At 29.6% G+C, this 72,089-nt stretch overlaps 3 protein-coding genes and 1 long non-coding RNA gene across 4 annotated transcripts; all 4 read right to left on the reverse strand.

Annotated features, from left to right (window-relative positions):
- Positions 1–16,236: 16,236 nt before the first annotated feature.
- On the reverse strand, positions 16,237–18,808 carry LOC109791677 (uncharacterized). Its single transcript, XR_014433745.1, has 3 exons — positions 18,500–18,808; positions 17,690–17,767; positions 16,237–17,608 (listed from the first exon to the last, which is right to left on the reverse strand). It is a non-coding gene; the product is annotated as an uncharacterized LOC109791677 (long non-coding RNA).
- Positions 18,809–28,507: 9,699 nt separating this feature from the next.
- On the reverse strand, positions 28,508–43,299 carry LOC109814112 (retrovirus-related Pol polyprotein from transposon RE1). Its single transcript, XM_083075157.1, has 3 exons — positions 43,169–43,299; positions 35,088–35,232; positions 28,508–31,590 (listed from the first exon to the last, which is right to left on the reverse strand). Exon 3 carries the CDS (start codon positions 30,054–30,056, stop codon positions 29,112–29,114), a length of 945 nt encoding a protein of 314 aa, XP_082931283.1. The 5' UTR covers positions 30,057–31,590; positions 35,088–35,232; positions 43,169–43,299; the 3' UTR covers positions 28,508–29,111.
- LOC109814118 (3-epi-6-deoxocathasterone 23-monooxygenase CYP90C1) lies at positions 43,082–50,547 on the reverse strand. The gene is made up of 9 exons (XM_020378469.3): positions 49,872–50,547; positions 46,472–46,793; positions 46,058–46,207; positions 45,663–45,944; positions 44,527–44,613; positions 44,318–44,396; positions 44,020–44,126; positions 43,799–43,926; positions 43,082–43,723 (listed from the first exon to the last, which is right to left on the reverse strand). The coding sequence occupies exons 1-9, from the start codon at positions 50,090–50,092 to the stop codon at positions 43,636–43,638; spliced, it is 1,464 nt and encodes a 487-aa protein (XP_020234058.1). The 5' UTR covers positions 50,093–50,547; the 3' UTR covers positions 43,082–43,635.
- Positions 50,548–52,372: 1,825 nt separating this feature from the next.
- On the reverse strand, positions 52,373–52,828 carry LOC145957928 (uncharacterized). Its single transcript, XM_083074360.1, has one exon. The coding sequence runs from the start codon at positions 52,826–52,828 to the stop codon at positions 52,373–52,375; it is 456 nt and encodes a 151-aa protein (XP_082930486.1).
- Between the last annotated feature and the right edge of the window lie 19,261 nt (positions 52,829–72,089).

A 72,089-nucleotide genomic window follows, 5' to 3' on the forward strand; every position in this document is an offset into this window, starting at 1 on the left:
AATGTATTTTCCTAAGGATACTTTTGTAATTTTCTCTCTCTTTTACTTCATTCTTAACACTTAGCTGATGAGTATTGGGTTGCTAAACATTTCAAGGAATGGAGTACCTACAAAAGGCACTTCAATACTCAACTCAAACCTCAACTCAAGGTAATAATAGGTATAATAAGTGCAAATAATAGTGACCTTTTATCACAACTATGTCACTATTTATACTAACCATATTGGATTTTACTTCCTTATTACCAATTAAGTAATATGTTGCTAATGAGAATTTAGTAGATAACATTCTTGATTATTTGTTACTATTTTTAATTAAGATTTAAGAGTATGTTTATATCGAAGAATAAATCTTAGTCTTCGAACTTGAGGTAGAGGTGTTCTAAAAGAGTTAAACTAAACTAAACTACTTGTTAATTAATCTGAACTATAAAAGTAGTTCATCTAAATTGGACTAAACTTTACCAAACTAAACTATTTTTTTAATTTAATGAACTATACTTCCAAAAGTTCAAATTGCATTATAATTTAAATTAAACTAAACTTTTTTTTTACTATAAATTTAACTAAACTCATTATAAAAAAAATATTTATTTCAAATTAACTCTTGTTCTCATACTTATACAAATAAACTAAAATGTGTCTAATGCGGTTTAATTTGGAAAAACTAAAATCTTTCAAACAATAAGTCAACCAAAATCGTTTACCAAAAACCAAGGCAAAATGGTTCAAGCTCATATAAGTACTAACTATGGAACCACTAGTCGATGTTCAAAACTTGAACTATACTTTGTACTAAATTAAAATATTTTTATACTCTTAATCAAACGTTTTCTTATGGTTTGAACTAAATGGAACATTTAAGTCAAAAAATAATCTTGGATCTCTCAAGACTTAAAAATTTTAATGATAACAAACAAAATATTTTTCTAAGAGAAAGTGTTTTTGAGAAATACAAATTAGACAAAGTATGAAACATAATTCATTAGACAAACTATGTGTCATTAGACTAAGCATACAATTTGTCTGTATAAAGTCTTATATACCTATTATTCAATGAATAATGATTACTTTTTGTATGTCTGAGTAATTCCTTAACAAATTGAACTAAGAAAACTCTTTAGATCTCACAAGTCTATTAAAGAAAATAAATTCATGCATTGTGTCAAAACCAAGGAAAAATGAATCCTTAAAATCGCGAAGAAAATCAACAAAAGTTGATGCAAAACTTGCTTCTTGTTGACACATGCTACATATAGTCTTTTTGGTATTCTAAAGATGATAAGTGTAACAGCCCAATTTTCACTAGGCCTTGGGCCCAATTCGTTGCCCGGAACGGGACGTTTCAAAAGTGAAACGGGCCGTTCCGGAATAAAGAATTTGCCTAAAAACGTAGTTGAGAACGGGTCGTTCCGGTTGGAGAACGGGCCGTTCCAGTTGAGAAATTTACGTAGGTTTGAAGGGCCCAGAACGGGCCGTTCCGCTTTTAGAACGGGCCGTAGTGGTAGGTGAGCCAGAATTCCTATAAATAGGGGGCTTCACTTCTCATTTTTCACACACCTCTCATTCTCATTCTTTCTTCTCTTCTGTTCTCTCTTCTTTCCCTCTTCTTCTTTCTGAAGACCAAGAGGAATCTAGAGGAGGAGGTTCTGCCCTAGTTCCTATTTATCCAGGTACGAGGGAAAAAAGGATTATTTATATGTAAAGTTACATGAGGGAATTGGGTAGAGGAAGAGCCCTTAGGGTTATGAGTAATTTATAATTATTTCTGTTTGGAGAATTAATTGTCTTATGTGATTCTGTATATCTTTAAGACTACAAATATATGATTTATTTGTAAAAATGATGCTCTGGAAGAGAGAACGAAATTATAGAAAAGTGCTTGTAAGTTAGGTTGTGAAAAATTGGATGATTTCTGTTTGAGGAATTGATGATCCCATTAGATTTTGTATATGTTGAGGATTATAAATATGCTAATAATTTGTAAGAATGATGATCTGGGAGAGAGAACGAAATTGTAGAAAAGTGCCTGTGAGCTAGGTTTTGGAACAATTGAGGATTTTACTGTTTATGTTAAAATTATATTAAATTGATAATTCTATTGTTTATTATATTAATTTATGAATGTTATTATATTATTTAATAAGAATTGATGATTTAAATGTGAATTGCTTGAGGGATGTGTAAATCCTTATTTTGTTAGACTTATCTGTTGTGTATGTGATATGGAATTGTGTATGTGATATAGAATCGTGATATGAGATGAGATGTTGTATGGACATGATTAAGAATGTGATTGCGATGTGTTTCCTCACACTAATGACTAGGGATGGCACGGCCCTGGGTAAGTGGTGCTACATGGAGGGCGTGACCCTAGCATGGTGTGGGATGAGTAAGACAGTTAACACACACCACTTATGTCGATTATGGCAGCCCTGACATAGGGTTAATTGCAAGAGACTGTATGGATTGTAATGTGATTGTGGTTCCTCACACTCATGCTTCAGGGACGAGCGTACTCCTAAATGATCAGGGATGATACGAACCCTGGGTAGGTGATGCTCCAGGGACGAGCGTACTCCGGGATGATCAGGGATGATACGAACCCTAGTATGGTGTGGGTTGAGTGAGGCAATTAACCCGTATCACTTGTGTCAGATGTGGCGAGGTCTTGGCATAGTGTTAATTGTAAGATTGGCTTGAATTATGGATGTGGAAATGATATTGTTAATCGTAAAATTGTGTGGATGGTGATGGGTTGATAAATTATGATACATGCTTATATATATGAATTATGATGAGATTTCATTATGATGTGGTTGTATGTACTTTGCATATAGATATTTTCTTTTCTCACCGTATAAATTGTGAATGTTTTAGGTGAGGAAAATCTGGCTACGAGTAGAATGCCAACAGTTGAATTGTGGGTATGCTCTGATAGTGTGACATCGGGGCATAGGAATTTTAGGACATAGATTTTATATGGATTTGGAATTGTAAAATATGATTTTGAAAACAATTTGTAAACTTTCAAGTTTTATTTTCAATTATTATTTTGGTTATTGATAAATGAATATGAAGGTTTTATGTGAACCCTTTTACCAACGTTAAAAATTTTATTCTTTAGTTTATTTATATGATTAATATTTATATATGTGTTGGGGTAGTAAGGGTGTCATAATAAGTAGCTTCGTTGATTAAATAAGAAGTGACAATTTGGTGAAACACATACAATGCATCAACGGACACTTCTCACCTCAAGGAACTTGTAACAAAGATAGACGAAGCAAGACTATGAAGATCCCACAAGTTTTTGCCAGGGCATCTTCATCTAGCTACTACATAAGAAGCTTCACAATTAGAAAGAAAGAGGAACCCTTTTGGAAAAACATTTTGTAATAAACATATTCAAATTTTTTCTATAAATCTTTTTGTACTTAAACTGTTGTATCACATCTTGGTAGGAAGACAAAACAACCTTGTAAACTTTAGTAACTCCAAGTTATTGGGTTTGAGCTTAGAGAGGCTTGTATGTAAAAGAATACTTGTTGTTTGAGCCTAGAGAGACTTGTCTGTAAGATAATAGTTATTGTTTGAGTCTAGAGAGGCTTGACTGTAAAAGAATACTTGATGTTGAAGTCTGAAGCTACTTTGTATGAAAAGAATACTTTGATAGATTGTTTGAAGAGACAAATCAAAGAACACTTAGGTTTAAGCCAGAAGGGACTTGTTGAAATAATACTTGTATCTTGTTTAAAATAGTCAAACTCAATTTGGTTGAATTAAGAACTAGACGTAGTCTTGGTGGTTGAGACGAACTAGTATAAACATATTGCACTACAAGAAAAATCAGGATTATCTACAGAAGAAATCCGTAGATAAGCATGAAAATCTGTAGATGTCTTAATTATGTACGGATTATTTACAACCATAAATCCGTAAGTAATAAGGTCGTAGATAACGCTATCTATAGAAATTTTATCCGTAGATAACGTTATTTACGGATAAACTTTCCGTAGATAACGTTATCTACGACCTTATTACCTACAGATTACCCACGAAAGTTGTTATCTACGGATAAATCCATAGGTAACCTTCAGAAAATTTTTGTTTAATTTTAATAAATTTATTAATGTAACAACCCTCATATTTGGCATGTTATCTACGGATAAACTTTTCGTAGATAACGTTATTTACGACCTTATTACCTACGATTACGCACGAAAGTTGTTATCTATGGATAAATTCGTAGATAACCTTCAGAAAATTTTTGTTTAATTTTAATAAATTTATTAATGTAACAACCCTCATATTTGGCCTCTCAAGGATGCTATTTCACGACACTTCACTTTTTAACGTGTTTTGTCCTTACTACACAATTTCTGGAAAACTTCCTAGAAGGTCACTCATCCTTATTTTACTCCAAGTCAAGCACGTTTAACTGTGGAGTTCTAATGAGATAAGCTACCGAAAAACATATGCATGTTGTCAATATAAGTAATACAAATTAATTCATTTAAGTCGTCCTCAACTATACAATCTTATACTTATACTATCTCTGGATCCCTCTCATTTCGGTGTGTTCACACTGCTATAAAAATATAAAAATATATATAATAATTATATTACCAATAATAATAATTATATTATATTTAATTAATCTTTAGTTATATATATACACTTACTTTTATAATGAACAATCTACTTATTTCTATTTAAAATTAATATTATGATACAATTTAAATTATTTATTATAAATTTAAAAGTTTAAATAATAATTTATATATTTTAAAATGATAAGAGTTATAATAACACTGGTGTAACTTTTACTAAGTATTACACCGCTCAATAACTTTATATTAAATGTGAATTTTGTAAATCCAATCGTTAGATTGAAAGTTCATATCATGTTATATGTTTGTATCAAATTTTGTTAAAATTGAACTACAACTTGAAGGTAATCAAAGTGTTCATATTTTAGTATATTTTGAAATGTATATATTACGTCAATTTTATTTTACAAGAATGAAGTATCAAATCATTTTGAATTAATATAACATTTTGTATATATGAGTTAAGAGTAAAAAACTTTTAATGTAACGGTTGAATTTATAAAATTCACATTTAATTTAAAGTTATTGAGCGGTGTAATACTTAGTAAAAGTTACACTGGTGTTATTATAACCCTTCTCTTTTAAAATATTATTTTTATAAATTAAATTTTAAAATTTTAAATAAATTATTAATTAACTTAATATATTTATTAATCTTAAATCTAAGATATAAAATTAAAAAATGTATTTATTCTTGTTTTATTTTCTAATTATCAACCATTAATAAAATACTAATTTAAAATCTTATCTAATTATATCATAATATTTTCATATCAAATTTAAAACCAAATATTAGTATGTTACTTTTTATTATCATTAATTTATAAAAAAAATTTAAAATGACAATTTTTAATATTATTTATTTTTTACCAAATACTTTTTACATCACTTAGAGCATAAAAAATTTTGCTTTGCTTCCGGCCAAGGTTATATACAGAAAATTCGTAGGTAATTTGATTTTTTTTCATTACTCACCCACCATATGTTATTTACTGAAAATTTCCGTAGATAACTAAAAATTATCTACAAAAAAAATTCATAGGTAATATTCCGTATATAACTAAACATTGTCTACAGAAAAAATTTCGTAGGTAATATTCCGTAGATAACTAAAAATTATCTATAGAAAAAATTTCGTAGGTAATATTCTGTAAATAACTAAAATTTATCTACAGAAAAATTTCGTAGGTAATATTTTGTAGATAACTAAAGATTATCTACAGAAAAAACTCCATAGGTAATATTCTATAAATAACTAAAATTATCTACAGAAAAAATTCCATAGGTAATATTCCGTAAATAATAACAGTTTTTCTTGTAGTGTCGTGTGTTTTGTCTGCCTTCTCTTCAGTACTCTTTACTATTAGTGTTACCATTTCACTTTTTGAAAAAGTGCTAGTTTTTAATTGATACTATCCAATCCCCCTTCTAGTGTTTAACTTTTCTCCATAGGAATTAATTTTTATAGCAATTTAGTATTTAAAATCGAACTTAAGTGCAATTTAGTTTTTATAAAAAAATAGTTGAGTATTTTTTATAGTATAGTTCAAATTAGTTTTCTAGTAGTTTAGTTTGAAATGATTTTTGAATACATTTAACTAAACAATAAAGACAAGGCATGCATAAACAAGACAAATTAAAACAAAAAATTGAAATTATCATAAAAATTTTCTAAAATGTTAAATAATTTGATTTATTGTCATTGTGCTTTTCAAGAAAATTTAATTTTAATATATTGCTTATACAGTCAAATCAATTAAAAATAGTCGTAAATATAATTTATCAAATGATTATTAAAAGGTTAATATTTTAATTATTCATATTGTGACACCCTTTACCCCAACATACATGTAGGAAAATTATAAAACATATTCTTGGGTTAAATAAATTCTTTAGAATTAAAATAATAGTTCTATTAACATAAGAGTAGAGAATTCACATTCGTAAACTTAAATCATGGTCAAATGCGTAATTTATAGCAAAAAGAAACATGAGTCTTTCTAAAACAAATACAATAATGAAATCCTAAACTAAGCCTAGCTGTGCCCCGATGTCACATAGCCTACTAGAGCATGCCCAACTAAAGCCTAAGCCTCATCACCAACATCCTCATGTTGATGATCACCTGCAACACAATTTAAACACATACAAAGAACAACAAGGGAGTGAGAAACATCTCACTCGGTTCCAAATGTAGAAATAATAGTTAGGTAACACACACAAATCATACAAGCACAGTCATAGCTACTCATTAATCAGATGTAAATTCAATTTTTACATATAATACATACACAATTATTCATCATGCAAGGATGTCATGGACTCGACTCATAGATGCATGCATGTGGCGCTAGTCACGTGTCTCATAATCATACATCATAGCTTATTACATCATTGGTGACCCTAAGGTACACCTTGTTAGCTTGTTACATCGTTGGTGACCCAAAGGTACACCTTGTTACATCATGAGTGACCCTACACCTTGTTAGCTTGTTACATCATGAGTGACCCTATGGTACACCTTGTTAGCTTATATATGCACATGATGCATGTCATACGTTCACAAACTCATGGACTCATCACTTCACTTGTCATGGAATTTCATGTCTTATCACATTTCACATTCTCATAGTCATAGCTTATCTCATCTCATCACATTTCACATCCTCATAGTCATAGTGTTCACATTAGCACATTCTTATTCACATCATGTCTCATGTCATTTGTTCATATTTCACATAGTCATACTCATAATTGTTTCTCATAGGGTTTCGCACAAGAATCCACAGAGCACTCTAATTTATATCAAAACATATCTAATTTTGAAATCAAATATATATTTACACTCTACATCACACAAGGAACGCAACAGAGCATTCAAGAAGCAAAACAGAAAACATTCATATTTTTCCTGTTTCTCATAGGGTTCTCTCAGGAACCCACAAAGCACTCTAATTCATATCAAAACATATTTATTCTCAAAATTAATTTCATATTCACACATTATATCCAACATGGAACACAACAGAACAATCAGAAGACAAAACAGAAACATTCATATTTTGCCTGTTCCTAGAAGCATGCATCAGGCAAGAGATTGGGGGTCAATCCTACTACCCAACAATTATTCTCACACCCCCGAGCGAGGTTTCTCACTCCCCTTACCTCGATAAGCAAGAGCTGAAACTAAAACAGGACCTTGCTAGTCTCCTCCTCTGGGTTCCCCTTGGTCTTCAGAGAGTGTAGAAGAAAAGAAGTCAGAAGTGAAAAATGTGCTTTTAGGAGTGTCAGAGTGTGCTATTTATAGACGTCACGAGTGGCCAGAATGGCCCGTTTCGAATCCAAAACGGCCCGTTCTGGACTCATTCGTCGCGTGTAAAATTCACATCCAGAATGACCCGTTCATAAACCAGAGCGACCCGTTCTAGGGTTAAGTTTAACCTACAACGGCCATGTTTGGAACGACCCGTTCCCAACTAGGTTTATAGGCCATTTAGTAGTTTGGAACAGCCCGTTCCAGTTTCAGAATGACCCGTTCTGGGCTACTAAAATTCAAAATATTAAAAATAATTTTCATAAATATTTATTATTAAAAACCTCTAAATATTATATAAAACCCATTTAATTAATTAAAATAATTTTAAGAAAATAATTTGCATAAATATAAAAATAAATAATAATTAACCATTGTATTAGTAGAAAATTTGGGATGTTACACATACTAATGTATAATTGGATAACATCATTAAAAAAATCTTAAAAATATTGCCTTATTTATGTTGAAAAGTGCAATTAAAGTCTTACATCATTTGGAAAGGAGGAAAATCATGTGTTTATAAAATATACATATGCTCCATTGGTATGAAACCTTTTAGGAGATAACCAAAGCAAAATCATGAGAACTTAGGTCCAAAGTGGACAATATCATACCAATGTGGACATATGTGTGGGGCACCCCCTTAGTCCACCTTAACAAGTGGCATTGTCTATGAGGATGTGCAAATCCTGGTGCACAAGAAGAAGCAGTGGTAGGGTCAATGGAGAATCGATAATCGGCTCAATGTATGATAGAGAAGTGGTGGTAGGACCGATGGACAATTGACTCAAATTGAAAAAGTATGATATATTTGGTGGCTTCTTGTAAACACCAATTTTGTTCCATTAATCTTTCTACTGATTTCTTTCTCAAAGTTTTCAAATCAATGATTCAAGAATAAAAATATTTTACAAACCAGATTTAACACTAGTAGAAAATAAGCATATTACGTCACCCCTTTTACGTCGAAAATACAAAAATCTGACGTAAAAAAAATGCGGTGGCATTTTTGTAATTTTTGCGAACTTTTTTACGTCGCACCTGGTAGGGTCCGACGTAAAAAGTCGAATCTACGTCGGAGGTATGTTTGTCTGACGTAGATTTGACATTTTACGTCGGACCCTACCAGGTCCAACGTAAAAAAGACGCAAATTTGAATAAGAGAGCGCAAGGCACACTGCGTGCATTCACTTTTCATCACTTTTCATTTTTTTCTCTGTAAACCCTCTCTCTCTCCTTTGTTATTGAATCGTTCTTTTGTTTTTTGCAGAGGGATGAACTCTTTGTTACTCATTTGCACATTGTTGCTGCTCCTCAGGTATGAAACAAGGTTTCGTTAGCACTTTTCTACTTAGCATTGCTACTCTGACTATCTGTTTTATTTAATTTTTTGGTTGTTCTATTTGTATAGGTAGTGGGCGTTTTTTTTTTGTTGTTCTACGAAGCAGAATGGCTTGTTCTGCAAGCAGAACGGCCCGTTCTCCAAGCAGAACAGGCCGTTCTGCCTGCGTTCTTATTTTTTTTTTACTACTTTTTTACGTCGGATTTCGTAATGTCCGACGTAAATTTACGTCGGGTTTGCAGGTCCGACGTAAAATTTACGTCTCCCGCTTCTACGTCGGTATGTTTTCTGACGTAAAAAGCCTAAAATATCCGACGTAGTACACCTCTTTTGTACTAGTGTAAACTCTAATAATATATATACAAGAAAGAATCAAAAAAGAAAAAGAATAAGGAAGCCAAATCTTCCTCTTTATCAACAAATATGTTTTTTATATTGTAGCTAGTATGACTTTTTTTTTCCTTTGTCTTTTACGGTCTCTATTTTAGTGTAAGCAATTTGCCTTGTGTGTCATGCGCGTAGAGTGGTTTTGGAACTACAAACTAAGCTAGCTTTCACTTTTTGGCAGCATGCTTTGGTCTTCTATACGTTTGTTCTTATAAAGGGAAGGATAGAAGAATAAAAAGGGGGGGGGGACTTTCTTTTTCAACTCTCGAAATTTTTTTCTAAACCTCTCACACAGGGGAACCATAAAAAAAGAAACAAAAAATGTCCAATCATTGCATATACCATCGATGATGTGCCATTGAAGAAAGACCTTGGAAACATTCTTGGTGAATCAACCCTTGCACTGTGCGCCAACCTCATACCAACAGTACCCACCTTGAACCTGCAAGCAAGTACGCATCAAATGAGACCATTATAAAACAGTATCTATCATCATGAGCTCCCATCCCCTTTTCTTAATTATATTCTAAGAATAAAAACATTATTTGATATGGTTTAACATTGTTTTGTTGCACCCTTTGCGTTCTACATTCACATTTTATATATGTCATTTTTTCATATATTTTTTTTTCCATTAATAACATATATGCATGCTTCCCGCTTGCAATTTTTTTCTTTTACATTAGCTTTTACATTTTACTTTCACTGCAATATGTATGAATTTAACATCTTTGAAGATGATTTTGTTTAATATTATTATTTGGTTTGCATATATGTAAAAAAATCTAGATGAATGAAGCTTTGTTAAAATAAATGTGTTGTTTGTATTTTACTTTTATACTTATAATGGTATTAATTATATATTTACTGTAAGATAAAAATACTAAAAATAGTTTAAATATTTTTAGTGATTAATGACAAAATAATTAATATTCAAAATTTAAAATATGATTAATTTGGTGTAATATCTCTTTGACCTTGAATTCTTAGAGCACAAATTGTGACGGTTTGGAGGTTCTAAGTCTTTTAGAATAAAACATTTGATGAAAGTTAAGACTAATATTTGCAATTTGATCAAATTATAATAAACACATTTAGAAAAATGAGTAATTGAATGTAACATTCTCTTAACTCTAGAGTTTAAAGGTGCAAGTTGTGACAATTTGTTATCTTGAAATCCTTATTTAAATTCAAAATATAATTAAATATCAAATTTATTATCACAATATCCAATATAAATATTTGAAATCATTATGTCGAAGATTTTATTGGAAGAATGGTTAATTATATGAGACATCTTTTTAACCTTTGAATTTAAGATACAAGTTGTGACAACTTGATGTCTTTAAATTTTTCTCCAAAATAAAAATATCCAACTAAAAAATCTTTTAAGTATATACCATAGTAATAATAATATCTATAACAATAATTATAATTAAAATTAAATATTTTATTAAGTTAACTTTGGTGTACACTTCAGTCAATTTTATATTTTATGGTGAATAAGCTGAGACAATTCAAGAATCTTAAATTCAATAAAAATAAAATTTAACTAAAAAATATCAACACACAAATATTTTTTACAAAGAATTACATGACTTCGATTCTCCATTGCATATGGAGATACGTAGGAGCAGGAAATAAATTTTGTCGAGTCATAAAAAATAATAATCTTATCTTTTATATAATAATTTTGATTTTTATAAAATAAATGCACTAGTTAAATAAAACACATTTGATTGTTATAGTTAATTTTGATAATCTAGGGTGAGATAAATATTTTATAAATTAGAAATAATTTGTTTAATTAATTAAAGGTTATCGTCTTAGGACGAACGTTGTAAAATGTTAATACTTTCCTTACACGTAATGGACTCCCGAACTCAAAAATCTGATTTTTGTAGACCATTTTATACTTTATGATTTTTCTAATGTTTTTCCCATAAAAATAAACATTGGTGGCGACTTCAACTTTTTATTTTACTTTCATCGTCCCATTGTGATCTCGATCGCGACTCTTCTGACGATGGAAAAAATGGGAAATCACCATTGAATACTTGTAGTCTATCTGCTGAAGGAGAGGTTAATCATGGTCATTTGTTTGAGGGCATGATTGTTGAAAAGTGCAATCAAAATACCACATCATTTGGAAAGGAGGCGAACCATGGACTTATAAAGTACACATGTACTCTATTAATATGAGAGCTTTTGAAAGATTAAAAAAAAACCATAAAAGCTTAAACCTAAAATGAACAATATATACTAATATTAAAATGTGTGAGATACCCCTTATGCACCCTAACAATTTATAATAAAAATTATTAGATGTGCCAATTGAATACAACAATTATAAAAGAAGTAATTATAACAAGTTTTTTTTTCTATAACTAAAGTGCACTAAATTACAATTTATAATAATTTAGTTTAGTTTTTATATATATAAAAAAGTTAGATCAATATTTATAATTTAGTTTAATTTTTAAAATAGTTTACTTCAAAATAGTAGGTCGCGGCTTTGATCCCTGGGATAGATCTCAACCTCGGTTGGGATGTCAACTTTTACATATTCAGTAATCCGATATCTGTCCGGTATATACGTTCATCTCACACAGTGACAAAATCCTCTCAAGAATCTTGCTTATCGTATACTGCATTTTGATTTTCTTTAAAAGAAGTATTGTTATCAATTATAATAAATTAATAATGTTATAATAAGTAACGAATTACGGATCTACACGAATCACCTACGTGTCTGTAACTGCATATATGGTTAAGCAATACCAAATAATATTAGTTATAGTGATGCACCAAGTTTGTAGTGCCTAAACGAGTAACTAAGAAAAGAAGAAACAAGAAAATCAAAGCATAGTGTTGCTTTATCAGCTGGTGTAATGAAAGTTAAAAAAAAAAAAAGGCACAAAAACTTTTAACCAGATAAAATTTCTTAATACAATGATTGAGTAGCACATGGATCAAAATACCGTTAAGGAAATGATAGTAACCACTAACCACTTATAGCTACCCAATAGAAAGTGCCAAGTGTGATAGTAAACCCCATGAACAAGCATCGTAGAAAAAGGGAGCATTGGATTCATTAGCATCTTGCATTGCCCCCATGCTTCTCGGAACATTTCTTCATCCTCAAGGCTAGTATAAAATATGCACTTATTGTTTTAGTTCGTCACTATCCAATTGCCACTTCTTGCAACACAATTAGACTGAGGCAGTTGGCCCATCTACTTTTTTTATTTTATTTTTAAACTAAGATATTCTATATCTAAAAATTAAGGATCAGTCTTTTAAGATACATATGTATACTTAAGAAATTGATTTTTTAATAAATATATTTTTATACACATTAATCAAAGATTAAATTTCTAATTACGTATTTAAAAAACAAAGTTATTCATCAACTATATATGTGATAAAAAGTAACCATGTCATACATCGTACCCCTTTAGCCCTTTGATGAAGCCCATTGGTCTAAAGATTTCATATTTCTACGGCGAAACGTGACTCGTCCCGAAATTAACGATTGCCTTTTGTTTTGGTCCATAGAATTCATGTCTTCTCTTTCAATATAATTAGACAGTTCTAAAAAGTGCATGGGTTTCTGCAACTTTAGCCACTTTTTGGTTATGAAGGGACCATGATGAAATGGCTTTCGACAAGGCGTTAGATGAATTAGCACATGGCGCCACAAAACATGGCTTTCACTGTTTCTAATTGGTAGTTGTCACTTTGTAACTTTGCGGGTGTTAGGTAAACTGCACTTTGTCGTTCTTCTTTAACTGTCGTGGATGATATCATCTTGACATCATAACAAGCAATCTGTTTTTCTCATAGAAAATATAAATATATACAATCACACTTGGATATACCAATAAAATACATTAGCATAGTAATTTCGAGTGGAATAGAATTCGAATCTCTTAAAATAAAGTTTTACTTAAAGTTCTGTGAATAAAAAAAATAAAATGTGACCTTTTTTTTACTAAAAATAATCAGTTCAGTTTTTATTAGACATTAATTATAAATTTCTTCATACTAATATAATAATATAATTGCAAAACCAATTAATAGTATAGTTACAATATAAATATATGTATATGTTAATTAGTTGAAAATTACCTTTAATTCTTTTAAAATAATTAGTACAAAAGTTAACAATCTTATTTTATATGACAGTTTATGAACAAATAATATAGTATATAAAAGATGTTTTTACTCTTAATGTATTTAAATTAAATTTTATTAAAAATGTATTTTATAAAATATTAGTTATGGAGAATACATTTCACTAAATATTTTTAATAGCTTAAAAGATAAATATTAAATACTTTTTACATTCTGAATATAATAACTGTTTTCTTCAATAAACTTGTTTTACTTTCTTTTTCAAATAAAAATAAATTGCTTTTTTTACACTCATTCTAATGTTAAAATTAAATATCTAACTTGTATTTCATACAGGGCTGTGCAAAATTTGTTTGTTTGCGGGGGAAAACTGTAAGAAATGGAAAATCAATAATAAAAAATATTTTGAATAATAGATTTTGAATTTTGAACTCATTATCTTAATTCGTATACATGACATATTCTTAAAATATATATATATATATATATATATATAATTAAAAATCTAATAAAGTCTTAGACCTCAATAACATCTTTGATAACTACAAGAAAATGACGATTTTGCGACAGTTATATGGCCTACATTGCGACGGTTATAACTGTCGCAAAGACAACATTGCGACGGTTATAACTGTCGCAAAGACAACATTGCGACGGTTCAAACCGTCGCAGAGTTGTCCGTCACCAGGCAATTTTGCGACGGTTATTAAAACTGTTGCACAAACTGTCGCAAAATTTGAATTGCGACCCTTTCATCAACTGTCGCACGAAATGCCTCGAAATTAATATTACAACCCTTGATGTACTCGTCGCACGAACTGCCTCTACATTAATATTACGATCCTTTTTTTACCTATCGCACGAAATGCCTCTAAATTAATATTACGACCCTTGATATACTCGTCGCACGAACTGCCTCTACATTAACATTGTGACCCCTCACTTAACTGTCATACAAATTGCCTTTGTATTAACATTGCGACAGTTATTTAGATGACGTGATATTTAATATTTATTTTTTAAAAATAAATTTCATATAATTTTTTAAAATTAATTTATTCTTTAACTGTTGCAATTATTTTCTAAAAATTAATTTATATTTTTAAATAAATTTCATATCACTTTTTAAAAATACATCAATCGTTATTTATTTTATTTTATAAATATTTTGTATCACAATTTAATAGAGGTTAATGCATACTTATATTAATATTATATATATATTACAATACAATTAAACATTAATTAAATTACAATTTAAGAATTATTACAATAATATATACAACAATCATTTTATATATTTTTTGTTATAATACTTGTCTAACTATTATTTTTATTTAAACTGTAATATAACTAAACAAAAATAAATAACATAAGCTAATAATAAAATAAAATAAAATAAAATTCATAAACATATAGAGTATTAAATTATGCTTCTCATACAACATTAAACAAATTCAAAGAAAACACAAAAGTATGTATTTAAATTTCTTAATTAGAGTGCATAAATTAAAAACAAAAAATAAACTAAACAGTGCTAGGTGAATCTAAGTCATGGCCTTCAAGAATATAACTCCCTTCAGAGGAAGGCTTTCCATTTCCGGGTGATTCCAAGTCAAGTGATAATTATTTGCATACCGTTGTTAGATGAGCAATTACTTGCAACTTCCTTCAAAATATCCAACAAGGCACGTGAAGAAAATGATCCTAACAACACAAATTAAAAAAGTCAAGTTAGAGATGAAAAAAAAATGATATTATAACATTTATAAATATTTACATGTTAACTAATAATATTTATATATTCTCCAATTTTATGTTTATATCATTGCCTAACTCTCAAGTCATCAATATTAGACACTAATTAAGCATCAAATAACTTTGATATCTAGAGATATATATTTCCTTGTAATTATATTTCATCTCAATAATTTAAACATAAATTACATCACTTCAAAATTAAATTTACAAAATCATTTCAACGGTAAATATAGGATGACAAATAAAATAATCAAATCGGTTGAGCCAATTTTCGAGGGACTTGCTTAATTGTACAAATATATACATCCAACAAAATGTGTTCCTGAGCATCAAAATAAGATAATTAAAAAGTTATTTCTTTTTACTTTTTTGGAGATACGTGTAATAAAAAAATCAAAAAAAACAAAGATACTAATATACAATATTATTATACGTAGTCATTTTTTTAATGTTTAAATAACAAAACTACAAGTTAAAAGTCAAAGATTAATTTCATAAATAGAAAATCTCAAATTTAAACGAATAACTAAATAAAGAGAATCTATTAGGAAATCATAGAATTGAAACAGTTACTAGGTCCATATATATATATATATATATATATATATATATATATATATATATATATATATATATATATGTGTGTGTGTATGTATGTGTAATTTATGTAGTATGAGAGATTAATCATGAAGGTATAAGGCAAATCGCCTTTCACGTAACTAAGATATCCTGACCTTTAAAAAAACAAAAATTTATCACATTAAGAACTTAACATATGAAGTATGTCTATATACCCGTGATAAGTAATCAATAAAAAAATATATTCGTAATTTTATGCAAACTAATTAATCCACATAAATAATTAATTAATAAATTAAAATAAAAAATGAAAAAATTATTAATACACTCTTATGTAATAAACTATATAATCAAGTCCTATTGAAAGCATATATAATAGCTAATATCAATTAATAATCACCAACTACTAAAGCAAGCGAGACACATTCCTTATCAATCAAAAGTAGAATCCAAAACAAATTGGACTATTTTCATAACTAATTAATGCTTATAACTGATTAATGAACTATGATATTCAACATGTGTGTGCCATTTGCGTTGTTTGTGTGTTAGTGTTGGTAAAGTAACAATGATGCAAATTAGACTCTTACTCAATTAGCATGCATAAAATTAATTACATTACCAGTGTTTGAGGCACAAAATACATTAAAAATTTCCAAACAGTCAATAGTTTACTCATTAGATATCTTCCCTATTTGAGCATAACATTTTGGATCCCCAACACCATCCGAGGGCAGCCAATAAATATTAAAATGGAATTAAACCTTAATTAATGAATGGGATTCAAACTAGTTTTAAAAAATGGGTATATGGTTCTTGCACGTTCAGGATAATTTTGGTGGTTAACACCATTGATAGTACATGGTCATAAAACCTTTGATACTATGTCATGAATTAACTACTACTAACACTAACATTATATAGTTTAAGTAAATATACATGAATGATTTTTAATCTAACATGGATTATAAAAGAAAACAATTCAAATTGATGGTACATATTTTTTGTCTGAGAAAACTTTAATGGGCAGAGCAAGCTTTTAAATGATACCTTCACAGTGGAAAGAGTAACAAAAAATATGATATTTTTAGTTTATTACTATCCATAAGCACAGAACATTTTAAAAGATATGTGGAAGATACGTGGAATATATATTCATATAAACATGCTACCTAAATGCTAATATCTAAATGCTAGCTACCTAAATCATTAGAACATCACATTTAGTACATGAATTGAAATATATTCATATAAACATGCTACCTAAATGCTAATAACTCCAGAAATTCTGAATCAACCTAAAAATTGAGAGAACCCAAAATAATTATGCTTATAACAACAGTAAACTTTACTGACACGTGATCATATAATTAATTTCAGGAATAATCTATATTTAATTGGTAAAGCAATGAGATTACTTACCCCTGTTTCTTCTTTGACCTCTCTTACTGCTACTACACAAATATCCTCTTGCTACATAAATTGAACAAGTAGATTATATGCACGTAGTATAGATCCTTATTTCTTTATAACAAAGATATTGAACACATCTACCTGCTCAACAACTCCAGTAGGGAATTTGTAGACTCCAATTCCCTGAAATTGTCCACTATTCTCCTGAACAACTAGGACCTAACATCGTTGAATAAATAGAAAATAAGATTTTAATCATCAATGAGTTTAGTACTAAGAAAATTAAGATGCTCCTTTGTAAAACTACAATCATGAAATAGGCAGAACAATTCACATGGGGAAACAAGCAAACCCAACACTCGATGTAAAGCTATTTTTTAATTTAAAATGAGAAAATGATCTTCTTAAAAACTAAAATATATTCTCATTAGTATTACTCTACTTTAAAACATATTTTTATTCTATTACAAAAGTGGGCATGTGGTCTATATTCTATTGGAATATTTATATATATTCATTGAACTCACCGTTCTGGCTGTCATATGCATGTCTGTCTAGTGCTGATTAACGGGTAGTTATACACTTTTGCACCGTTTAATTTATGGGTCAACAGAAATTTACATCACATGAAAGGAAAAAGCTCAAATTTTTCAATCATACACATAAAAACATAGATTGTTATTCACTAACCATCACAAAGGAACACTACGAAGAATTGAGAACAGTTCACACCATGGGGAATCAAGGTAAATTGAAACCCTAAACATTGATATCAGAAAACAAGGCAACCCTAACCATGAAATGTAAGGTGTATTTCTCGCTCCCTCTCGCATTGTAACATAAATAAACTGATTTTTGGTTTGGCCAGTTATGAAAGACTCTCGTGTTTGGGGGTTTTTGAGTCGAGACATAAATGCAATTTGGGGGTAAAAAGAGAAAAAAGATATGTACCAGGGTTTTGTGCTGTAGAGGAGCACAATAACTCTTGTGTTGTAGAGGAGCGTAGTCAACAATGTGCGCAGTGCGGCGGGGTGGGTTGCGGTCTCAACGAAGGAGGAGGGTTTTGTGAAAATGGAGCATTTCAGTGAAACAAGGGCTAACAAAATTGAAGCTTTTCGTTTTGTGGCTCATTCTTTATACATTGCGACAACTCTACTAAACTGCCTCAATATTTAACAATTTAACGACAGTTAATGGGAACTGCCATGTAAACTGTCGTAATGTTGAAGCGGAGACGGTTATAGTATAACCGTCGCAATCTCTGGGTCGCGATTTTACTATTTTCTTGTATATGATAAATTTGTTACTCTTATAGTCATTGTAAGTTTTTTTTTGTCACTAATGCGGTTTTTAGTAACTAATTTATATCATAATCATTTTCATTATATATTTGTTAAATAATTTTTAATAATTTTTTTCTTTAAAAAATATAATTTTACGTTTTCTCATGTATATTTATGATGTCTTAGTCACCACCGTATTCAATTGACGGTTTGATTTCAAGAAAATGGTTATCCTGTTACATTTTTTCAATAAAAAGAGACTATTTTGTAAGGAAATCACTACTAGAAAAGTGTCATTTTCCTACGAATTTTTCTAAAAAAAATATTTGCAGAAATTTTTTGCGAATTTTCTTACAATAATAATTTCACAAATTTTTTTTATGAATTTATTAGCGAAAAATAATTTGCAGATATTTCTTACAAATTTTTTTACAAAAAATAATTTACAAGAAATTTTTACAAATTTTGCTACAATTTTAATGATCATAGAAAAAAAAATTTATGATAAAATTTTGCAGATGTAAGAATTTTATTTTGTTTCTTGCAGATTTTCTTGCAAAAATAATTTTACAAGTAATATTTACTAAATGGTAGAAAAATTTTGCAGGTAACTTTTCCTACAAATTTGAATCTGCAGGAAAAATAAAAAAAATATTTAAATTTATAAGTTTAATATTTTAAAAAAAACTTCAAGTCGCACATCGATTGAAAATAAAACAATTAAAGAATATATAAGTTGGGGGCAACACTTACCTTACAAGTTGATTTATAAGGTTGAGTGTTAGGCTTATAATCTACAATCTTGTAATTAAAAAGATTATGTATCACATGTTGGAGACATGAAAACAAAAGTTTCGGATGAATTCATTGTGAGTATTTGAAAGTTGAAGAATTTATAGTAATTTCTTTAATTTTTTTCGTAAAAAATATTCTTGCAAAATTTCTTGGGAAAAAATTCGCAGGAAACTTTCCTGCGAATTTTTTTTGCAGGAAACATTCCTGCGGATTTTTTCCGCAAGAAATTTTGCAGGAAAATTTCTTGCGAATTTTAAAATTCGTAAAAATATATTATCCACGAAGGTATTACCTACAGATAAAATTTCGCAGAAAAATTTGCAGGAACGTTTCTTGCAAATTTTATGAAAAATTCGTAGAAAAAATCGCATGTAATAAGAGAAATTCTAATAGTGAATTTACAAAGTTGAAAACCAAATTATATACCGGCAACCAAATCGTATATTTACTCCAAATTATATTCCTAGATGCCACTTATTCATCTCCATCAATTATTCACTTGAATTATATTCTCTTGAGACATTGTTAACCGCATCTATATTGTTATGTGTCAATTTTACTTACTTTAGTATATAAAATGAAGTATTTAATGTAAGATTATTTTTCATTTAAGATTAACATTTGTCCCAAATTTACTAAATTCTTATTTAAGTAATTTGTAATAGGTATTTTATAGTTTTGTAACAATTAATTATTATAATCAAGTAATTATTTTTTATGTATGATTGAAGAAGAAAGAAGAAAAAATAAACAATTGGAATGAAAGATGATGAGAAATGTTAAAAATGAAGAAAGATGAATCAGGGAAAAAGACAATTTGGCTTAGGTTGAGAAATTCTAGCTTAAGAAAAATTTGGGACAAGAAGTAATTTCGCTTGAAGGGAATCTTGCTTAAGTGAGAGTTATCTGGCTAAAAGCCAAATGTACATCCCTTGCTGCATTTAGCATTTGAATTAGATCCTATAAAATGAGCTTATGTAATTTTTTCACTCTCTCTCTTCTCTTCTTTTTTCTTCATATGATTGAGTATGAAAGACATTACTATTATACAAGTATGTATTTCTTATATATATATATATATATATATATATATATATATATATATGGGGAATGCTAATATACTCCTACCTATTTTTTAGTGAGAGTATGTTAGCAACCTACACCAAAATTTTAGGACAAAAAAACCACTCATTTCTTTTGATTTAGTTAATTTGTACAAAGGATATTATAGTAATTTAATTTAATTTTAAATAAAAATTAAATATTTTCTCTCTCTTATTAACTTCATTCATTAAGTCATTTCTTTTTTTAAATATTTAATTTTATTTAGAAATTAAATTAAATTACTATAATATCCTTTGTACGAATTAACTAAATCAAAAGAAATGAGTGATTTTTTTGTTCTAAAATTTTGGTGTAGGTTGCTAACATACTCCCACTAAAAAATAGATAGGAGTATATTAGCATTCTCTTATATATATATATATATATATATATATATTCAGAATCTGTAGACACCGACTATAAGTCTAAAATCTTATATCAAATCTTAATTATGTCTTTAATAATTTTTTGTATAATATAAATTTAATCAATCCAATTATTGAATTATATGATATCATATTCAAGATTATTTATATCAAATTTCATATGGTTGTAAAATAATTTAGTAGTCCATTACAATGTTTTATTTTAACATATAATACGATATTTAAAATGTGTAAATATCTATTTTTTGATAACATGTCTAAAAAAGTTAAAATCATATGAAATTTGATATATACAATTTTGAATATAATATTACATAATTTAATGGTTAGATTGGTTAAATTTGTACTATATAAAAAGTTATTAAAAATATAAGGGGGTGTATTAGTTTAGGATTTCATAGGATTTTAAAAGATTTTTTTTTGAGTAAAAAGGTTTGTTGGTATTCAATCAAGACTTTATGTCACTTAAAAACAATCCAGTGGTATCCAATCAGGATTTTAAAGATTTTTTTAAAGAGTCCATTAAAATTCATTGATATTCATTTGAGACTTTTTACAACTTAAAAATAATCTATTGGTATTCAAAAATATAGGGATTTTAAAGGATTGTTGTATTAGAGGGATTTTGATGGACTTTTTAGTGGTATCTATAAATACCAAATTCATAAAACAATCACATCCAAACCCATAAGATTTTGGAGGATTGTTTGAAGTGACTTTTCAAGTGCTTCAAGAATTTTCAAGTGAGTTTTTCATCTATTTTTTTTCTATGCTCATCTCTTCTCCATTTTTTTTCTTTTGTTAATAATACTACACTACTACTTATATATAATACTGTATTACTGTTCTCATTCCATTCTCCTATTTGGTGAAATTTCTATACGTAAATAATAGTATCATTAACTTGCTCTATTTTTCTCTCCGTTCTCTTTAATTGACTTGCTCTATTTTGGTCTATTTAATTGAGATTGTTCCTCAGTTATATAACACAGAAAACACTTGAAATTTTAACTTTTAAGTAATATTTTTTTTATAACACGCGTCAAGAAAAGAGAAAGGTGAAAGCTAAAATTGATATCATTATCTCTATAATCAACTATAGATCTTCAAGACCTTGTAATCTATTTAGATTTATTAGAACAATATATATATATATATGTGTGTGTGTGTGTGTGTGTGTGTGTCACTACAAGAATTTCGCGGATTAGAGAGGGAAAGATCCCTCGCAAATCCCTCGCTAAAATTAACAAATATCTTGATAAAATTGATTAATATATATATATATATATATATATATATATAATTTATGCTTACTTTAATTTTTCAAATATTATATATGAAATATAAGCTAAATATTAATTTAGAGTTTTTTAATGTTGATCCTTCCAATTTTTTAAAATTATTTTTAATCCTTATAGGATTATCCTTTCTCAATTTCAATCTTTATAATATTTTTTTTTTCAAAGTTTAGTCAATATAAGTATATATTTTTTTTCTTCTAATTTTTAGTTGTTAGTACGAAGTTACATGAACTAAAGTGAAAGAAAATTATAATATATATTTAAAGAACTAAAATTTGAAAAATGCATATTTATAAGGATAAAAATTTAAAGAACTAAGATTGAGAAAACATGAACTTACAGAGACTAAATTCATATATAAATCAAAATAAACAAAAATATTTTAAATTATCATAATTAAGAAAACAAAACATATACGGACTAAATTCATATTGTAAACATATAAATTATATTTAAAATGTATGATGATATATATATATATATATATATATATATATATATATGTGTGTGTGTGCGTGTGTGTGTGTTTTAAAAAATATATATGAGTGAAAATTCAGTTACATCAAAAGTAACTCTTAAAAGAGTTATTTAATGAATGTAATTACGTTATATATTGAATTTCTTATTCAATAAATTAAGTCTAAAAATTTGTATACTTTATTTTTTAATCAATAGTTTTATTTAATAGATAATGCTAGATAATATTTAATAATTTTTAAAATTAATATTAGATAATATTTAATAATTTTAAAAATATTTTCAAATATTCAATAATTAAAAAAAATGAAGAGATAACAAATAAGATAAAATATATATAAGTTAAATAAAAAGAAAAAAATTAGAGGAATTTCAAATTCTTACTTTTTTGGGAAAATTTGAAATTATACTATTTCAAGAAATTTTACAAATACTTGAATTTCAAATTCTACTAGCAACGAAATCTCTTATTTGCGAGGGATTAGCGAAAAATCTTTTCCCTCACTAATTTGCGACGGATTTGCGAGGCATTTGCGAGGCATTTGCGAGGGCTATACTTATAACTCATTAGCGAGGGATTTGCGACAAGAAAACTCCCTCGCTAGATGAAAATTTCGTTTTTATATTTTGGCTCATAATTTGGCGAGGGATTTGCGAGGGCGTAAGTTCCTCGCTAAATAAACACTACCTTTAGCGACGGATTTGCGAGGAGATGAATTTGAGTTAGGGTTTCTGTAAATAGAATGAGATAAGAATAGATCTTAGTTGGGAGAAGAACCCTCTCAAATAAAAACTATGATCTCTCTCCCTATGAATTTTTTTTTTATATTATGAAATTAAGATTTTTATATTTTAAAAAAGAAAATTAGCATAACACATTGCAATATCTTAGAATTCAATACTAAAAATATTTCTTCACGAGTGAATAATCGAAAGAAATTAAAAATTAAAAAAAAATATTTTTTACCTGTAACAAATTTCAAATATTTGTTTTCTCCCAATTGATGTTTGTAAATATCTACTTTAGTACCGATATAAAATGAAGGGACATATTTAGTTATAAGAGAGTAGGGTAGTTGTCCCACTATTTTTTTTAATCATTTATAAAATTATAAATAAAATATTTTAAACCACAAATTATAAAAAAATTGAAATGTTGTTTAGAATAATTTTTAGCATGTGTGGGACTACATAACTTTCTTCATAAAGAATGTCATTATGATGAATTTTCAATTGAAGTGATGGACGAACCTTCATCTTTAACATTACTGGTTAATGAAAATCATAATTTTGAGCCTATTATTAAAACACAGGAGCAAGAGCGAAAAGATACTAATGTTTGGAGGACTAGTATAGCTATGGATATGTGGGTGAATTCTATTTAGAACGACATGATATTACAAAAAATTATTATTATTTATCCAAACATTATTTTTTTTTATTTTTATATTTGACTCTTTTTAAATTTGAATGTATGAAAAAAATCTTGAATTCTTATCTTATGTCAAAAATTTATGAAATTCTGCAAAGTTCACAAAGTCCCGCAGAATCCATTAAAATCCTAACTTAAAAGTCTTGCATAATCCATTAAAATCCTGATTGAAAGTCTTGTAGAATCCTACAAAATTTTAAAAGTCATGAAAATCTTGCAAAGTCTTTTAAAATCCATAGGACTTTTTTCAACTAAAAAAGTCCTTTAAAATCATAATCCAATATACCCCCCTAAGACTTACACCTAATTTTAATGAATTATATATACACACACCTCTTTATATATCAATATCAATGATTTATTCTTATTTTTCATGCTTGTTATGGACTAATCACCTATAACTTGATCTTTGAATTGAAATTTTTAGAAAATACTCTTTAAATATCAATGTAAAATGAATAAGCATTTAATAAATCAGATGTCTAGAAATAGAGTTAGATCTGTTAGTCATTTAATCATTGAAGCTTAACTCAACTTTTATTCTAAATATTTGAGGGATTGATATTCAAGAAAGTAGATTTTGGTTAAAAAATTAATGAAGTTTAATTGAATCGATGATGATAGTATTGATGTATAAAGAGAAAATGTATGTTTTGGTCATTTGAATACTTGAGGGAAGATTGATAAGTCTAATTCCAATGTTTCTTATGATTATTAATCTCATTTACAATTTTGATTTTAAGATAACCTTTATTTTTGAAAGTCTAATGAATCTATAACTTGAAATTATAATTATTGTTGAATGACATATTATTGTGTGGATCCCTATAGATACGACAATCCAAATCATTATGGTATTCCAATACAAAATGCAAATATATATAACTAATTTCGTAATTACCCTTATAAAAAATAAATTAAGTTGTAAAGAATTTTAGGGTTTAGGGTTTTCTACAACAACTTTAGTATAATTGTTTGGATATTACTATGGTATCCTAATAATTATTTTGAAGTAATTAATTTTTTTGCAATAAAAATATGAATTTTAGATTCAAACTTATACTAACTTGAAATGCAAGAATATAGACAAAATTTGGAGTTTGACTCATAATCCATCGATATTTCAATTTTGTCTATTATACTATTTGGATTTTCGAACTTTCTAGGACAAGGATACCCTTTTCTAGCAAAATTCCTAGCAATGAGAATTGGCCTTCAAAGGTACTGAGACCGTGAGTACATGAAAACTCTTGTCATGCAAATTCGTTAACATTTTTCACTCATGGGATGAACATTTGGTTACTCTACACCAGCCCAAGAATACACTTCACATAATCAAAAACCTTTCGTAGAGAGAATTGCATGTCACTTGGCTCCGAACTTATATATAGGGATAGGAACGAAGTTGCTAACAGCTCACAGTAACCAGTGAGAGAAGTAATGGGCTGATTTTCTAGAATAAGTTCTTGTTGCTTTGAGTCGTGACTGGTTCTCACTTTCTTAAGTTCTTGTTTGTTTTTAGTTTCGTCAATGTACCCAAAAAGAATAGTTTAAATTAAAAGAATCTAAAATTTAATCATCCAATGCCTCTCATATATATTTATATGGGTACTATAGATTTCCTAGATTGTCATGCATATTTTATGGTTCAATAACTCTCAAAACATATCTTGGTTGACAAAGTCACTAATACTAACGGTTAAATACCAATCGATTATTTAAGTAGCATTAGTATTATCTTAACATGGTAACTTTATTGTTGCAACAAAAATTTAATTATATGATTAGTTCTTTATTTTATATTTTTTAGCTTTATTTTGGTTATTTATCTTTTAAAACATTTATTTTAGTTCTTTATTTTCTAAATTTAAGTCAATTTAGCATTTTTGAATCCTTTTTTAACTAATTCAATACTTAAAACTTGTCTCATAAAATTCATTTATATGAAAACTATATTGAAGTTCAAATCACAATTATTATAAACATGGTGAAAATCAAAATTTTCAGAAAATCTAATTTCATATTATTTTCTAATAGTTTGTCAAATATATTTCTCACATGATTTTTACTAAATTTATGACTCTTATGAATTTGAACATTATTATATTTCATAGTTTTTAGATGAGTGAATCTAATGTTACAAGTTTCACCACTTAAATTACTTAAATATTGTTTCAAATATAAAAAATAAAAACCGAAAATAAACATTTTAACTGATGAAAGATCAAAATAAATATAAAAAAAATATAATAAAAAATAAAAATATAATTTAGCCTAAAAAAACATGGTAACTTTATTATATACTTTAAAAGTTATCTTTTATTCTTCGTTACGACTGCTAAGCAAATTTCATTGTGCTATAATAACTTCAGTATTTCCTTCTGTTGACTACATTAATTAATATATCTTATATGCATGTGTAATTGCTTTGTTTTTTTTTTGACATTTAATAACAGCCTCCATATATATATATATACATACATTTGTTCACTTGGTAAAGCTTCGAATCAATGAAATTTATTTTCTAATCCAAAACAAAGTTCTTAATGTAAACATATCTATTTTCTTTCTTTAACATGGAAATTATGTTGTTATAGTCTGTCGCAAAAAAAGGTAACAAAAAACGGAGAGAATAACAAAAAATGAGGTAGTTGCAGTTTCTACATACATTATAATTGTAGTACTCCCTTAATCGAAGCAAGGAGCAATCATTTTCGATTCAAAATGCTCACAAAAGTTAGAACATTTAAACGGATAGAGAGCATGACAAAAGAATTTTGTAAACAATCATTAATTCACTTCATGCTTTGTTCATGTTTCTTCTTTTCACTATGATATACTTTGATAGCGGAGAAGCAATATTAATTTAACTACTCCATAGTATAAATAGACAAGTATAAAAGCATGCAATGATATCTATGATAACGAGAAGATTCCACTCTACGTGAATCCGTTCAAACCAAAGGCTATTTTCATTTTCTTAACTTGTAAATATTTTAATCACAAAACTCTTTCCATTTTAAGCTAAGCATTAATAAGTTGTTGATAGAAATAAAACTGAACTTAGTCTAATTATGTAAGATTTTAGATTTAAGTATTCTGAATAAAAATGTGATTAGAAGATAGACTTTATTAAAAATAATTAATTAGATTTCTCAAAAAAGATCAATCATCATAAAATTATTAGTAAATACTTCATACTAATAATATAGATATAAATAAATAAATAAGTATTTTTAAGCACATATTGAGGAGAGAAATCAAGGAATTTGAAATTTGATTTCTAGTTAATTTGTAATTACAAACGAAATAGATGAGTTATATAAAAAAATTTATAAATAATCTATCAATAAAATCCTTATACAGTAGCGAAAAGTCAGGTGTTTATGAGAAATGAGTCCACTCTAGTTACTAATTGGACAAGTTATGATAGTAACAGGTACTTTTAAAGAGCCACTTCTGTCCGCTGTTTTCCCCCCATTTTTGGCACAATATTTTGAGGTTTTCTTTTTCCCGGTTAGACTTACGCGTATACGATGAGACATAATTGTTTTTCGCTAATGATCAAACCATATTTGTTAGCATTTTAAATAATTTGATTTGACCATAGAATAATATATTTTTTTTTTATCGTATAGTAACAATAGCTTGTATTTATAATAAGTTGAGTTTTTTTTTTTTTTTTTTAATAATTTCTTGGGCAAATAGGCGAAGGAACGGAATGTTTAATTTTAGCGAATGGCCCAATAGCCTCCTTCCTAAAGGGCTGTTAATTTCGCCTTAAAAAAAAATCTGACTCAATTTGATTGTTAAATTTGTTTTCTCTTTAAACTCATGATTCAAAAGTGACAAAACCTGTGGGCTGTGCTGTGCCATATTTTGGGATCAAGTCAAATTAGGTTAGTATTTTGTTGGTCTAATCCAACTAATAAAATCTTCAGGTTGGGCAGGCTGGCCATATGATTGTTATTCTTTATAAATAAATTTAATATTTTTTGACAGAAAAATAAATTTGATATTTAAAAACTTAAACAAATGAAAGATGAAAAAATTTGGACATGTTTATTTTAGATTATTGATAAACAAATTAGGAATCTATTACATTCACCGTTTAATAAATTAACGCTTGAAATTTGAATGGATAGAAAATCAATCTTATTAATTGAGGAACCAATCGAGGGTTACATATATACATGAAACTTAAAAATAGAAAGGAAGCAACAGAGCTGAAAATAAGGAAACAGAATAAATAACAGCTAGAGATAAGCAAGTAGTTGGCATTGTAACAAATGCTAATTAGTTAGAAACTAATTTGACCATGGGTATTAGCCCCCTCAAACCGGAGAATGTATATTAATCATTCCCAGTTTGGAAAAAATATATCTAAATGGTGTAAGCATCAGAAGTTTTGTGTAAATGTCAACTAGTTGTTGTGTTGAAGGGACAGACAGAAGATGAATAAGGCCTTGGTTGAGCTTTTACTGAACAATGTGACAATCCAACACGATGTTTTGTACGCTCATGGAAGTTAGGATTATGAGCAATATGGATTGTCGAGTGGTTGTCATAGAAGAGTGACATAGGAGAAGGCTCAGCAGCTTGCAAATCCTACAGTAGATAAGAGATACATTGTGCTTCACACATTGTTGATGCAAATGCGCGATACTCAGCTTCACATGAAGACCTCGCTGTAGTAGTTTGCTTCTTGGATCGCCATGAGATTAAAGAGAAACCAATGTATAAATAATACCCACTAATTGATTTTCTAGAATTAATGCATCCAGCCTAATTAGAGTCATTGTATGTTGTGAGCTTGTGAGTGTTTGATGATGGATAGAAAAGGCCACACCTAGGTGAGCCTTTGATATAGCGAAGGACATTGTGAACAGCTGCTTGATGTTGGTTTGTGGGAGCAGATAAGAATTGACTAAGTTGATTCACCACAAAAGCTATGTCTAGTCTTGTAGTTGTAAGATAAAGAAGTCTTCCTATCAATCTTCTATAGGAGTTGATATCAGAGAGTGGTTTGCTAGTAGTAGCTCCCAACCTGACTGAGTTATCCATAGGTGTTGTTGCTGCCTTACAGTAGAGAAGACCAGAGTCTGATAAAAGTTTCAAGGAATATTTGCGTTGGTTAACCACTATGTGTTTACAAGACCGTGTAATTTCTAAACCCAAAAAGAACTTGGCTTCTCCAAGATCCTTAATGTGAAACTGTGCATGAAGAGACTGCTTGACCTTATTGATCTCAAAAATGTCATTTCCTATTAACAATACATCGTCAACATATAATAGTAAAGTGGTGAAGGATTTCTCTGTCTTCTTGGTATACAAGGTGTTATCAGCTTGACTTTGAGAATAACCAAGAACCTGCAGAGCATGTGAGATAGTGTTGAACCATTGTCGACTAGCTTGCTTTAACCCATAGAGAGTTTTCTTTAATAAACAAACCTGGTTAGGCTTAAAAGTCAAGAGACCTTGCGGTAAAGCCATATAAATTTCTTCTTCTAGGTTTGCATGTATGAAAGCATTATCTACATCTAATTGGTGTAAAACCAATTTTTGGAGGAGGCCAAAGCTAACACAAATCTTAGAGTGGTCATCTTTGCTACGGGGGAAAAGGTATCCATGAAGCCAATACCTTCTATTTGAGTGTAACCCTTCACAACCAGCCTTGTTTTGTGTCGTTCTACTGTCCCATCCTGTTTGTGCTTGAATTTGTAGACCCATTTGTAACCAATGAGGTTTTTGTCAGGTAGTTTATCAACCAGGACCCAAGTATTGTTTCTTGCCAAAGCCTCTAGTTTTTGATCCATGGTTATCCTCTAACATTCATGTTTGACAGCCTCGGAATATCTGGTGGGCTCAAGTGTGGTGGTGATGTTCATAACAAAAGACTAATATGAAGGTGTCAAACAATCATAAGAAAGCACTTGAGAAAGAGGATAGAGATTATTACTTTTGCCTGAAGATTGATGTGGCACAGTAGTGGCAACAACAAGGTTGCAGTGATAGTCCTAAAATATGAAGGAGGCTTTATAATTCTCTTAATTGAACACTATGGTACCGGTATAGGATTATGTGGTGTGGCTATTACATCTGCTATTTGGCTATTAAGAAGAGGATTTGTTGGTGTTTTAGGTTCTAACTCAGTTTGTGGTAGAGTGTAATCAAAAGGTTCCATAAGAATAAAGGTTGGCAAGGGAATACTAGAACTGGAAGTAGTGTTGGTAGATGATTCAATTGATATGGAAAAATATTTTCATGGAAGATGACATTCCAAGATATTGACAACTTTCTGATCTTGAGGTCATAGACAATTTAACCTTTTATGCCACTTTTATATCCCAGAAAAATACACTTTGTGGCTCTAGGATCAAATTTAGTCCTATGACTAACAAGTGTGGAGGAGAAACAAAGTGAACCAAAGACCTTGAGTTGAGTAGGTCAAGAAGACATTTACATAGGAGCTGATAAGGGCACTAGTTAGCCAAAATTGGTGTAGGGTTTCAGTTGATGAGATAAACTGAGTGCATAACTATATAAGACCAAAATATTTTGGGAAGGTGAACTTGAAACAACAAGGCTTTAGCAACATTGAGAATATGTTGGTGTTTTCTTTCTACTATGGAGTTTTGTTGAGGAGCTTCTACACAACTTGTTTGGTGAACTATTCCTTTTGTAGCATAAAATTGGTCAAATTTGAACTCCTTACCATTATCAATTCTAATGGTTTTAACTGCGGTTTGAAACTACTTTTCCACCAATGCTCAAAAGGCTTGAATTAAAGGTCTGACTTCTGCCTTATTCTTTAGCAAATAAATCCAAGTGTGTCTAGAGTAGTCATCCACTATGGCAAGGAAATAAGAATGACCATGTATGGACATTACAGAAACTAGACCCCAAATATCAGCATGAATCAACTCAAATATTGTAGTGGTAAAGGAGAAACTTAAAGGAAAACTTAACTTTCTTTATTTTGCGATATGACATATCACAAACGTGATTTTTATTACAATAAACAAAAGGAAACATTTCACTAATTGCTTGACTTCTATCAAAAGACGGATGACCCAACCTATAATGCCATAAATTGGGAAAATTGGAAGGAAAATTACAAGAAAAAATTTATAAAATGGTGTTGTAAATAGAGATGGAGAGTTTCTTGCAAATAATAAAGGATTGAGAAGACTCGATTGTCTTTGTGAAAATGTATAGGCCTCTTTGTGCTTTAGTTGTGCCAATCATCTTGCAAGCCTGAAATCTTGTATTAAACAAATATCGTTAAGGAAAGTCAGTTTACAATGAAGGGTTTGAGTTATTTTTGTAACTGATATTAGATTGAATTTGAAGCTTCGTAGAAATAAAACATCAGTCAAAACAAAATTGGATGAAAAATGAATTGTGCCAGATATGGTGGTTGAAATTAAGATTCCATTGGGCAAGGACACTTTCATAGGTGGCATGTGCTTGTATGCAGTAAAGTAATTGAGGGAATTTGAGATGTGGTCCGTGGCACCAATGTCCGGGATCTATCTAGAGATTAGTACATTACCATTACTTGTTGGATTTGAATTAGTACAAGCATTCGCATGAGCAGTATGCTGTGTGGAGTCCCTCTGATCTTATTGTGGAAGTAAAGCTAATAAACTCTAATATTGGTTTGTAGTAAAATGAAACCACACACTTTCTTGTGTTTCCTTTCCTGATGAATCTTCTAAGTAGTTGGTCTCATTTTCTTCAGTCATCACCATATTTGCAAATCTTAAAGTAATGCTTTTGGAATTTTTGAACTTAAAACCAGCAGGGAAACCGTGTTTCCTATAACAAACGTCAACTGTGTGACCTATTTTTCCATGCCACGAGCATTTCTTGGAAGTGTATATGTTATTCCAACCATTACCATTCCCTTGATTTCTTTTGGAGTGTGATGCATCATCACTGGCCGCAATAAGAGCCTCTGGCACAGAAGCATTCTCAGTGGCAAATTGTTGTTCTTGTTGAGAAATTAGTGCAAAAACTTGGTTCACATTAGGAAGATTATCTAAGAGCATCAGTTGTGATCTAACACCTAAATATTGGTCATTCAGTCCTCGCAAGAATCTAACCACTTGATTCTTATTTCGCTACTCTTTAACTTTCTGGATTGCACCACATGAACATTTAGGGTTGCATGTACAAATAGAAGGGGATTCAAAACATCTAATTCATCCCATAGAGTTTTTAGTGCAGTGTAAAATTTTGAGACAAAGTTATCACCTTGCCTCTGGAAAAAGATTTCCTCTTGAATTTTTGAGATTTTGAACAAATTAGCATGGGAAAAATGCTCACAGAGTTCCTTCCACATACGTCTAAAGCCGTCTCATGCCAAAGAATGGATTGCCCAATATCCAAGCTCATCGAATTTATTAGCCAACTAAGAACAAACATGTTACCTCATTCCAGAAAGGAAAAATTGCATGATTCTTTGGTGGTTCTGCAATTGTGCTGTCAACGAATCCCAACTTATTCTTTGTCAACAAGCTCATCTTCATCGCACGAGACCAACTGTGATAATTCCCGTTTGTGAGCGGTGGTGAAACAAGGATGGTGGAGAGGCTCTCGTTTGGGTGTATATATAGGGGATTTAATGTATTATATGCATCTTGCACAATATAGGGGTATGTGGCTGCATTAGCCATTGATGTGCACAACAAAGCTCTCTCTAATAATAAATTAACAATTGAAATTTGAATGGATAGAAAATCAATCTTATTAATTGAGGAACCAACCGAGGGTTACATATATACATGAAACTTAAAAATAGAAAGAAAGCAACAGAGTTGGAAATAAGGAAACAGAATAAACAATAGCTAGAGATAAGCAAGTAGTTGCACCGTAACAAATGCTAATTAGTTAGAAACTAATTTGACCATGTGTATTATCGATTGGATTTAAATTCTTCGCATGAAAAGAAATCTAAATTAAAAGCATTTCTATAATTTTTAGATGATAACATATGAGGTATAATATGAATCGGATTAACATTAATTAAAAAATCCAAACTAGTGAGTTGATATTAATATTAAATGCAAAAAAAGATTTAAGTGTTTAACTGTATAAGAGTTACATTTTGTGAAATCTAATCTCAACATTAACATATTGTTTCATTACTTATCTAAACCACTCTCTACGTGTTCGTAAAAATGCCAAAAGAACTTTATCTTTTTATTGCACCATCTTTATTTTTTTTTACCAATCAAACTCAATTAATGGGATATTCTTTAGTCTAAAATAGTGAGTGAATATTTTATTATTGTGTATTTCATAAGTCCTTAAGGAGACGATATCTACTCATCATTGAACTACTTTCACCATTGGATACTTGCTAAACAAATAATACTAGTTCCATGATAATCTTGAAGTAAGGTGAGCAAAGGATAGGTTAGGTTGAGTTATGCTTGACCCTAACTCACCCCTAAATTTTGATCGGATCAATATTTAGACTCTAACCATCCCTAAACTTAAGTGAATTTGATGATCTACAAGTTGAATTTGGATTGGGTTCTTTTAGGACATGATTAGGTTAACCCGAAACATAAGTAATATATATTCTTACTTATTAATGTAATGGAGATTTTAAGAATAATTTAATTTCATCATTATAAATGATATATTATGTAAATTAAACTATTGTTACTTAGGTTATAATTTTTTGGTGAAATATAAAAAATGAAGGCAAAAATATATTTTTAGTCCCTTATATTATTTATTAGTGTCAATTTAGTCATATTTTAATTAATTGAATCAATTTAGTCCCACATCTTTAAAATGTATCTTAATGTTTGATTTTTCATTTCCTCCGTTTAAATACTTAATATATTTGACATGTGTCATGCCACGTGTCATGTCATCATGTCAGGTGTCATGATGTCCAGCCATGTGGCATGACAACATGACACATGTCATGGCACGTGTCATATTCGTTAAGTATTTGAACGAAGGAGACGGAAAATCAAACATTGAGATACATTTTAAAGATGTGGGACTAAATTGATTCAATTAATTAAAATGTGACTAAATTGAATCTAATAAATGATATAAGGCACGAAAAGTATATTTTTTCCAAAAATGAAATACATTATGAAAATATAAGTACTGGTTGGGTCGGATTATGTTCGACCCTAACCTGTCCCTGAATTTTGATTGGACCAATTTCTTAAATTCTAACCCATCCTTAGACCTAATTGAACCTGATATCTATGTGTTAAATTAGGATGACCAAGTTGGGCCACTGGGTTGGGTTGAGTTCTACTTACACCTATCCTAAAGGAGTCTCTTTGCGAGAAAAATGAAAATCATGTCTTTATAATCAATGCCATCTTTTTTTTAGTAAACTCCTTAGCAACAAGTCTAGCCTTGTATTGTTTAAAGTTGTCATAAGAATCATATTTAGTCTTAAATACTCACTTACAACTTCCTCTCTTGTAACATTTTGACAATTCTACAAGATCCCAAACACTATTTTGTTCCATAGATTTTAACTTTTATTTCATGACATCTAACAATTTCTCAAAATTATCACAACTTACAACTTGCAAAAACAAAAGTGGATCATCATTATTAATATTTAAGTCAGTTTCTGACTTATATAGATATATCTATTGGGACTTGATAAGGTAAGTTACAAAACAATTTTAATTAAAAGGAACCCATGAGCGAAATAACCCTTTCCTACGATCACACTAAACACAAGAACCACACTAAGGTTTAGGGTTTTACCTTTGTAGTGCGCTTTGTGCCGTTATGGAGAGTCCTCTATGTGCTGTTGAAGGATGAAGACCTTTTTTCTTCTAATCACCAAGCACCAAAAGCTATGAGGCCTCTACTTAATCCAAGTAAGCAATGTAGGAGCAGGTTTTCAATGCTAGCCACATGGTAGACAATGTTAGGGTTATGTGTGTCTCACCAAACTCTTATTCTTTATTTTTTACTCTATTAGAAAAGGCGTAGGTATGATTAGGTTAACCCATCTATTAATAAACTATTGTTGACCTAATTTTCCTCCTTGTTGAGTTAGCCCAATACAAGCTCAATATCTTGTCCATTTGATTAAATCACTTTGCTACTAATTATTAATTAAATATTATTTAATTAATTGACCCTTAAATTAAATTATATTTAATATAATAATTTTTTTCAAACGTTTATTCTATTTGTGTGACCCTATAATTTATCATTGATTGACAATAATATTTAATATTTTATAATAAGCATTATAAACAAAGATTGACATCTAACAATGATTCATTGTCACCTAATTAAAAAGAATAAATTGTTTATTCAATTTCAATATTTCTATAACTATAATTATCGTATGATTATTTGTCCCTTCATCCATATGCCTTTGATTAAACATGAGACGTAATAGTGTCATTCTCGTTAAGTCCAATTATATGTTTCTTGATACCTAAGTAGATGTCCAAACACAAATATACCCAATATTCAAAAAATCACATTCAAATTACAATTGAATCAAGAATACAAATTATCATATTTAACACACAACGGAACAATTATTTGTAATCCAAATTGATTTTAGTAGTTACCTTCTTTCACTTTAGGGAAAAACAACTAGTATATGTTTTAACTACTTTCCTTTACTTGTTTTTCGTTAGCATACTTGTTTAAGAGCATTTCTTCCTTATCCAATTTGTTTAGAAGGCTATATTCTTGCCTATTAGGGGTCTCGTGCACATACACTTGAACTTTTCTTTGCAAAAATCTTTTATCACTCCATTTTTTGTGAAATACTTTCAAAGATTTATGAAAAACTTTCTTGAACAAAAATGAGTGATCATTATTCTTATCATAGTAGTGTGCATGGTCAAAATTCTCATAGTAGTAGAAAGAGTACTAAGGAAGAACTTAGGCAATTGAAAGAATATATTAGGAGGAAAGGTGAGGAAAATGAAAAAAATAATGAAGCCATAATAAAGTTATTGGTTAAACTTGTCGTGAAAGTTGATACTATAGAAAACCCAAAGATAAAAGTTGTGAGGGGGCCTTTTAGGTTAACTAAAGGTAAGAGGGTTGAAAAACCCAAGAGTAAATGATGGAGGACCATCCATAGAGAGTGCACACATGCCATTCATAGGGAGCTCACACATAAAGACCATTGAGCATTTAACTAGGTCCATGGTTAGGAGGCTAGAGAAGGCTTATACATAGAATGTGCTTCTTAGACCTATGCTCTACATGACCATTGAGTATGAATCCTCTCATTAGTCTCTTAGTCTCCATTGTATATAACTTATATAGTACTTTGTACATATTAGATACTTGTATAGGTGTATTGCTTTGCCTTTGTATTTGTAAGGTACCTTTTTCTTTCTTTGTAGATCATACCCTTAGGATTTTAGGGTATATTACTTGGAGACTTTTACTTCTTTTGACCTTGTATTAAGGGTCATAAATATTCTCAGTTTTAGTTTTAGAAGTGGGGTGGCAAATAACAACTGTGTAGGTGAAGCTAGCAATTGAGCCCTTAGTGGGCCTAGGCCAAATTTTACATATTAGGCTTGTTTTGCTCTATTTAATCTAAGTAATTGATTTAGCTAGGTCTCACCTTCATTTGGTGAACCTAACTAAACCAATTAGAATAGTTTGTATTGGATTAAGTGAAGGAAAACAAGGCTAGGCTGTCATTCTCACCTTTGGCTAAGTCTTTTAGTAGCTTCTCCAACACACTTGGTTCTTGTTAGCCAAGGAGACAAGGTGATACTTGACACCTCTTGATTGGTTCTTCTATATCTAAGTGTCCCTATCTTGTCTATTTTGCACTACAAGCTACTCCACCAATATAGGTTGTTTCACTTGTAAAAATCACTCTGGATGCATTTATATGAGAGTTTTCAAGTTTATCTCTGAATTCTTTCTCGCTAAAGTCTCAAATTCTCTTTGATTTGATTCTAATTCTCTTATCCTCTTCCTAAAGGGTGTGGTGAAAATTGAAGTGGTTTATCTTCTTCCTAGGAGTGACACCACTTGAAAAGAGTTTTTTACCTCCTAAGGTGAAACTAGAGGTCTCTATCTCCATTAGAGACCTTGGAGAAGCTTGAGAAGTGTCAAGAAGCCAAAGATCTAGGGAGGAACTTGAAGGAGAAGCCAAAGCATTCAGTCACTCCTTAATATTTTTCATCATTTGGTATCAAGAGCAAGGTCTTTTGATGGAGCCAAGTAGGTGAGATGAAATGATGATTCCTCCTTGCTTGGTTCCGCAAATGATCTTGGTCTTTGAGTCCACAATTCTGGAAAGAAAGTAGAAGAAGGAAGCTAGATTCGGATGAACCAAACCTTAGATGGAAGCACTCAAGTTAGGAGTGCAAGGGATTGCTCACAGATTAGCTTTAGAAGTGGCGGATTCCTAAAGCTAAGCTAAGTAACTAAAGTGACTCTTGGAGAGAAAATGGCTGAAGAATGTATTCATATTTCTCTATGCTCAAAAGTGTTTACAAAGAGTGAAGGAACAAGCATTTATAGATCCTTGAAGCAAGCTAGGTGGCGCCAACTTCACTAGCCACATTTGGCGCCAAAAATTCAAATTTCAAATGGAAATTTGAATTCAAATTCAAGGCTCCATGTGCTATTTCGTGAATTTGGGGCTTCCATGCATCTAAATATCATTTAGGGGACATTTGAAGTGTATTTGGAGGTGCACATGTTCAACCATACTTGGCAAGAAACATGTGATCCAAATGCATCTCAAATGACTACTAAATGAAACCTAGATTTTAGCTTCTTGGCCTATTTTAGTATTCCTTCAATATTCCTATGCTAATGGCCTAAATATAATGGCCAACCAAATATAAACATTAGGAAATAATAAAAGAAACAAAATGAGCCCAATATTGAGTACCAAAAGTCCAAAGGCCTATGAAGCTCAAAACTACACCCATTAAGCCTATGGCCCAAAAATGCTACTCTATGTGGTCCAGAATACAAGACCAAAATATATGAAACTTATACTAATATATTATATACAAAATAGAAGAAAATGGAAATCTCAAGGTGTGGCCCATGTGAGGAGCAACTTGGGCCTTCCAAGTCCATCAGGCCCATTGGGCTTTGACTGGCTCAAATCTTCATACCTAACCCATTCCTCTTGATTCCTTCAAGGTGTCACCTCTTGCCTTCCTAAGCATGATTCCATCATCTTCTTGGTAAACACTTTCCTAAAGCTTCTTTTCAATTTTTGTTCGGTCAAAACACGATATATAGTGTCTAAATTTGTTATATATGTTTGCTCCTTGATTGTACAATGATTTGTATGGATTAGGATTGTTCTTGTGTCAAAACTATAAATCTATAGAACAATGCACCTTGTCTTGCATGTTTTTGATTCATACATAAATCTTTGTGAATCAATCTTGTTGTGTGCTTTTAGATTATTCTCGAATCTTCATTTTATTGTTTTAGGTTTTCTTATATCTTATTTGAATCCATAAGAAATTCGTTCAAAAGAAAATCCTAAAGAGAAACAAGTATTGAAAGCATTTTTCATTTCTTAATCTCCTAGTTTTGTCTTAGAAATTTTGTGTAGTTGCTTTACTTGTTATAACTTCTCTTGTGTGCCTTTTTCTTTTGAAATCTATAAACATTAGTCTCTATTTTTGGTTTGTTAATATTTCTGGCTGAACATTTGTTAAATCTTAGAAGTGCTCATTGAATGATTCCTATGCATGTTATTAGACCTAATATGTTCTAGTGTCAATTTTTTTGAACTTCAATTGCTAATTCTTTCTTAGCAAATTAAGGTCACCAATTATGTGTCTTGTGTGCTTATTTTAAGAAATATAAATAGAGTAGAAAGTGAAAAAATAAAATCAAAGAAAGTGTACAAAAAAGAGAACAAACTAGAAGCAAAACATAGAAACTTGTCTTGTACACTTACACTTCCTATATCTGTTTTCCACCACTTGTAAACCTTCTTAATTCATTGTCTGGCCTTTGTTTTAACTGCTATATATATATATATATATATATATATATATATATATATATATATATATATATATATATATATATATAAAAGAAAGAGCTAAGAAGGCAACAGAAAAAAGAAAATAAAAGCAAAAAGCTAGAAAAAGAAAAGTTTAAAACAAAGAAAGTTTAGAGCACTTGGCCTTGTGATTTTTTGTGCATTTTTGCTTTGGTTTACTCTCTGTACAGTGGCTAGAAACACAATTAAAACACTCAAAATATTAGCACAAATATTTTGTTTCATTTTGTAATCAACTCTAGTGTCATTCTTAGGACTATTCCTTTGACAACTAATGTTGAAATTGTCTCTTATTTTTTGCTTTGCGTCTTTTAATATTCTTTTAGTTTGTCACATTAATTCTTACTTGAGTTTAGCCTTTTCTAATTGTACTTTTTCAGCTTTGATTTTATTGGCTCCTACTCTCTCTTGTTGGTTGTTATTTCTTGGTGGTGGTAGGTCCATTTTCAAGTCATTACACTTGGAAAGGAGTTGATAATTTGATAAACATTGGATCCACTTCGAAGGAACTAGAACTTTTGGGAGATTGAGGTACCATAAAACTTGAGAGAAACACATTGGAGAGGCTAACTTGTTTTCTTATTTTGTAGGGACAAAAATCATACAAATCGGATTAGTAACCGATTTTAGCAACGAAAATTTCCAACACTATCCAAACCCGTCACAAATGCCGTTAATAAAGTTGTCTCTAATTTTGTTTCCACTTTGTTTGAACTTCATTTCATTTGAGTTTCATTCGTAATTTATTTGTATTTCATTTGCAATCTTTTAGTTGCTAGACTTTTCATTTTCCTTGCTTAATTTGTAATTGTATTGACTATTAGGAGTGTCTTGGGAAACCTTTGGTGTTCTCCCATCTCTCCTATGTTTTACTAGTGAAACTTAATAACCGTTAGTACTTGTGGAAGTGTCCTAAGGGATTCTAAGTGTCACTTAGGTTTCCGCTAGGGACTTATCTAATTTACTTGCTTTCTAGATATGTTTAGTACTTGGGGAAGTGGTCTAAAGGGCTCTTAAGTGTCATTTGGACTTCTACCCTAGGAAACTCGACTAGTGTATGCTTTTACATGCTTTCTTTATTGCTTTCTTCGTTAGTTTACTTTCTAATTCCATTTAGGAACGTTCTAAGTTCTCTTTAGAATGCTTTCTTTGCCTACTACGGTTTGTGCACACACTTGATTTTTGTGCAAAATTATTTTGTAAGACAAGTATAAAAAAGTTTAGTAATTCTTACTTAAAAAGACTTGGTTATTAAGTGACTCTTATGTTATAAAAATTATCTAGATTAATCTTTTATCAATTAAATGTCAGTAGTGTAATGGTAAGGCAACTTATAATTATTCAAAGGTCTTGGGCTTAAGCCCCATCCGGTATATAAGTCTTTAATATTTAACATTTGCATATACATACTATGCAAAGCAAAGTAAAATCTAGGTTGTATGGGTTTATATAGTCTGATAGCATAACTAATGAAAAAGGGGTTCCGACCAACTTGTCCAAACCAGTTTTTAAAATTATGCTTTATATTCGATTACTTCAACTTTTAAATATCATAAGAAACTTATCTCCACATATATTATTTAATGTTTTGTGACTATTCTATTATCCGAGCTTTAAATCAATTAAATAGCCTAAAATGTGAGTAAAATAAGAAGTGAAAATTGAAAAAAAAAATAGTTATAATTTCTAATAAATTATAGTTAATTTCCAATAAAAAAAAATAGTTACTAGCAAAGTGTGTGAGAAAAAAGTGTATTATTAGAAAATGTTTACTGTAGATATATTATGGGTTACATATTAAAATTTTCTTATGTGACACCAAGAGGAGCTTAAAAAAATAAGCTCGTATTTTATTTATGAAATGGTAGGATATGAATAAAAAAAAATACTTTGATAGCATTGAGAAAGATAAGATGAGAGAAACTTTCGAATGATTAACTTATTAAAATGTGTAAACAAATATGTGTATATGTGTGTGAGGTACTTATTAAAATAAGTATTTGGAATAAGATATGCATAATTTTTTATGAATTTCTCATATATGATGAGACATTATAAGATCTAGTTAAAATAAATAAAATACTCAAAATGAGATATTTAAGACAAACTCATTAAAATGCTCTTAGTGTTTTTCAATATTGTAATTATATCAATTATCATAATATTCCCTCCATTCTATTGTATTTGTCATTTTAGCGATTCTAATTTGCTTCAATTTGATTTTTGTTTTATATCTTTCTATCAAAATATATATATATATAACATTAAATATGTTTTTCTTATTTTACTCTTAACCAGTATCAATATTTTCTTTGATTAATGAGTTACTTTTCTTTTTTTTAATACTTATTATTTTATAGGTGAAAATTCAAAAGGTTCAATGATATATTAAAAAGGTACATAATTTTTTTTAATGAAATCTAACATATTAATTATATTTTTAAAATTATGTCAAAATTTTAAATCTCAAACAAAATGGAACTCAGAAAATATTAAAAGCGGCATGGAAGGAGTCTTCAATTGAATTTTGAGACCTATTCTAATATTTATGTCCCATGACCCAACTCATCTCTTTCGGTAAGAAAATAAATAAATAAATGAACAACTCACCTAAATCTTTTAGAGTAAAAAAAAATTGAAATTTTCAATTAAAAACTGAAGTCTTTTCCTTTGGAATTGGTTATGCCAGTTTTTTTTTTTATCGGTTTTGAACAAGTTTTAATTTTATACCTATATTTTTGTATGGTCAATTTTTTTCTTTTAATTTAAATGAACCCGGCATCGAATCCGCAGTCCAATTAGCGGATCTAGTCCAATGTTACAACACAGGTGATGATAATTTTGAGTTGTGAATAATTGAGGTCAAATATTCGCGGAATACATCGCTGTCAAGGTTCTGATTTTGAAACACAAAAAGACCCAAAGTTCTGATTTTGAAACAACCAAAGAAACCGAAAGCCAAGCTTCAGTGGCAGAAGCTTCTGCATTGATTTTGGAGGAAAATTAGGTGACAACCACAGTGGAGGGTGTTGCCATGGTTGTAGGGGAATGAATGCTGATAAGGAATGAATGGTGTTTATTGACTGTGAGGGGTGAGAGTGACTTATGCATTAAACAAGTTTTTGGGTTTATTATACATTTTTAATTGGTAAACATTATAACATTAACATATTTGAACTTATGTAAATGCAAGTATTATTCTAATTCTCTACTATTATACTAATCTTAATCTTATGTTTTGTTTAGAAGAATAGAGAAGAAAAAAAAAAGAATATGAGAGAATTGATTCGATAAAAAATAAGTAAAAAATAATATATAGTTTATTTTTATGAAATTATATAAAAAGATGGAGGGAAATTAATATTTTAAATATTTATTTTTATAACTAAATTTTTATATAAAAATATTATTTAAACAATAATATTTTTATCATTTATTAATTAATTATTTAGACAATAATACATATATTTTTTTAAAAAAATTACACATTTACTTTCAAAAGAGTAAAAGTAGATCCACATAAATCCCATTACAATTTTCTCACAAATTTACTTAGATCATCTCCTAAAATCACATTTTTTTTAATTCTTTAATAATCTCTCTTATTTTCTTCTCCATTTCTTACTAAATCACCTCTCTCAAACAAACTATCTCATACAAAGTATTTAGACAAATGATTAATTTTCAACTCTCACATAAACAACAAAAACATGAGTAAAAGAAATAAATCATAAAATAAAATTAAAAAATAAAAAATAAACTAATTTAGACATAAGAAGGTACAATTACAAAGTATAGTTACCATTGTTAATTGTGTTGTTTGATGGTGATTGGTGGCGCTGGTACAAGAGTTGTACAACTCCACTAATTGGGAAAACAACAATGGATAGTGGAGCACGAGCCCGTATCATGGCATGGGACCGAGAGAACAACAAAACCCACATGGAGATCCAAACCCACCACCACAAATGTTACATGGAATCAAACACCAAAATTTAATGGACAGAGACTCAAGATGCGAACGAGCCAGAGTTAGCTTCAATAATTCCCACTTGCATTCAATATTATAGGAGGGCCCAAAGCCACCTTTCTCCTCTCAAGATCGATGTGACACTAGAGCTAACACAAAAATACATACATGCATACCCACCTTATCGTTTTCTCTACTAAAATTTTACTCTCTAGTCTCTACACCCTAATAAATATCTACATCTATCTATAATAAAATTACTGTACAACAATTCCTTCATTCTTCAATCTAATTAGGTGTCATGTTAATGTTGTTACACTAATTGGGAGCCTCCTCTTCATCTTAACCGTTGGAAAGTATATAATTTCATCCTTCTCAGCGACCCATCTGCATAGTACAAACAATTTAAGAATTTATGAAATCATAAAGTGGTTTCTAATTTTTGTAGAAAAGTTACATTACCTGTAAGTTGTAACAAGATGGTGAAGGAAAATTGAGAGTTCTAGCCTTGAGAGTTCTATGCCAGGGCATAATCTCTGTCCACCACCAAATGGTGTAAAGCAATTGTTATTAGCCCCAGCCCCAATATTCTGCACTCATAAATAACTTAGTGATTATGAATTTATGATTTCCTTGCATAGCTATGAGATCATAGTATATAGTTTTTATGATTGCTTGTCTACCTCCCATCTCCACGGATCAAACTCAAAAGGGTTTTCATAATTCATGCCATCCAAATGAACAGAAGTAAGAGATGCCACAACACACCAGTCCTTAGGAATTAGGTATCCTGCACAGTCAGAACACAGAATAGTTAAACCGCATCAACTATATACATTTTTTTTCCACAAATTCTGCAATGCCTATACAAATTATTACTTAATTTCTGATAAAAATTAGTCGTTAACAAGATTAGTAAATATTCCGTATCAATATCATACTTAAAAAAATAAAATTATTGCCCCTTCTTGAAAAACATACCTTTAATATCTACGTCTTTGACTGCTTTTCTCCAAATGGCATTGACAATATTTGCCATCCTTAGAGTTTCGCTGATAACCTTGTGGGTTGTAAATTAAATACACAGCAAGGAAGAAAATTGTCATATAATTTTATATAGAAAATAAGTAAAATTACAATAACCGGTTGGTAACTGATTTTGGTTCTAATAGCTAACGTTAGAAGCTCACATTTTGAGTAAATTGCAGTGACAGGTAGTCAGTCCATGCATAATCATCTGAACTATTCTTCCGTCTCTTCAATTCTATATTCTCCTCCTGGTGTGAACAATCAAATAATCAAAGAAATTAAACATAAATTAATTACTTCAACAATCAACATAGATTTATGTAACACGAAATAAAGTTGGAAATATATTAGTGATTTAACATCGAGTATCAAACTAGAATATGGTGTTCGAAATTACTAAGCTATCATGCAAATAGTAACTTTTTTCCGAGGTGAAGAAGGAACAAAAATGTAAAACATTGAACAAAAAGTAAGGAAGAATAAAGGGAGTATGGTGATTGGCAAAACAAAAGGAAGGTGAGCCCTCCATTGTAAGGAGAAATTATTAGATAGTCAACCATTATTACATGTTCATGATTTTAATCAATCACTATATAAAATGTATTTAAGTTTTTTAATTTATTAAAAAAATTAATTATACTAAATTATGTCATATGTAAATATTAATTAAGAATCATGTAATGTAGGATCATCTAATAATTTATTAGAAAAGTTTAATTTGGTAATGGTGCTTTCATAGTCGTTCATTAATGTAGTATCGTACGGCAAGGAAACACACAACAAAACCCCCAATCACATCCATGTTAACCCCACACTCGTGTACCCTTCATAGTGCTCCAAAGGAAAATGACTACTGAGGGTACTTCAAACACTTCTTTATCGTGGACCGTACCGCACACGAGCATATGAATCCTTAGGGTCCATTAAATTTTTCCTAGATTCTATTCATATTTACTGTACAGACTCGATGGTTCAGAAGTGAAGATTAAGGAAGTTTTGTTTTAATTACCTGTATCCTTCTCTTAAGATTATTTAAAGGTAAATTTGGTTTCGGTTTATGTAAACTAAAAATGCATGTAATTTGAGGAATAGAAATAGATATAGAGGGACCAATGACATGTGTATATATATATATATAAAAACTCAATGTTTCTCAACCAACTTAACTAAAAAAATTTCAGAGCACTAAACGTGAAATAACATCATGTATAATATAATTTCGGTATTTCGAAATAATATTGGTAATTTAAAAAGAAAATTGCATGGATGATGTATAATGATGAGTGAAAAAACGTACTACTAATTTGGATAGAGCAACGGGATAGTCACTGAGAAACTTGACAGCCATGGTCATAGCCGTAGGAAGAGTCTCTTCCCCAGGAATCATCATTTCAATGATGTTTTCGCAGATATTTTCCAACATGTTAGGGATAGAGTTGGTGTCACCCTTATCCCGTAAGAGCACATCCACCACATCCTTTGCTGCACCTGAATCCTTATTATTATTATTATTATTTTGGATATCATTGTTCCTTTCCTCTATTACCCTCCGCACTATCTTCATCATTCTTTCCTTAGCCTGCACTATCCAATATCCATTGTTGGCTGTAATTATTATTATTATTAATAATTAATTAATTAATTGAACAAATAATAATAATAACAAATATATTTTGAGTGGGGGTGAATAACCTTCAAAGATTTATATAGTCTTGTTCCTGGAATCTTGAAGGGTAAGCAAATCAACCCTTTTATGAACTCTTCAAATTCTCTCTTCAAGAAGTCTAAATCTTCTCCGGGGCCCATGCTCAGCAGAACTTTAACCAAAATAGTAAATGTAATCTGAAATAAATATCCGGGGAAAAAATTAAAAAAAAAATGCTATAATTATCCACTGAATTGATTGGTAATCAACTAATCATGTCAATAGACACAAACAAACACACGCACACAAGTTTTTATATATAAATATTAGATAAAGGAGATTTGGGTTTGTTGGCTAGCTAAGGAAACATACTTGTAGTTGCTTAAATAGTGTTATCTTGAATATAATATGATGAAATTAAAACGCGTACAAGTGTATGGTGATGAAAAAATGAAGGAGACCTTTTTGACTTGATCTTGAACGTGTATTGGTTGGTGGGTCCAAGAGGCAAAGCATTGTTTAACAGAGTGTTCGACATCTTTGGTGATTCGAGCTTTGAATTGTGGTGATCGTAGGAAGCCTCCAAGGAGTGAATGAAGTTTCCTATGCATGTTTCCATTCATTTGGAGAATGGAGTAATCTCCCATTAGTTCTCTAACTGATTTTGGATACGCAGGGACGAAGATGTTACCCTGGTTCTGCAGAATCACCTTGTTCACTTCCGGGTCTGTCGACACAATCACACCAGTTCCCAAAATGCTCGTCTTAAATACATTACCATATCTGCATAGACAAATAACAAATTCACAACCCAAAGGGAAAATTTAACTTATCATTTTCTTTCTTATTTAAGTAGAGAGATGTCTTCATAGTTCATACAATATTTTTTTTTTTATTAATCCTCCAACTTTTTATAAAGGTTAAATAAATGTATATAATAATATATATAGTAATAACATGGACCACCGGACTTGTGTTCTTATTTCTGAACTTTGTTTCAGTCATAATTAACAGAAAATTTTCGCTTTGGAAAAAATGCATCGTATCCAATTAGGCTAGTAAGTATCGTTGTATGGATGAATATTTTTCAATGAAAAGCAAATGTGCATCAATAAAAATGTAACACACTGTAATAGTTGTTAAATATGTTACATTTTTTTTTTGAAAAACGACAAGTACTTGTCTAAAGTTACCTAAAATTTGTCCTTATTAATATTCATCTTAATTTAAAATAGACTTGATTACATTTTTCCCTTTGATTTAAATTTTACGTGATGTTAGTCTCAATTTTTTTTTTTGAATCAAAGTTTTTCTTTTCGGAAATCAAAAGAAAATTTGGCCCTTCTATCAATTTTCGTTTACCTAAAACTAAAAGATTCTCATTTTCTACACAAAGTTTATGATAGATTTAGAATATAAGATAATTATAAAAGCTCACATCTTAGAAACTTAGTAAAAATTGTATAAAGTTTGGAGGAGTTTAATTTTGTAGGAAATGAAATAAGGATTTGGATAGTGAAAACTTTGAGAACTTTTTATTTCGAGTAAAACTTAATATTTAAGTTAATAAGTTTTGAATAAAAGAAATTTTAAACAGTTTATTAGATTTAATTTGTAAAAAATTTGAATAAAAACTGAGAACTGAAGGTTTTTAAAGTAAAATAATTTTGATAAAGGGATAAAAAATTTGTTTATTTCTAAAAATAGAAGAATTTAATTGACTCAAAAAAATAAAAAGATGAAAACTACACCTAATGTGAACTTAAAAGAGTAAGAATAGAATTGAACCGAAGATTATAAACTTATATGTTAAAAAATGTTTGAAATTGTTTTCTACTAAAAATACTCTTTATTAATAAAGAAGTTCTCGAAACAGCCTTAAAATGAATAATAATGAGTGTTGTTACTGCCTGCAGAAGCAACGCTGCAAGCCAGAACAGTCCAAAGGTGAATCTAGATAGCTCCAGTTACGGCAGAAGCAGGCTTTTCTGCTCTTACTTCATTGGATATGTTATTCTCCCTATAGAAGCTGCAAGCCTACAACGGTACAACCATAAAGGGCTCTTATTTATTAATTCTATCACGAGGGTGTCCAATAATGGACCTCCCTCATCTCTACCTACGTTCATTTCATTCAATTCAATTTTAGAGCTTCTACCCACTTAGCCAGGCTAGGTCCTTTCTCTATGTAGAAACTGTCAAATACCATTTTTTATCTCTTATTAGTTGAAAGGGAATATGCTAGTGCTACCATAATATTCAATAATCAATATGATTAGTAGCTAATGGGTTCTTAAAGTATGTTGATAAAGTTTGATTCTTTTGTCAATCAAGGTTAGTTTAGTTGATAAGAAATTGACTTATATTCTAAAAAGACCAAAATTCGATTTCTGTTGATGTGATGATCTGACTCTGATGAGGCCTGAACTTAACCCACCTAGAACTTTTAATACAAAAGAAAAGAGTTTGATTTGCATGACATGTATATAAAAAACATTATGAGAAAAAAATAAATCATTTGATGATCTTCACATCTTGACTTCACAATTACTACCAATTTACCACATTGTTAATTTTGCAGTCATTAATTTCTAGTTCGTTTGAAACATGCATGGAGTGAAACACAATTGTAAACACAGGCCTTAATTTGTCTTTTTTGTATGAGCACAACACAAAGTGTCTCCTTCCCTGTCTTCGTGACAGAAAAATGAGTCCTTGGCACAAAAAAGAATTACACCTTAGAAAAGTGTTACTTTCTAAAAAGAAAGAAATCTCTTAACCACGTGTTAATAAGAAAAAATAGATCGAGAATGAGGAAATGAACTCATTCTGAATAAAGGATAACAATTTAAAACTAAATTGGTTTCTTCCTAGAAAGAAGATAAAGACTATTTTTCATTAATTATATGAAGAAGAAAAAAAAGCTGGTTCTCTCTAGCTTATTTAATGGTTAAATCCACTTAACCTGCCTACATACAATTAATGTTACTGAAATCCAATTCATCAATTAACATATTCAAAAGCTTCGCTTTATTCTAACATGGCTTCTTTCTTAAAACAAAGATGACATTGCGTTACACTGTGAATCCCAATTAATCACAAATTAAAAAATATGTAACTTTTCATTTCTCTCAATTATGTACTTAAAGCTATAGCCAAGTAGGATGCTAAATAGCATTATTTGAACCGAGTATAGGTATATATAAATCATTGAAAAAAAGATATAGATACATATATATTTATATAGTGAGCATTTCAGATCTAAAAGTTAAAATTAGAAATCTAGAGACATGCAACTTAAATATTTCCTAAATTAGGTAGTAATAGTAAGTTAATGCTGTTCATTCTAACAAATACATATTTTTTCTCTATAGTGTATATGTGGACCACGTACAAGGACAAATTTCCACCAACACATGATCACCGATAAAAATATGCGAATATTGTAAAGGACCACACAGAGTTGTTAAAAGTTGGGCCATCACAAAGAATAGACTAGAAGTAAGAAGATATGTTCATGGGGACAGAGACTTTTAGTGGTTTTTAATTTCTCTGCATATATTATATCAATATATACGTGTATGGATATATATATATATACCTAATAAGGAATCAAAAACACATCTCTCTATTATAAATTGACTATTGATAGTTCTTGTGTTGTCACTTTGGAAATCACTTGTATGTGCATCAATGATGTAATGCTCCAACCGAAGATAAGTTAGGAGTAAAGAGAAAGAAAACTAAAAATAAAAATAAAATTGTGTCGGCTGAGCATGCATGTCATCACCCTCGTGGAGAATGAAATGGTATGAGAAAGTAACAAAAGGAAGCATAAATTGAAAGCAATGGAAATCTTACAGAGACTTTCGTTTTTCCATGAAGCTGACAGGGTTGGAGGAGTAGCCACAAGCAATGAACTCAAGGGTCTCTCCAAGTAAAGGCCAACCTTTGTTTCCTTTTGGAACTTTCCCCTTCTTTTTCTTCTTGACCTTATTACTATTCTCCTTCTTCATCACACAAAGAAACCACCAAAACAAAAGCATACCCATCAGAGTCCATAGTCCAATAAACCATTCCATGGTGAAAAACCCTTGTAGCTTGTTCTGCCTTCTCTGTATCAGTTTGAGTTATGGCACTCCGGGGTAACTTGTGAGTTTCAGTTCATGCAGCTGCTGTTAGGTCGTACTTCACTGTTTGCTATGCTGTTGTTGAGGGGTGAAAAAGAAAGGGAAAAGGAGAAATAGAGAGAGAGAGAGAGAGAGGTGTTGAATATGTTTGATAAGTGAAGGAAGAAACTTCTTTTTGTCCTTCCTTGGGGGAGAGTTATAAATGAGAGTGGGGATACACATATTGAGAGGGAGATTCTGAAGATCTAGGGCTTGAAGCAATCATTTAATGTGATGGTCTTATTGGGTTCACCTAATCAACCGTGATCGTTTATTTTGTCTTCACTCAATTTAGATAGTTATTAATCGGAGCTCTTTGCCATGTCCTAATAACCCCACCCATGCCCCCATGGCTTTCCTACTTGCTCTGCAATTATTAGATATCTCTCTCTCCTCTTTTACTTTTTTTATTTTTAAAATCATTCTTTTATTTATACTACTATTTCCCGTCTTTTATAACTATTATTATAAATAAAAAAAATGATTAGTGTTAAAAGAAATTCAACCCAACTTTAATTAAATCTTATAAAATTAATCTATAAGATGAAAATTATAAGATTATTAGATTTCATTTATCTTTAATCAATCAATTTTAAGAATAAAATTTATAACGTTCAACATTTATGGATGATATGATATATTCAAAAATAATTAATAATTATTAAGATATATGTTCTGATATAATAATAAGGATTGATTCTTAGTTATATATAATGATATGAGATCGCTATCAAATTGTGTAAAAATACATTATTAATTTTTTTTTTTTTATAAGCAAAAGAATTAGATTAAAAGGAGTACAAGGGGTACTCCAACCCATTACAGAAGATTTCAAAACCTAATAAAAAATTACGAAATACACAAACGTGGGCTAAAATACCAATTAGAGTAACTAAAAGAACAACCAGGGACAGAACTTTTAATCCACTTCCATGACCGCATTTTAATATTGTCCAACACTTCCTTGCAATCCATTACACCTTGCTGGAAAATTATACCATTCCGATGAAGCCATAGTGACCAAATTAGAGACACCCAGACCACTTTAAAACACTGCTTGGATTTTTTATAAATACCAAGATTCGTCCAATATAGATAGAGAGAAGTTAGGGAATTTGGAAGGACCACCTCTACCTCCAACCAATTGGCTACAGATAACCAAATATTAAAAGCCATTGGGCACAATAGAAAGAGATGAATAGGGTCTTCTATAAATAAAGAGCAAAGAGAGCAAAGGTTATTTTCCACCTCCACACCACGAACTTGTAACAATGATTTGCAAGGGAATGCATTCATGAATACCTGCCAACAGAACACCAAGCACTTGATCGGAGCCTTGCATTTCCAAAGACTTTTTGTGACTAGAATAAAATCTGAAGAATATGAAAGTTCTCCACCCATCGAGTGTTGCAGCCAAGAGTACGCACTTTTCACTGAAAATACACCATCTTTATCACAAATCCATCTCCATTGATCTTGTTTAGAAGAGAAAATTTGAATTTCCTGGAGCATTTCTATTAATGTATTCACACTTCCTTCTTCATGGACAAAAGTTTCTCTTCTCCATTTAACCTGCCACAGCCATGTAGATCCCTCCCAATTACCATTATGACCCACCATTGACAACGGATCAAAAGCAAAGGAGTACAAACGAGGAAAGACATCCAACAAACGTAAACCACCTATCCACTTATCCTCCCAAAATCTGGTTGAAGACCCATCACCAATACAACGTTCAATCTTTTCATCCAACCAATAATTTCCTTGTTGGAGCACCCAAACTATATCCTTCCACCACCAAGAATCCCTCTTATCCACATTTGGAGTCTTAGGAAAGGACTCAATGCACCCATACCTACCTTGAAGAACCTTAGCCCATATCGTTCTTGGAGAGATCATACACCTCCACACCCACTTCCCCAATAGTGCCCAATTGAACAATCTGACATCCTTGATTCCTAGTCCACCCTTATCTTTTGACTTACATACCGTTTCCCATTTTACCCAAGGTATCTTTGATCCATCTTTGACACCTCTCCATAAGAAGTCACGTTGGATGGCCACAATTTCCTTAATCACCGAGTTCGGAGCTTTAAAGAATGACAAAAAATGGATGGGCATTGCGTTCAAAACTGCATTAATTAAGGTTACCCTCCCCCCAATTGACAAATACCTATGCTTCCAAGAGGATAGTCATTTACGTAAGCCATCCAATATCGGTCTCCAAGTAGCCAACTTCCTAGGGTTTGCTCCAAGAGGTAATCCCAAATGCTTAAACGGTAGTTGACCCAACTTACAATGCAAAAAAGAAGCCGCCAACTCAGTAAAATCTTCCCCGGAGTGAATACCAACGACGCTACTCTTGTGGAAGTTAATTCTCATACCAGATATTAACTCAAAACATCGCAATATGGCCTTTAAGCACCACAAATTCTGCATAGTAGCTTCTCCAATTATCAGAGTATCATCAGCAAACTGCAAAAGAGAGATTAATGGACCTTCTCCACCCAATTGTAATCCCTTAAATAGATTCATATCTAAGGCCCTGGTCATCAACAATCTGAGGCCTTCTACAGCAATTAGGAACAAAGATGGTGCTAATGGATCAAACAAAAAAAATTCTCCACTAGATTGTCTCTTTTGATGCATGGACACAAAATGTTAATTATTGTGTCAAACTATCATGTAAAAAATTAAACTATCATTTATTTTTGTGGAAGTAAATATGCACAAAGTTTTGATGATGCCAAAGTATTGAAGAAAATAAAGGTCAAGTTAAAGCAAGCTGATCAAGAAGCAAGATCTCAAGTAATAACTAGATAAGTCTTGACTGCTTAGCTTAGTATGTAAAATGAACTTTTAGAATTTGCAAATTTGACTTGGCCATTAAAATAAGAATTTCAAGAAAACCTAAACTTAATACTTTTGAATATAAGAATAAGTTGTTTGAAAAGAAAGCAAAAAGAGTATTCAAAAGATTAAACAAAAATATTTTTAACTGGAAAATAGAAGCTCTTTATATCTTAAGTTTTCATAAGCCAAAACAAGTGACATGTTTCTGGTAATCGATTACCACTTGCTGTAATCGATTACCAGAGAAAGAAAACCTTTCAAAATGTTAAAATGCTCTCTGGTAATCGATTACCACTGACTGTAATCGATTACCAGAAGAGAAATTTTCAAAATTCGAATTTGAACTATACAACGTTTCAAACATTTTGAACTTAAACTGTTGTAATCGATTACCAAGTCTTGTAATCGATTACCAGAGCCTATTTTCTGAAAAATTATAGAGAGTTACAACTCTTCACGAAAAGACATAACTCAAGATACAATTGTCTATAAATACCTATAATTTTTCAGAGAAATGTGACGAACTCTATTTGTGAAAATAATCTTTACAAATCACTTGGCCAAAATCATTTGCAAAATCTCTAAAGAGTTCATCAAAGATCATGAAAGTGTAATATCCACTCTTCAAGAGAGTTATTCTGTAATACTTAATAGATCATTGGATCTGTAAAGGAGAAAGGGTTTTTCTCCTTGTTGGTGTTTGAATCTCAACACAAGGAAAGGGAGTTCCGAGGTGTTGGAGGATTCATTTTCTTGTAAGGTTTACAAGAGTAGTGAAAATCTCAAGTGGGAGACTTGAGGACTGGATGTAGGCAGGATTGGCCGAACCAGTATAAAATCAAGTTTGCAATTCTTCTTTCCCTACACTTTTAATTTCTTGTTATTAATTATAATTGTGTAGTTTGCATCATCATTCATTCTTTACATACAAATTTGTCTAAGGAAATAAATTGATTAAGAAGTAATTGGAAAAGTTTTTATAAGAGGAAATTTAGTAAACTTAATTCACCCCCCCCCCTCTTAAGTTAATTGAGGCTAAGGGACTAACAAGTGGTATCAGAGCAGGGTTCTTGTATAAGGCTTAAAAGCTTCAAGAATTGAAATGGCCTCATCAAATTTTTTATTTCCCGAGGGAAACTCTATTTATAGACCCCCTATATTCAATGGTGAAGGTTATCATTATTGGAAATCTAGGATGCAAATTTTTATAGAAGCCATAGATTTAAACATATGGGATGCTATTGAAAACGGTCCTTTCATTCCCTCTATTGTAGTAGGCAATGAAATTAAAAATTTGCCCAAAGATCAATGGAGTGATGATGATAGAAGAAAAGTTCAATACAATTTAAAAGCCAAAAATATAATCACTTCTGCTTTAGGAATTGATGAATATTTTAGAATTTCAAATTGTAAAAATGCTAAAGAATGTGGGATACACTTGAAGTAACACATGAAGGCACTAATGATGTGAAAAGATCTAGGATAAACACTCTCACTTATGAATATGAATTATTTAGAATGAATCAAAATGAAAGCATACAAAACATGCAAAAGAGATTTACACATATAATTAATCATCTTGCATCTCTAGGAAAAGTGTTTCCTAACGAAGATCTTATTAACAAAATTTTGAGATGTTTGAGTAGGGAATGACAACCAAAAGTGACTGCAATTGCGGAATCAAAAGATCTAACAACCATGTCTCTTGCATCTCTATTTGGAAAACTTCAAGAGCATGAAATGGAATTGATGAGACTAAGTCAAAATGAAAATAGTGACAAAAAGAAGAAAAGTATAGCACTTAAAGCATCTTCATCCTCTCATGAAGAAAATGAAAAAGATGACAACATTGAGGAAGATGATGATGATGACGATGAAGATTTCAATCTCTTTGTAAAAAGATTCCACAAATTCCTAAAGAATAGAGGAAATAGAAGAAAGTTCAATTTCAACATAAAGAAGAAAGGAGAAGAATCTTCTTCAACCCCGAGATGCTATGAATGCAATCAACCGGGACATTTGAGATTAGAATGTCCAATCCTTAAAAGAAAAATGGAAAAATCCAACAAGAAAAGCTTCAAAGAAATGAAAGGGAAGAAAGCTTATATCACATGGGAAGAAAATGACATGGATTCTACAAGTGACTCTGAAAATGAAGTTGTGAATTTGAGACTTATGGCCAAAGATTACGAAAGCGAAGAAGAGGTAACATCTTCTAACACTGATATCTCAATTTCATTTGATGAACTACAAGATGCATTCAATGATCTGCATAAAGAATCCGTTAAACTTGCAAAATTAGTATCAACCTATAAGAAAACAATTTCAAATGTGGAAAAGGAAATTACTAAATTAAATGAAGAATTAGATAGTCTTAAATCAGAAGTTAAAATGCTAAATTCTAAGAATGGAAATCATAGCTCTACAAGTAACTTGGAAATTACAAACATTACACATCCATGTACATCATGTCATGAATTTAAAGAAGAAGTTAACAACTTAAGGAGTACTCTTTCAAAATTTACCATTGGTAGAAATAATTTAGATATACTGTTAGGAAAACAAAGATGTGATTTTGATAAAGTAGGATTAGGATACAATCCACAAAAACAAAAAGAAATACAAAAATTTCTTTGTTCCTACACAAGTTACTAGTTCTCCATTAACAACATGCTTTTATTGTGGAAAGAAAGGTCATAATTCTTCAACTTGCTATATTAGAAAGAATTTTAACAATCTCAAGAATATGGTTTGGATTCCTAAAGGTTATTCTGTTATTACTAACATTAAGGACCCAAAGAAAACTTGGGTACCAAAATCAATTCATTCTTTGTCTTGAAGGATTCCAAAGACCAAACTTGGTACATTGATAGTAGATGTTCCAAGAACATGATAGGAGATACTTCAAAATTCATTAACAATACTCCTAAGAAAAGTGGACATGTAACCTATGGAGACAACAACAAAGAAAAAAAATACTTGGCATTGGAAGAATTGAAAGTTTTGAAAACACTCATTTTCATGAGAAAACTCAAAAGGACAAAGAAGATTAAGGAATGGAGGATTCTATAATTCAAGAGAATCAAACAAACATGATTCCTCAAAGAGAGTTGAGAATCTCAAGAAATCATCATCTTGAAAATATCATTGGAGACATATCAAAAGAGGTAACTACTAAATACTATCTCAAAGAAGCATGCAATAATTTGGTTTTTGTTTCTAAAATAGAATTTAAAAATCATTGATGAAGCCTTAAATGATGAACATTGGATAAAAGCTATGCAAGAAGAGTTAAATCAATTTGAAAGAAATCAAGTATGGAAACTAGTCCCTAGACCATATAATCATCCAATTATTGGAACCAAATGGGTATTTAGAAATAAATTAAATGAACATGGTATGATTATGAAGAAACATATGAACTTGTAGCAAGACTATAAACCATTAAAATGTTAATAGCCTATGCATCTATAATGAATTTCAAACTATATTACATGGATGTCAAAAAGTGCATTTCTAAATGATTTTATTCAAGAAGAAGTATATGTTGAACAACCATCTAGATTTGAAATCTCATAATTTCCAAACCATGTCTTTAAGTTGAAAAAGGTTATATATGGATTAAAACAAGCTCCTAGGGCATGGTATGAAAGACTTAGTAAATTTTTTTTGGAAAAAGAATTTACAAAAGGAAAGGTTGATACAACATTAATTTATCAAAAGAAAAATGAATGATATTCTTAAAGTGAAAATTTATGTTGATGATTTATTTTTGGAAATACTAATGATCACTTGTGCAAAGAGTTTTCTAATGATATGCAAAGTGACTTTGAAATGTCCATGATGGGCTAGTTAAATTTTTCCTTGGACTTCAATCTGGCTTGATCTTTACCTTTGGATTATTTTGTTATTATATTCTTTTTGATGTTGCCAAAGGGGGAGAGTAAGGATAAGGATAGGATAAGGATCACAAAAGGAAAAATACAACACTTATCTTAATCCTCTACTTGACTTTTTGATGTTGCCAAAGGGGGAGAGATAAGACCGCAAAGGAAAAGAAAATGTTTATCTAATATTACTTTGGGCTAAGTTTGTCTAAAATATTTTGACAAAAATATTCTTGATGCCCAACTTGACACTTATAATATTACTTTGGGCTAAGTTTTTCTAAAATATTTTGACAAAAATATTCTTGATGCCCAACTTGACACTTATGTTTTAAAAATATAAACATTTATCTCTACAATCTTTTTCAAAACATAAGTACAACTCCTTTTATAAAATAAAAGGAACTTCAATCAATGCTTTACTAAGGGGGAGTTTAAGGGGGAGTGATCGAAATATATTGTTTTATTTTCTTTCCCTTTACAGTGAATTGTCATCATCAAAAAGGGGGAGAATGTGGAAAAAAATATGCACAAAGTTTTGATGATGCCAAAGCATTGAAGAAAATAAAGGTCAAGTTAAAGCAAGCTGATCAAGAAGCAAGATCTCAAGTAATAACTAGATAAGTCTTGACTGCTTAGCTTAGTATGTAAAATGAACTTTTAGAATTTGCAAATTTGACTTGGCCATTAAAATAAGAATTTCAAGAAAACCTAAACTTAATACTTTTGAATATAAGAATAAGTTGTTTGAAAAGAAAGCAAAAAGAGTATTCAAAAGATTAAACAAAAATATTTTTAACTGGAAAATAGAAGCTCTTTATATCTTAAGTTTTCATAAGCCAAAACAAGTGACATGTTTCTGGTAATCGATTACCACTTGCTGTAATCGATTACCAGAGAAAGAAAACCTTTCAAAATGTTAAAATGCTATCTGGTAATCGATTACCACTGACTGTAATCGATTACCAGAAGAGAAATTTTCAAAATTCGAATTTGAACTATACAACGTTTCAAACATTTTGAACTTAAACCGTTGTAATCGATTACCAAGTCTTGTAATCGATTACCAGAGCCTATTTTCTGAAAAATTATAGAGAGTTACAACTCTTCATGAAAAGACATAACTCAAGATACAATTGTCTATAAATACCTATAATTTTTCTGAGAAAGGTGACGAACTATATTTGTGAAATAATCTTTACAAATCACTTGGCCAAAATCATTTGCAAAATCTCTAAAGAGTTCATCAAAGATCATGAAAGTGTAATATCCACTCTTCAAGAGAGTTATTCTGTAATACTTAATAGATCATTAGATCTGTAAAGGAGAAAGGGTTTTTCTCCTTGTTGGTGTTTGAATCTCAACACAAGGAAAGGGATTTCCGAGGTGTTGGAGGATTCATTTTCTTGTAAGGTTTACAAGAGTAGTGAAAATCTCAAGTGGGAGACTTGAGGACTGGATGTAGGCAGGATTGGCCGAACCAGTATAAAATCAAGTTTGCAATTCTTCTTTCCCTACACTTTTAATTTCTTGTTATTAATTATAATTGTGTAGTTTGCATCATCATTCATTCTTTACATACAAATTTGTCTAAGGAAATAAATTGATTAAGAAGTAATTGGAAAAGTTTTTATAAGAGAAAATTTAGTAAACTTAATTCACCCCCCCCCCTCTTAAGTTAATTGAGGCTAAGGGACTAACAATTTTTTTTATAAAATTGACAATTTATACTATTATATTTTTTTTTTCTTATAAGAAAAATCAAAGAGTAACAAAATTTATATAACCATTTTTCATTTATTTTTTTTAACTTATTTTCTCTTTTCTTCTAATCATAATATTTATAATCTATGTAACACGGATTCGGACACAATACAAAGACACAACACAAATACAAGGATATGATAAAATCAAAAAACATAAGATACGTGGACATGACATATATATAATATATAATTAATATAAATAACATGATAAAAATATTATATATTAATATAAAAATAACCTACTAGGTCTCAAAAAAAATTATTAAGAGATATTATATTCATACTTTTTTTTAAATCTCGAATCTTCCCTTCATTGTTTTTATTTTTATTAAGATTTTTTTTCTATTACGTGAAAGTTAAGTAAGGAGAGATAAAACAATTCTCTTCAATTTTTCTATTTTTATCAAATTTTTTGTTTTTTAAAAAAAATTAAAATTTTACCTTCTTTATTTATATTTTTATCAAGATTTTTTTTAAAAAAAATCTCAAATTCTCTCTTTTTTGTTTCTGTTTTTATTGAAATTTATTCTTCTTCTTTTGAAAAAAAAAACCTCAAACCATCCCTCATTTGTTTCTATTTTTTATTAAGATTTATTCTTTTTTAAAAAAATCTCGAATCCATATATCAAATAGTACATTGAGATAAAGATGTGTTTATTTATAAATATCCGTGATGAAAACATATCAATTTTTTAAGTATTCACAATTCAGACATGTCAATTTTATAAATGTCAATAATAAAGACGTATTTAATTTAGGTGGATACAATCTATCGAAGTGTCTAACTTATACATATCCATTCCTAAAAAGTATCAAACTTGATGACAAAGTAGTCTCATATCATTCCTGTGCAACATAATTTATGATATCTGTCACTTTTTTTTTCTATTTATATTTCTCTTGTTTTCGTTAGGTACAAACCAAAATAGTGTGAACTTCAATAATTGCTCTTTCATTTACCTGTTCACCTTAAGAAGTTTATCCCTCCATAAAATTTACGGTAAGGGACTTACTCATATTTTAAGATCGGATCTTGACACATGAGTTTTATTTGATTAGAAAAAAACTATTGGCAGCAGAAATTAAACTTAGACCTTATAATCGAAGTGGTTTGGTTATTATATTACCCAAACGACTTTGTGATTTTACAAATACTTTATCTCCGAATATAGTTTTGTTTCTTTTATTGGATATTCTAGTACATATACTCTTTATTATTAAAATGTATTAAAAACAACAATCTTTTATGAGCTTTATTTTTATTTAATGAGTTTTTTTATTTTAATTACTCTCATGTTTGGCCATGCATGTACGTTCTTTATCAACATTCTTCTAACTATGAAAATTGTCCATCTCAGTTCAGGTCGAAATTAAGAAGAAGAAAAAAGGAAAAAAATTAATAAATATGATCTAAAAGTAATGTGATGTAAAATATAAATAAATAAACAAACTGGAAATGAGATGAAAGAAAATAAAAATATCGACATATATTTACTTTTTCTCTCTTTTAATCTTTTTTATATCTGTCTCTTTCTTCCACCGTACATCCAATTATGAGATGCTCGAACAAAAATCTATATTATACTTTGGGGAAGGGAGGGGGAGGGACTAAATTTTTTAATTTTAAGTATACGAGACATTTTAATCTTAGATTATTATTTTTTATTTGGTGAGATCTGATTTTTGGAAAAAATAGTATTAAATTATTTTTTTACAAAATATTTTTTTTATATAGTTTTCATCATAGTGATTAGTATAGAATGAAGTGCTTTTGTGTCTCTTAATTTTTTTTTAAAAAAATAGTGAATGATTATTGAAAAATGTGAAAAATGTGAACTATAAGATGTTAGTTACCAAAATAATCTATTTTTTTTAAGTAATTAAAGGGTGTAATGATTCGTGAAGAATAAAATAGTTACATATTCAATATCTTCTTTTATATATACTATAGATAAGATATTTTATTTTTTAAAATAAATATTTTATTTAAAAAAATAGTAAAGATAATGATGTTTTATCAGATAAATATTGTATTTTGTTTTTATAGTATTTATCGTAGATATAATTTTATTTTATTTCTCTTTTAACAAAATAGTTAAGTACCATTTAAATTTATTTTTTAATAGTCTTTTCTTTTCTTTTTTTTTTTATAATTTGTTATCGATATTTTAATTAAAGACTATAAAGATTACATTTGCAGTCAAATAATTTTATAAGTGTTCCATTTATATTGATTTGAGAATAATTTATTTGAAAATAAAATGGTCGTTAACCATTGTCACTGCTGGACAAAACTTATGAACACTAATAAGGGATTAAGAGTTAAAAGTTTAATATACAACAAATTAATATTCTATTTCCCTATCATAAATATTTGTATATTTTTATTTTATTTTTCTCCTCTCATTTATGTCTTATATGAGCATTGTTTGTGAAGCTTGTTCTTCTACGTGTCTAAACATGTTAATGTATAAAGCAAACTAGAATTTAGTTAAAACAATTTGATTATTCTTTTTATTTAAAATCATTTCAATATGTTAAAATAATGTTTTGATATTTTTTTGTTTGGAAAAATTATAAATGTTGTATGAAATTGGATAAGTATATATTTATTAAATTAACTTTTAGCTTTCGTACTTTTCTACTCCTCACCCCTCCTTTCCCTCAAACTTGGCTTTGTCGGTGTGCACTAATATCACGAATCAGAAAGAAACAAAAGTGAGGAACTATTTATAGTTATCCAAATACTTGATTAGTTTACACTGTTTTTCTTCATAATTCTACTAAAACATTAATATGTTATTATGCTGATTTACGTAACAGATTAATCTAGGTCGACGGAACTTTCGTAAATTTTTTTAAGCTTAAATATGATTTATTTATTGTTTTTAGGCATGTCTATCTTTAAATTTTAGTTGGATTCTTTAAATTGAGTTAGATTGGGTTAATATAACTTTTTCTTCAAATCTAAATTTATGAAACTGGTTATGAGTGAGTTAGATCTAATTAAATCAATTGAGTTTGACCATTTAAGATTATTTTAAATTAAAAAAAATAAAAAATAACTAACTTTTAGTTATACACACTATATCTATATTAATTTAATATAAACACACAAAAAATTATAAATAATCTTATATAAATAGTTTTTTGAGAAGTGAAAAAATTTATTAAATAATCTTATATAATCAGTTTAAGTTGAATTTTGATGCTTCCATTTGTACCAGTGTTGCAGGTGGCATTTTTAGAGATCATAGTGGTTAGGCTCTATTTTCTTTTGCTGCAAATGTTGGGTTTTGCTTGGTGTTTTCATGCTAAACTCTGGGCTATTTACATTGGGACGGCAGTGGCCTGAGATCAAAATCTTCTGTCTCCAATTCTTGTCTCCAAACCCTGTCTCCCAATCATAAATTGCCATCTCAATTAAATTGCCACATCATTACTTTTAATTTTAATTTTATTTTAAAAAAAAATGTAACTGATCCATCAAGGCTATGCACCCCACGCACGGGCGTGGGCACGTGATCGAAGAACCCACTATGCTCGTCGTACGTGATGAGGAACAGGGTCAGGTTCCACTGCGGGCTCGCCCCAGCCACGACGACGATGATTTCCGGCCACCGTATCTCAAACTCAACGACTTGCCGGAGCTCAACCCGCTGCCACCACTCCCGCGTCACAAATGTAGCCTTCTTCCTCCTCCACCGCCACCGCCGCGCTCCCTCCGCCGCCGCCCACGACAAGGCCTCCGGATCGGATAGCCTCCGCCTCTTCCTGCCCTCCGACGCCGCCGAAACGAAACCCCCCGCAACGGTCGCGGGGGGTTTCGTTTCGGCGGCGTCGGAGGGCGGGAAGAGGCGGAGGCTGTCCGATCCGGAGGCCTTGTCGTGGGCGGCGGCGGAGGGAGCGCGGCGGCGGCATCATTCCCTAACCCAAACGAAGACGCTGTGAACGCGGTGGTGGCGGCGTTCAAGGGTATCGTGTTGACGGGTTCCGCGGACGGGACGGTGAAGATGTGGAGGAGGAAAATCGAGGAGAATGGCGAGAAGCCGAAGCACGTGTTCGATCGTGTTTTGTTGAAGCAAGAGAACGTCGTGACGGCGCTGGCGGTGAACCGTTCGGCGGCGGTGGTATACTGCGGTTCCTCCGACGGGTTGTTGAACTTCTGGGAGCAAAATTTGGTTACACTTTTTTAAAAAAAATAATAATAACTGCAATGACGTGGCAATTTAATTGAGATGGCATTTTATGATTGGAGGGACAGGATTTGGGGACAGGGGTTTGAGACAGAGGATTTTGATCCAGTGGCCTGATGAAGAGGATTTAGGTACTTTATAGTTGACCGAGTCAGACTCTCAAATTGCTATTAACTTGTTGAGTTCTGGTTGTGTTGCACATCATCCATGTGTAAGGTCGATTTGTAACATCCATTTCCTTATGGATGAAGGTGTTGTTCTTGGCTAGTCTCATGTTTTACAAGAGGCTATAATCAATAGGTGGACAAGCTTGCTAATCATGGGAGATCACTTACTGAGAGTTTGAGAATAATGTATGATTTAGTTAATCCCAAGCATGTGGTTCAGCGATAGGGGGTTGTCCACGCCTGTCTTGTGTATGCAGTCGCGTTAAATCTTGGGACCAGGTATCCTATCCTTTGAGGTGCCTCTAACGTAATAAGGAAATTAGTCACGACGATGGATATTTCAGGGACGAACCAAAACAAAATGTATGATTTAGTTATTCCTTCTATAACTTTAGTTGTTATGACTGATGTAACTTTAATTTCTTTGCCTCGTGGATTTAATTAATTCTAGTTGGGGCCTTACTCCTTTTACCAAAAATAAATAAATAAATAAAGTAAGTGTGTGTGAATTATATTTTATTTTTCCAATATGTTTGTCATGTGAGAAAGAGAAAAGGTATGAGATGAGTTAGAATATTTTTTGTATTTGTTCATAAAAATATATACTTATATACATAATAACTTTAACAATGTGTTATGTGTGTATGTGTTGGATTGGAAAATTAAAACTCATTACTCTGTTCATACTTAAGCATTTGAACACATTGAATTCGGTTTGAGTCAAATACTTAAAACATTAGGTTCAAAGTGATTGGATTTGTTTGAGTTCACATGTTATTCAAATTCATAAACATTCCTAATTTTTGTCTTTATAATTTAATGTACTCTCATTTTTTATTCCTATAAAAATAATTAAAATGATCGCTAGTCAAATATTCCATTTTTAATTCTTACTATAAAAAAATGAGATCATCATATGTTATATCAACTTAATGTCATATTAATATGTGTCATACTAACATAATATTTCACGTTGACAATAGTGACATAGGAACAATATAGTAGAATTAAAAATAAAAATTACAAAAAAAAATGAATTTACAAGATAAAAAATGAAAAAAAAATTATGTTTTAGGAACAAACAATTGTATAAGTCTTAAATATAATATATAAATGTAATAAAATAAACTTAAATAACAAAATTATGCATACTTATTTTTTTTTTGTTGTTTAACACTTTGTATCATCACACACAAGTTATAAACAAAGAACACATCTTAATTAACTAAAAACTAATATTACTAAACTTTAGTTTTTGTACCTAAACACTATATAATCTAAACTTTATGACTTCTATTAAAATTTGTTGATACTAAAGTCAGCACCCTCATGATGTTTAAAAAAAAGTAGGGTAGTGGATAGTGGGTAGTAGGTCCAGTTATTGTTAGGAGAAATGATTGATAAGTAGTAATGGACTTGTATATTTAAATAAATTTTTTTATAAGTACTTTTATGCAGGGTTTTAAAAATTGGATCGAACTGAAAATTGGTGGTTTAATCGGTCCAAATTTTAAGTTAGATTGATTATGCATTCAACTCGTTTTAAATCGGGGTGAACCGGTTAGTTTTTCGGTTCAACTAGCGAACCGGTTGGTCAAACTAATTCAACCAAAAAAAATTAAAATAATTTTTTTTATGTATTTCCTTATACAAAATAAAAATAAAGATAATTTTAAATAAGATGAAATTACCCCTAAAAAAAGATGAAATTAAAATTTAAGATAGAATATAAATTTATTAAAATTTATAAGTATAAAATATATTTAACATGAATATTTTTTTAAAAAATTTAATAAAAATCGGGTTATGCAGTTCAATTAGTGACTCACCGGTTCAACCTCTGATCCACTAATCCAATACCTTAACTAGTTTGATGACCGATCCAATTTTTAAAACTATGCTTTTATGAGAGGAAACTAAAAAAAAATTAAAATAAATTTAAGATAAAATTGATTTATGAATAAGTTAAAAATAATATTTTAAAAAAAATTAATAAAAAAGAGTTTCTACAAATTAACTAAAGATTTAGCTAGTTTTAACTCATGAAAATATTTTTTTATGTTTTCTTTTCTTTATATTTTTCTCTTTTAGAAGTGCTTATTGATAAATTTATCCAAACAAATTAAATGCCTCTAAGAATTTTAGTTTAATGTTTAACTTAGCCCTACAAATTAACGTATTGACTACTAAAAAATAAAAAAATAAATAAAATAAAGAAAAGATGAGAGGAGAAACAAATATTAAAAAATATATTTTATTATTTAATTTTTAATTTATATTAATTCTAAATTAAAAGTATACAAATATTTATTAGTATACATTATCTTTTATTGGTACACGTAATTTTTTTTTTTTCATTTTTTTCATATAAATAATTATTTTTCGTGTTTAGTTACTACATTGTATTATTGATGCAACGTATTACTGACATGATATTATGCCGTTGAAATTATATTGACATGATATTAATGATCTCACATTTTTAACATAACACATAATAATGTCGTAAGTACGTTAACATTTTTATCAATATTTTACTGCAAGTACTTAAAAAAATAAAACTTGTTATCAATAATAATTAGTGGCTTAATTAGTGGATGTCAATATTTATTATCAATCATTATTATTTATGTTTCCGTTATGTATTATTTTCTTTATTGCGTAATTATTCAGTTACTACATGTACTTATAAATAGGTTAGTCTTCTCTCAAATATAATATATAAGTCAGATTCTTTTCTCTCTCTCATATTGTCTTCTTTGTTCTCTCTATTTTTATTTCTTTTATAACATGTTATCAACACGATAGTCTTTTCGCTATTGGTGTTGCAACTATAAGATAAAGCAGACAAATATTTCAGGGTTAGCTATTCATTTTCCATAATAAAAATTTTATCAAATATTTGTATTGTTTACATTGTTATGTATTAAAGTAATCTTGAAGACACTACAGTAGTCCTGAAGAAACTATTAAATAAAAAAAAATTATACATCCTTGAAATGTGTCTAGAAGATGCCATCAAAAGAAAATATTCAATCTCTTTTAATTTATTTATTTTTTCACCAGAAGTGAGAAATATCGATATTTCATTGACATAATATACTTTATCATTATTATGCAATCATGTTTTTCATATTATGAATTTGATAAAATATTTGTATTTTTATGATTGTGAAATTTATTTAAATACAATTAATTTTAAAGACAAAATAAAAAAATACATATATAAATATTTTTACGATGGCTATAAGGCATTGTCAAATAAAGACATTTTAATATTTTTTTTCTCACCAGAAGTGAGAAAATGATGAAATAAAAATGAAAACGAAAGATAAATTTTCTCACTAGAAGTGAGAAAATAATATGAAAAGTGAAAAATAAAATAAATTTCACCAGAAGTGAAAAAAAAATGATATAGATATATTACATTGTGTTTGATCCTTTGATATAAATGAGGTCACCACGGGAAGTGGAATAATTTTGTTAATGTCATAATTATAATGTTGAATGATATTTGAGACACTTATAAATATTATGACTAATGAAGCGTGTCCTTAAGCCTATTTAGGTTTTGTGTGATTTCTTGAAAGGAATATGAGTTTTCCTACATTTGTAATTTGATAATCGATTGAAATAATCAACTTGTCATGTAATTGAACTCATGTTTTACGTCATTGAATCTTAGGGCATTTCCAATGGAAGCAACTCATTTGAGTTGCTTCATGCATTGAAAAATGAAAAAAGTGGTCCCTAGTGTGCCATATCAGCATTAAGCAACTCAAACACAAATTTACTTTCAATGGTAAGAAACTTTAAAAAATTCAACTTTTAGAATTTTTTTTCTAATCATTTATGAAGCAAATTTAAATTTTTATTAAAAAGGATAATTACGCTACAATGAAAGAAAATAAATTACAAGAAAAAATATACAATAAGTAGATATTAAAAATAAAATAAAGCAATAATAAATACATAAATATTATACAAAATTAATTTTCATTATTATTATTTCCAAAACGTTTCCAAATATGTTCAATAAGATCTGCTTAAAATCTGGTAAGGAACGGTTGCTTGAGGAAACAACTCTCTCTCTTCTTCAAGCAACTCATGTTGCCACGTCAGAGTCCTCCAATGGTAAGAAACCGACACTTGAGTTGCTTCATAGGACAAGCAACTCACATTGGAGTTGCTCTTAAAAAGAGTACAATTTTAAATCCTATTGATAGAATTGATATTATTTGTTTTCATAATATTATGCGTCTATTATTTTAATTGATGGAGATATCATTACGTTATAATTTGATTGTCATTTGTACAAAAATACTAGAATTTAATGAAACTATGATCAATGTTTATTTCCTTATTTTTTCGATACAACATTTATAAGGAGAATAATTTTCCTAATTTTTAGCATTATTTTTTTTCTCTCCTTAAAGTCAACCTAGAATTGACATAAATATATGTTTATTAGATATTTTTTTTAATAAGTATAATGAGAAAGACTCACTTGTTTTTTTTTTTTTTTTATAAAGAAAGATATAAACAAGTTATGATTTTTTTTTCTTCAAATGAATATATGATTGTGTTGTATCATTCATTTTCTAAAATGATAAAATAAAATGTTAATGAGATATGTTTTTAATATTTTTTTGTATGAAACATTTATTTGTAGATACATGAGATGATATAAAATAAAAAAATTAGTATAGATTTTGACATTAAATTGATGTCTAAAGATACATAGCAAGAATGTCATTTTATAATGATTTCTTAATTTGAAAAAATATATTATATTTTTTATACATCTATTTTGCTCCAGAATTAGCAATATTTTTTTTTAAGAAAAAAGGATTAAGAAATATCCTTAGTTAGTTTATTGTCTCTTGAAGACTAAAACAAAATATTGAGATTTTTTTTATGCAAGAGACTATTTTAACTAGCATTATTTCATTCCTTGAAGTGAATGTTCTAATGTATTAATTTTTGTCTTCTCATATTCAATAATGTGAGAAGTTAATGTTATGTGGTACTACAAATATAATTGAAGGCTCTAGAAGAGCTAATATATTATTACCGAAAGAAATGAAAGTGCATATTAAAAATGTATTATATTTTTCTAAATTTTATAGAAACTTATTAAGTTTCAATGATATTTGTTTAAATGTGTAACATGTTAAAACAAACAATGAAGGATATGAATAATATCTTTATATTACAAAACTCTACTTGAATAAAAAGAAAGTATTGGAAAAATTACCTGCTTTCTTCTGTGAACTGTATTGCACGTATGTTAATACAGTTGAAATACATATTATTGTAAACCAGAAGTTTACAAATCAAAATAAATTTGAGATTTAACATGATCGGTTGGGTCACCCTAGGACTATCATGATGCAAAAAATAATTGAAAATTCATGTGGACATTTATTGAAGAGCTAGGAGATTCTTCAATCAAATATTTTCTCATATGTACTGCTTGTTCCTAAGGGAAGTTAATAATTAAACTATCACCAGCAAAAATTGAAAATGAATCTATCTTATTTTTAGAATGGATACAAGGTGATATTTTTGGATCAATACACCCCCCATGTGGACCATTTAAATATTTTATGATCACATGTTTGTTTATTATCAATTCGCAACCAGACGTTTGCGAGATTATTAGCTCAACTAATTAGATTAAGAGCTTATTTTCCAAAATATCCAATTAAGAAAATTTGTTTGGATAATGCTGGTGATTTCACATCTCATACTTTTAATGAGTTGATTTTCCCAACATTAGGGGGAGAACACAAATAGCTAGAAAAAGATATTAGTTGGAATGAATTATCACTATCTCATTTTGACCATCATACAAAATAATGTGAACTAGAAGTTCAAAAGATAATTCATTTGCAAAATCTAGCTAATCAATTGCCAAATGTATTCACAGATCTAAAAAGGGCGACTAAGTCATGTGTATTAGTGGCCAATGTTCCAATAAGAGTCAAAGTCCTTGTTGGGCAAACGAGTCACAAAGACGCCTGAAGCATGGTAGACCAATTAATTCCAAGGATAAGAATCCTTGAATAAAAAAGGGGGCTAAAGAGCAAAATGACCAAATTGAGGATGTAAAAACCCAAAAATATTCCTTTGACATAACTAATATTCAAGTTCCAGAAGAAACTTAGGTACCTGAAATTATTGAAAACGAACAAATCTCAATAAATTATGTCATGAATGGAATACGATGAAATCGAAACAATGTCAATATTGATGACGTGTTTGCATATAATATAGCGCTAAATATAATAAATGATATTGAGGATCAAGAACCAAAGTCAATCAACAATTGTCGACAAAGAAATGATTGACCAAAATGGAAAGATGCAATTGAGGCACAATTAGACTCTTTTTGGACTAGTACTACGTACACCAAAAGGTGTAAAACCAATTGGATACAAATGGGTTTTTGTGCAAAAATGAAATGAAAATGGTGAAATTGTGAGATACAAAGCAAGACTAGTTGCTCAAGGTTTTTCACAAACACCCGATATTGATTTTGAAGAGACATTCACTTATAGTGGATGCAAGTACTTTTCAATATTTAATTAGTTTGATTGTACATGAAAGACTTAATTTACACCTAATGGATGTAGTTACAACATATTTATATGACTCTCTTGATGCTGACATTTATATGAAATTCCTAGAAGGATTTAATTGGCCTAATGATGTAATTTCTAGAGAAGATTATTCGATCAAGTTGAATAAATCCCTATATGGGCTAAAACAATCAGGTCGTATATGGTATAATCGACTTAGTGAATATTTGTTACAAGAAGGATATAAAAAAGATCCAATTTGTCCGTGTATATTTATAAAAAGATCTAAAAATGGATTTTCCATAATTATAGTTTATGTAGATGACATAAACATCATTGGAACTCCTGAAGAGCTCTCAAAAGAAATAGATTGCTTAAAGAAAGAATTTGAAATGAAGGATCTAGGTCGGACAAAGTTTTGTCTAGAACTGTAAATTGAATATTTAGAAAATAGAATTCTTGTGCATCAAGAAGCTTATATAACAAAGGTGCTTAAAAGGTTTTATATCGATAAATCACATCCATTGTACACTCCCATGGTTGTAAGATCTTTAGATGTTAACAAAGATCCATTTAGACCCCAAGAAAAGGATGAAGAAATACTTGGTCCCGAAGTACCATATCTTAGTGCTATAGGAGCACTAATGTACCTTGCTAATTACACACGACTTTATATAGCATTTGCTGTTAATTTGTTAGCAAGATATAGTTCTTCGGCTACACGAAGACATTGGAATGAAGTTAAACAAATCCTTCGTTATCTTAGAGGTATAATGAATATGGGGTTATTATATTCAAATGTTCACAAACTAGAACTAAATGGTTATACAGACGCAGGTTATTTGTCAGATTCTTATAATGGTAAATCATAAACATGATATTTTTTTACAAGTGGTGGTACAACCATTTCATGGCGATTTGTAAAACAAACCATATCAGCCACTTCATCTAATCATGCTGAAATTTTAGCATTACATGAGGCAAGTTGTGAATGCGTTTGACTAAGATCTGTGATTCAAAACATACGGGAAACTTGTGGTTTATCTTCTGAAAAAATGACATCGACAATTATATATGAAGATAATGTTGCATGTATCGCACAATTGAAAAATGGATACACAAAGGGAGATAAAACAAAGCATATTCTATCGAAATTCTTTTTTTTACTCATGATCTTCAAAGGAATGGTGATATAAATGTTCAACAAGTCCTCTCAAGTGACAACCTAACAAATCTCTTTACAAAGTCACTTCCAAGAAAAGTTTTTGAACAATTGATACACAAGATTGGACTTTGTCGTCTTAAAGATTGTATGCATGAGGGGGAGAAATAAATATTTATGAATGATGTACTCTTTTTCCTTCACTAGGTTTTTATCCCAAAGGGTTTTTCCTAGTAAGGTTTTAACGAGGCACATTCTAAATATTGGACATCCAAGGGGGAGTGTTATGAATAATAATTAGTAGCTTAATTAGTGGATGCCAATATTCATTATCAATCATTACCATTTATGTTTTCGTTATGTATTATTCCCTTTATTGTGTAATTGTTCAGTCACCACATGTACTTATAAATAAGTTAGTCCTCTCCCAAAGATAATACACAAGTCAGATTTTTTTCTCCATCTCATATTATCTTCTTTGTTCTCTTTATTTTTCTTTCTTTTATAACAAAATTTTTATATTTTATAGAAATGATTTTGAAAAAATATATAAGAAAGAAAAATATAAAAAAATGCTAGATTACATTGACAATCTAATTATCTTAAAATAAATTTTTAGGCAGGTTAAACTTTCCATTTTTTTTTTCACAAATTAACATTTATTATATTATGAAAAGTGAATTTTTAATATATTATACTAATTTAATTTTGACTTAATGACAATTTTAAACATTTTCACGCAATAACTGTTAGTTTAGATCGGTTAAGTAGGAGGGGAAAATAGTTGAGTAAAAATAAATAGAATATAAAGTGAATTTAATTAGAAATGTGGAAAAATATAGAGAAGAGATAAATAGAAAAATAAATAAAATTTAAATATGTTTTTAATCTCTGTAAAATGAGTGAGTTTTGATTTTGATCCTTTAAATAATTTCAATATTTTTCATTCTTTAAAATTTATACCTACTATTATAAGTTTTAGAATTTGTCGTTGATTTTATTTAATATGAGTTGTTATGTTAGTTGTTATTTTTAAGTTGAAACACTATGAAATTAAAGAATTTCTTATGAATTGTTATATAGTTAGTCGTTTTTCTAGGCCGAGATCTAGTTTGACCCAAAGAGTAACTATATAAGGTTTATTTTGAGATTTGAGTTTCATAAGCTTATTTCTCTAAATAACTTAGAGAGAATAGCTTTGATTTTTGATAATGCATTTCATACACATATTTCAATGTATTAATTTGGATGGTTTGAAATTTAATAGTGTAAATAATTGATATATTAGATGTGAT

This window comes from Cajanus cajan, chromosome 5 (genome assembly GCF_000230855.2).
Source record: "Cajanus cajan strain Asha chromosome 5, NIPB_CcT2T_4, whole genome shotgun sequence".
Taxonomy (NCBI): domain Eukaryota; kingdom Viridiplantae; phylum Streptophyta; class Magnoliopsida; order Fabales; family Fabaceae; genus Cajanus; species Cajanus cajan.

What these genes read in the sequence shown, in the direction of transcription:
- LOC109814118 (XM_020378469.3), bottom strand. Translation starts at nt 50,092, where the DNA reads ATGGAATGGTTTATTGGACTATGGACTCTGATGGGTATGCTTTTGTTT. An exon ending in TTCAAGATCAAGTCAAAAAG is followed by an intron (nt 46,208 to 46,471) that starts GTCTCCTTCATT and finishes TATTTATTTCAG; the next exon opens with ATTACATTTACTATTTTGGT. An exon ending in TTGATCCGTGGAGATGGGAG is followed by an intron (nt 43,927 to 44,019) that starts GTAGACAAGCAA and finishes TTATGAGTGCAG; the next exon opens with AATATTGGGGCTGGGGCTAA.
- LOC145957928 (XM_083074360.1), bottom strand. Translation starts at nt 52,828, where the DNA reads ATGCATCAAAAGAGACAATCTAGTGGAGAATTTTTTTTGTTTGATCCA.
- LOC109814112 (XM_083075157.1), bottom strand. Translation starts at nt 30,056, where the DNA reads ATGGGTCTACAAATTCAAGCACAAACAGGATGGGACAGTAGAACGACA.